We start from the raw sequence: 64886 nt of genomic DNA, 5'->3' as shown, positions 1-64886 counted from the left end.
AAAATGAGATTGCTGATTATGAAGCAACCACCTTTTCCATCTTCTACAACAACACCTTGTTCCTGGGCCTGGTCATCGTGTTCTCCTTTTTCATACTGAAGAACTTCAACCCCATGGTGAACTATATCTTGTCCATCAGCGCTTCATCAGGACTCATCGCCCCTCCTGTCAACTGGCTCCAAGTAGCCTCAGCCGCGCCCACCTCACCCCTGCCCGTGGCCATGGCCGGCCGTGGTGGGGGCAGCAGCCAGGGGGCCAGGTAGGAGGCACACAAGATGTCTTGGTTGTGGATTGTGAATCACTCCCCAAGGAATTTACAGTGGTTGAATTGTGTCAGCCGTTGCCTGTTAATAGCCTGGGAACCTGGCTTATGTTAGAGTGTTTGCCTTGCATGCATGGAGCCCTGGGGTCAATTCCTTATTACCACATACACAGGAAAAGCTAGAAGTGGCACTGTGGTTCAAATGGCTAGCTTTGAGCAAGAGAATTTCAGGGACAGTGCCCACGTCCTGAGTTCAAGCACCAGGACTGCCCCCCCCCTTAAAAAAAAAAGTAGAGTGCCCAATGAAGTACCACTGAAGATGAAAGGACAATTTTTTTTTTTAAATTGCCAGTCCTGGGCCTTGGACTTGGGGCCTGAGCACTGTCCTTGGCTTCCTTATGCTCAAGGCTAGCACTCTGCCACTTGAGCCACAGTGCCACTTCTGGCCATTTTCTGTATATGTGCTACTGGGGAATTGAACCCAGGTCTTCAAGTATGGGAGGCAAGCACTCTTGCCACTAGGACATATTCCCAGCCACGAAAGGGCAATTCTTTTTTTTTTTTGGCCAGTCCTGGGCCTTGGACTCAGGGCCTGAGCACTGTCCCTGGCTTCTTTTTGCTCAAGGCTAGCACTCTGCCACTTGAGTCACAGCGCCACTTCTGGCCGTTTTCTGTATATGTGGTGCTGGGGAATCGAACCCAGGGCCTCATGTATACGAGGCAAGCTCTCTTGCCACTAGGCCATATCCCCAGCCCCGAAAGGGCAATTCTTATCCTGTCTCCCCCTTTTATTTTCTCCAATTGTGACTTTCTCATACCATTGGCACATTCAACTATTGCTTGGTCCTGGAGATGATAAGGACTGCCTGTGGTGTGGGCAATGCAAAAAGTAGAGCAAAAACCAGCAAACTTTGTGGCAGTATCAACAGATCTGTTACCGGTTTTTGTATGATAGGGGAGGCCCATTACAGTCAAAGCAGCCAAAAGATGAGAAATAACATGATTGAAAGCCTCTCCCCTGGGGAGAGGCTAAAGGGTTAAATTAAAGTGACTCTGTTTTGAGGTGTTAGTCAGTTTGTTGTTTACATTAAAATATAAATGACCCTCAACATGCATAAAACCCAGGAACTGGCTTGTTTGTGCTAAAGCTGTTGAGCTGCAAATTCCTTAACAACCCTAAAGTCAGACTCCCCACCTCGCTTGTAGATTCCTAGAACAAAGCTATCTTAAAGTCAGGCTCCACTTGGTGCTGTGCCTGGCCTTGGAAAAGACTGTCAATCACCCCATTTGGCAGGACAGCTTGTAAAAACCCAGACAGCCTGGAAACTCCCTTGATAACCTTTGACTGTCCTAGAATGCCCCTAGCCTTGAGCCAGTCAGCCTTTGGTCCTTACCCTAATTCTGCCCAAACACCTGGTTGCTGTAAATTTCGTACTTTTTGCCTTTATAAGCCCTGTAAAAATCCAGCCCAGAGTTTCCTCCCTATCTCGGCAGGATGAGGCCCGAGTTGCAGCTTGCCTGAATAAAGCCTTGCTTTTGCATTTCGGAACGTCTGGCTCTCGGTGGTCTTCTTTTTATTTTTGTAATTTATTTATTAATTAAACACAAATTTTTTGACAAGGTGTTGTGCAAAAAGGGTGCAGTTACATAGTAGGGCAGTGTGTACATTTCTTGTGATATCTTACACCCTGTTTTTCTTTCCCTTCCCTGGGTCAGGTAGACATATATACAATACACAATGTACCAAGAACATAGACAGTAGCCACGTGGCCTATGCCCAAGAAAATTAGCCTAGGGCTTTAAATGTAATGTCGATATTAGACAATATGTTGACAGTAGTCTTCTATAAACGTACATACATAGCTTTTGAGCTATTGTATTCCACTGAGAGTTCGATTTTTGACCTTTATATGTTGAGTAGTTGTTTGGTTTTAGTTACATAATGTTGGGTCGCTGACCCAGTCCTGTGGGAAATACCATTTGACAATCAGTTTTTGGTTTCACAGACCCGGTCTCTACTGTCTTTCCGTCACCCCTTCTTAACAGTCATATATCAGGGAGATCATGCCCCTTTGTTTTCTGTGTTCTAGGCTTGTCTCGCTCAACATATTTGTTCAAGTTCTGACCATTTCCATGCAAATAACAATATTTCATCATTCCTAATCGCTATGTAGTATTCCATTGTGTATAGGTACCATATTTTTTGGATCCATTCATCTATGGAGGGGCATCTGGGTTGTTTCCATATTTTGGCTATTGTGAATTGTGCAGCGATAAACATGGAAGTACAAATGTCTTTTTGATATCTTGGGACGTGCTGTTCAGGATAGATGCCTAGGAGTGGTATGGCTGGGTCATAGGGTAGGTCTATGTTGAGCTTTTTGAGAAACCTGCATACTGTTCTCCAAAGTGGTTGTACTAATTTGCACTCCCACCAACAATGGAGAAGGGTTCCTCTTTCCCCGCACTCCCTCCAGCATTTGTTGTTGCCTGAGTTCAGAGTATAGGCCATTCTAATTGGAGTGATGTGGTATCTCAGGGTTGTTTTTATTTGCCTTTCCTTTACTAACAGGGATGTTGAACATTACCTCATATGCTTCTTTGCAATTTTTATCTCTTCTCTTGTGAAGTCTCTCTTTAGCTCCTTTGCCCATTTCCTAATTGGTTTACTGGGCTTGGAGGGGCTTAGTTTTTTTGAGTTCTCTGTAGATGACAGATATTAGGCCTTTGTCTTTTGCTGTGCTGGTAAAGATCCTTTCCCATATGGTTGGCTGTCTTTCTATTTTGGTGGCTATGTCCTTAGCTGTGCAGAAACTTTTTATTTTGTAGTAGTCCCATTTATCAAGTCTCTCCCCTATTTGTTGTGCCCCTGGGACTGTATTCAGGAAGTTCCTTCCTGTGCTTATAAGTTCTAGCATCTTTCCTACTCTGTCCTTCAGTAGTTTCAAGGATTCAGGTCTGATGTTGAGGTCCTTGATCCATTTTGAGTTGATCTTGGTGCATAGTGATAGGCTAGGATCCACCTTGAGTTTTCTGCATATGGCTGCCCAGTTCTCCCAGCACCAGTAGTTGAAGGGGCTCTGTTTATTCCATTGTAGGTCTTTAGCTCCTTTGTCGAATATCAGCTGACTGTAAGAGTGCGGTTTTATTTCTGGATCTTCAATTCTAATCCATTGGTCTTCCGGTCTGTTTTTATACCAATACCAGGCTGTTTTTGTTGATGGTTCTATAGTAGAGCTTGAAGTCTGGTATTGTGATACCTCCTGCGCTGCTTTTTTTGCCTAGAATTGCTTTGGCTATTCTAAGTCTTTTGCTGTTCCATATGAATTTATGGATTGCTTTCTCTATTTCACTGAAGAATGTAACTGGGGTTTTGATAGGGATTGCATTGAATTTGTATAACAATTTAGGCAATATGGCCATTTTCACTATATTGATTCTGCCTACCCATGAGCATGGCAGGTCTTTCCATCTCCTTGTGTCTTCTTTGATTTCCCTTATTAGATTTTTATAGTTCTCATTAAATAGGTCCATCACGTCCTTGGTTAGGTTGATCCTTAGGTACTTTATTCTTTTTTTGGCTACTGTAAATGGAATTGTTTCCATAATTTCCTTTTCTGCTTGTACATTGCTGGTGTACAGAAAAGCTGCTGACTTTTGTGGATTGATTTTGTAGCCTGCTACTTTTACCAAAATGGTTTATTAGGTGTAGGAGTTTGGGGACTGAGTTTTTTGGGTCCTTCAGATATAAGATCATGTCATCTGCAAATAGGGATAGCTTGATTTCTTCCTTGCTGATGCGGATCCCTTTGATGTCCTCCTCCTGCCTTATTACTATGGCTAGGGATTCCAGCACTATGTTGAAAAGGAGGGGGGAGAGTGGGCATCCTTGTCTTGTTCCTGAGTTTAGGGGGAATGATTTAAGTTTCTCTCCATTTAATACGATGTTAGCAGTTGGTCTGTTGTATATGGCTTTTATTGTTTTGAGGAATGTTCCATCTATTCCTGTTCTCTCTAGAGCTTTTAATAAGTATGGATGTTGTATTTTGTCAAAGGCTTTTTGGGCATCGACTGAAATAACAAAGTGATTCTTGATTTTAGTTCTGTTTATGTGGTGAATTACATTGATTGATTTACGGATGTTGAACCATCCTTGTGACTGTGGGATGAAGCCTACTTGGTCATGATATATAATTTTCTTGATCAGTTTCTGGATTCTGTTAGCTAATATTTTATTGAGGAGCTTTGCGTCTGTGTTCATTAGTGATATTGGTCTGTACTTCTCTTTTTTTGTTGGGTCTCTGCCTGGTTTGGGAATGAGTATAATATTAGCTTCATAGAATGAGTTTGGGATTTTTCCCTCTGTTTCTATTTCGCGGAAGAGTTTGAGGAGTATTGGTATTAGCTTCTCACTAAAGGTTTTATAGAATTCGTTGGTGAATCCATCTCGGTGGTCTTCTTGGTGGGTTTCTCTCAACTTGGGCATTACAAGGCAAAGATGAAAACTGAACAAGTATCTATGTTAACATGTTCCATTTTTGTTTTCCAAAGCAAAGGAAGTGAGTTACATCCATTTGTATTAAGTCTGAGCCCTCAGGGGGATTGACACCTTTTTGGGGACTAACAATGTATGGAGGGCAATTTTTAAACTCTATTAGGCTGTTCTTGTTCTTGAGGATCCCAAACTGTTTACATAGAGAGGCGGCATCTTGATGAAAAAATGGAGTAATTTTGTTGAGCTGTTTTTAACTTACTAGAATTGATAACCTGCCAATTGGGGCACCTACCTCTTAATTTCTATGAAACAGAGGCTCTGGAAGTCCAGAATGGGCTATGATGTGCTGAATGAAACAAGGTGCAGGGTTTTACGAATGGGGTTGGGTAAGGTTAGAGCTTAGGGTTAAGGTTAGATTTCATTTTTTTGCCATTTCCGGTGCTTGAACTCAAGGCCTGAGCAAGCACTGTCCCTGGCTTCTTTTTGCTCTAGGCTAGCACTAAACCACTTGAGCCACAGCACCACTTCCAGCTTTTTTCTATATATGTGGTGCTTGATGAATCGCACCCAGGGCTTCAAGTATACGCGGCGAGCACTTTACCACTAGGCCATATGCCCAGCCCCTAGGGTTAGATTTTGTTTTGCCAGTCTTGCGGCTTGAACTCAAGGCCTGAGTGCTGTTCTTGGATTCTTTTTGTTCAGGGCTAGCACTCTACCTCTTGAGCCACAGAGTCACTTCTGGATTTTTCTAGATGTGTGGTGCTGAGGAATCAAACCCCGGGCTTCATGTATATGAGAGAAACACTCTACCACCAGGCATTATCCTTAGCTCTGCGGTTAGGGTTTTGAATAAACCATTTTTTCTGCTTTTTATGATTTCTGATTAAGCTCTATTGATGGTAGTCTTTCTGTATATTTTAGCTACCTACACCTACATGTTTCTTCGAGAGTTTGATAATTTAGAGGCAGTAGAAATGCATATTTGAAGTGAATAAGTCTTTTTCACATTTAAGTAGATGCGGCTATTTCATACTAATTTTGATATTATTTCATTCTTTACACTGTAGTAATAAACAAATGCAGTTTTAGAACCTGTGTTTTAATAGCAATTTTGAGTGTTAAAGTTTGGCAGTTGTGGACACTGAACACTAGGGGGAGCCAGTTGTATTCACATTGGGAATGTTCCTGTAATTGCTATGATTTTTTTTTTTTTTTTTCTGTCCTGGGGCTTGAATTCAGGGCCTGGCCTCTGTCCCTGAGCTCTTTTGCTCAAGGCCAGTGCTCCACCACTTTGAGCCAGGGCTCCACCTCCGGGTTTTTTTGGACTGGTTAATTGGAGATAAGAGTCTGGAGGCCTTTCCTGCCCTGGATAGCTTCAAAGCAATCCTCAGTCTCAGCCTTCTGAGTAGTTAGGATTACAGGCGTGAGCCACCAGCGTCTGACTTAAGACTTTTTTTTTTTTTTTTTACAATTTTGCATAGAAAATCTCCCAAATAAGAACAGATTTTTTTTTTTGTTTTTAGATTATGTGTGTGTGTTTAGGATTTTTTTCACAGAAAAAAAGTTTGTCATCAGAAGTTATATTCGTCCAAGTTATAATTTTGAGTGCGTTATACCTAAGTAAAATGTATATAACCTGTATTTAAATTGATAACAACTTGTACTAATGAAGCTCTTTTTTTTTTTTTTTTTTTGGCCAGTCCTGGGCCTTGGACTCAGGGCCTGAGCACCGTCCCTGGCTTCTTCCCGCTCAAGGATAGCACTCCGCCACTTGAGCCACAGCGCCGCTTCTGGCCGTTTTCCGTATATGTGGTGCTGGGGAATCGAACCTAGGGCCTCGTGTATCCGAGGCAGGCACTCTTGCCACTAGGCTATATCCCTAGCCCCAATGAAGCTCTTTTTAATCTATGCCTAAGTAGGTAAATAGGAGAGAATTATAAAGTTAATAAAAATATGGTGTCCAATTTCTGTAGCTGAGCAATATAAGTAAATGCAATGCAGTAGAGTATATTATACCCTCAAAAAGAAACAAAACAAAAATAGCAAACTAATTAAGTAAAAACTAGGCAAATGAGCCGTGCACTGGTGGCTCACACCTGTAATCCTAGCACTTAGGATGCTGAGATTTGAGGATCTTTGTTCCAAGCCAGCCTGGGCAGGAAAGTCCATGAGACTCTCATCTCCAATAACCACCTGAAAACTGGAACGGGAGCTGTGGTTCAAAGTAGTAGAGTGCTAGTCTTGAGAAAAAAGAAAAAGAAAAAACTCAGTGAAAGTACCCAGGCCCTGAGTTCAAGCCCCATGAATGACCAAAAAAAAAGAAAACAAAAAAAAAGAGACAGGAAGATCATGAGAGTCCAGCCTGTGTTACATATCTAAGAAAAACCACACAACCAAATGTAGAACTGTTATATGATTCAGGTTCCTCATTCCTGAATGTGTACATATATATATGTATATATATGTGTGTGTATATATATATATATATATATATATATATATATATATCCAGTGGAGACGAAGTCGTCGTACAAAGAGCTGTGCATACACTCTTGTTATTGTGGAATTATTCACAATAGCTAAGATATAGAATCAGCTTTGGTATCCATCTATGTAAGTTTGGACACATTACCTGTATATAATACAAGATATTATTCACCCACAAAGGAAATAACATTCTCTCTCTGTCTCTCTCTCTCTCTCTCTCTCTCTCTCTCTCTCTCTCTCTCCCTCTCTCTGTCTTCAGTCCTGGGGCTTGAACGTAGGGCCTGGGCACTGTCCCTGAGCGTTTTTGTTGAAAGCTAGTGCTCTGCCCTTTGAGCCACAGCTCCACTTGTGGCTTTTTCATGGTTAAGTGGAGAAAAGAGTCTCACGAACTTTCTTGCCTAGTGTGGCTTTGAACCTCGACCCTCAGATCTCAGCCTCACGAGTAGCTAGGATTACAGGAGTGAGTTACTGGTTTCTTTTTATTATTATGTGTTTTATTATTAATTGGGTGCCAAATATAAACCAGTGAGGGGGGGCATCCATGTCCTCAGCCACAGGACCATATTCCCAGCCTGAACTATCTTTGTATGCGTATGTAATACATAGTTTTTTGTGTTTAAAACCAATGGAGTGAACTATTTAGTATACATATATTCTTTATTAAATGTTGAAAAACAGGCTTGTAGTCGGTAAATCTGTTATGCTGTTTTCAAACATATTTTTAGTTACCTACACGTGGTTGAGTACATAGGTGCTCAAATCCACTTGTGCTTTTACTTCATTTCACCTACTGGACATTCTCTAAAGTCCCTCATCTGTTAACATGAAGAGCATTGACTGTACGGCATGTTTAGCTAATCTACCAGCCTTACTAGGCTTGATATTTGTTTTGAGATCATAATCTATTATAAAGAGCATCTGCTAATTTGCAATTTGTGTAGGCATTTTACTGTTTTTCTTTTCTTTTCTTTTCTTTTGGCAATTCCTGAAGCTTGAACTCAGGGCCTGAGTACTGTCTCTAGCTTCTTTTTGCTCAAGGGTAGAAGTCTACCACTTCAGCCACAGCGCCACGTCTGACCTTTTCTATATATGTGGTGCTAAGGAATCGAACCCAGGGCTTCAGGTATGCCAGGCAAGCACTCTACCACTAGGCCATGTTCCTAGCTTTACTGTTTTTCTTTTAATCTTGATAGCATTTGTTTGAATTTTCTAGGGTTTTCATAACAAAAATTAAAAAAAATTATTTTCTGGCAATCCTAGAGGATAGAAGTCCAGAAGAATGCTCAGGATGCAACGATATTGCTTCTGTCTAGCAGATGGCTGCCTCCTTACCTTCTCATGCAGGACCTTCTCTGTGCCTCCTTGTCTGTCCACTTCTGCATATAAGGACACTCATCTGGTTTGATCATCAGGGTGATGGCTTCATTTTGACTTGACTACCTCCTTAAAGGCTCTCCCTACAATCCCAGATGGTGAGGATCAATGAGGGCTTCCACACTGGAGGGGAGACAGTGCAACATTGGATGGAATTCAGCTTCAGACCACCTTGTAGACACATTTCATAAAGAATTAAACCTGTCTGCAATGGGAGATGCAGTTAGGTAGAACTAAAATAAAGGTTAATTAATTTTTCTTTGATTAAATGTTAAATCAGGTCATGCTGCCTTGCACATATTATGGACATCAACTTTTTTTTTTTGACCTGTCTTGGGGCTTGGGACTCAAGACCTGAGCTGTGTCCCTTGCTTCTTCTTCTTATTTTTGTCCTCAAGGTTAGTTAGCACTCTACCTCTTGAGGTACAGCGCCACTTCTGGCTTTTACTGTTTATGTGGTTCTGAGGAATCAAACCCAGGGCTTCATGCATGCTAGGCAAGCACTCTACACCTAAGCCATATTTCCAGCCCTGGACATCAATTTTATGAGGTTGTAGGAAACCGTAATTCTGTGACTGTTGTGAAGCATACAGCTTTTCTGACTCTGGCGGCAAGTACTACCGGAGCTGACAACAGAGGCGGGAACACAAGGGAGCTACTACTATCTGCTATGTGAAAAGAGCAAACAAAGTGAAATTCCTCTAACAGTGCCTGGGCACTGTCTCTCTGCTTATGTGCCTAAAGCGAGTACTCTACCACTTTAAGCGATGTTCAGAATATGGCTTTTGGGTGCTTCATTGGAGCTTCAGAGTGTCAAGAACACCCTGCCTGGGCTGGCTTTGACGCCCAGCCTTTGGAGTAGCTACAGTGACAGACATGAGCCACCGGTGCCTGGCTTCAAGCTGCCTGTTCCTGGAGGTCGTTCCAAGTCATGGGCCTTGTAGTTGTGCTGTCAACAACGAGGCCAGAATGACCCATGAGGGTGTTCCATGTCCTGAACACACTGGGCATCATGCCTTTGCCTAGAAAAGTGATCCTCACCACAGAGGTGACCATCAGGCATGGAGCCATCTCCACGCCCTGAGAGGGCAGTACATGTGAAGTTGGCTCAGCCACACCCATCAGCCAGAACATTCACTGCCTTGTCATGGCCTCAGTGCCTGGTGGACTGGGGATGGACTGGGGTGGACTGGGGTGGACTGGGGGTGGAGCAGGGCATCCTCCTGGTTTCCCTGAGCCTCACCTGCCACTGGCCTGGGGCTAGACATGACAGTGCCTCTGTGGGCCACTGGTGAACAGAGATATGGGAATTGGACATCTCACTCAGGGGAATAAGACCTCTCTTAGGGTGGCAAGCTCATAGGAAAAGAAAGCATAGGGGAAGAAGAGAAATCCACAGCAGGAAGGGAGCAGAAGGAGTTGAGTATCGGGGAGGAGCCCTGGATGGCTGGAGACAGGTTGGAGGAGGGTGGACAAGACAGGACTCAGGGCCCAAGGAACAGCCTCTCCCAAAGCGGCATTGACAACCAGCCACACACGGAGTAAGGCCTGGGATCCCTGAACCCTGCAGGCTCCAGCCAGGCCTCGTCCTTCTGGTCTCCAAGAGGAGGTGGCTATGGGCTCCACTGAGGCAGAAGGTGGGCAGTGGCAGTGCCCTGTTGAACTGAGCCTCCATTTTGTGTTGTTTTTCTGTCTGGTGGATGGGCCCTTGGGGCTCTTGAACCCTGAGGCCTCCAAAACAGCAGCCCACACTATCTCAGATGAGTCCTTGGCATCAGGGAAGGGAGGTGGGACAGATAGGAAGGAGAGAGGAAGAAGAGAGACAGAGCCACCCCAAGTCCCAAGTTCTCTGGCCTGGAACTTGGCCGTCATTCCCCCTGTCCCATTCCTTAGCAGTCAGGTGTGGAGAGCAGACTATGTGGAGGGGAGGGCCCTAGGGGCTTGGGCACCAAGAAGCTCCTGTGAGTGTGTCCTCTAGCTCAGTGGCCACATGCAGAGCCGAGCCACAGGGCTCAATTCTGGGAGTCCTGGAAGGAAACGGGCAGGTCTGTGGCACAAGGGCCTGGTCTCTGAGTCTCAGCCATTCCCATCTGCCTAGGATCCCAAGAATGCCTACAAAGAATTTCAAGCAGCATTTTCTAGATGGCACAGCAGAAGCCTAGGGCTTGCTCAAGTTGCATTTAGGTTTTTTTGCTAGTCCTGGGGCTTGAACTCAGGCCTGAGCAGTCCCCGAGCTTCTTTGTGCTCAAGGTTAGCACTCTGCCACTTGATCCACCCGCTACTTCTCGCCTTTTCTATATATGTGGTGCTGAGAAATCAAACCCAGGGATTCATGTATACGAGGCAAGCACTCTTGCCACTAGGCTATATTCCCAGCCAACGCCTTTAGTTGTTCTGTTTTTTTAAACATAATTGTTAGATCAGCAAACTTATTTTCTTTTAAGCCATTCATGTGAAAGCAGCTTTTTTATGTTTTGTTTTTTGTTGCCAGTCGTGGCGCTTGAACTCAGGGCCTGAGCACTGTCCCTGGCTTCATTTTGCTCAAGGCTAGCACTCAACCTCTTGAGCCACAGTGCACTTTTGGCTTTTTTCTATATATGTGGTGCTGAGGAATCGAAACCAGGGCTTCATGTATATGGGGCAAACACTTTACCACTAGGCCATCTTCCCAGCACCACGCATTTAGTTTTGTGTGCTGGCTCACCATGAAATTGTTCCCTGCCTAGGGAGAGCCTGAGTGACGTGGGCCATTTTCTGTTCTTGGTGAGATGGGGACTTAGGAGCCCCAACATCTGATGTTCTGGCAAGAAGTAGCTGGAATGGGATCCCTAGGGATCAGGGCCGAGTGGCCTTGGAGCCTCTGAGAAATACAATGTCACGTGTAGTTTCCCATCTGGGTGGGGAGAGACAGTGTGTTGAGGACACCACAAGGATCGATCTCCCTGAAGGTGGACACCACTGCCACGGGCTAGGTTGGGACACTGAGCTGCAGGTGGGGTCATCCTGACCAGTGGGGGTCTGGGCTAGACCCATCCAAGGCATGAACAGGGAGGGCACTCTGCAGAGGTGAGGTCAGAAAGGCTCAACTGATGAGCTGTGGAGCGATGACCTCACAATGGCTCAGAGAATCTAGAGCCTTGGTGCTTCCGGGCAGCCACAGTCCATACAAGCCACAGACCGTGCACTTGTATGGATAGTGACTATCGCAAAATGTTTGGTTGTTGTTGGCAAATTCGTCGAGGCTCAGGCCTGAATGAAAGGAGGAGAGGCTGCTTGGCGCGCGTCTGTCCATGCTGGCTGCGCCCTGGCCTCTGCCGTCGCTTCCAGAGATTGTTCCGGAGAACAACACAGGTGACATGGGGCAGTGAAGGGCCGGAAACTGTTGGGCAGACTCATCAGGCTCCTTAATAGGCTCTCCTGCCGTGTGTGTGTGTGTGTGTGTGTGTGTGTGTGTGTGTGTGTTTCTTTTGTGTGGGGTCTTTTCTCTTCAGGTACCTGAGTCAAGTGAGTGGTGATGCGTCTTCTGGTCACACTTGACCTGTCCCTCCATGGTCGTCCTCTAGAATGAAGATGGCTTGGCCCCAGGCATGGAGGTGGCCTGCGGGTCCGAGTTCTTCAAGGCAGGCACACCGGAGGAGCATGTAGAGCGCTTGGTGCTTGCCCAGTTGATCCAGGACTCCATCTTTATCTACAATTTCTTAGACACCTACAGGATGTTTCAGGACACCCAGGAGGTCCTGGATCTACTTTTCCAAAGGTGAGTGCCAACTGGAATGGGATGGGGTTCCTCAGCTGCAATGGGAGCCTTGGGAATGAGTGTGCCTAGAAACTCACTCTCTGGCAGTTGTCTTTTCCTGGGGAATCGAGCAGGGAAGTCCTTGGAGAGGCCAGGCCTGGCTGGCAGCTTCCATTGTCCCTTGTGGGACTGTGGGCTCTTCCCTTTGACTCTGTTTGTTTGAGGCCTCCCTCCAAGCAGTGTCTCTCATTAGCAAGAAGGAAAGCGATGCTTGCTGGGTGAAGGGTGTCAACCCAGATGTAGACAGAGCAGGCAGGTCTAGGACAGAGGCAAGACACCTGGACTCGTCAGTTGATCAGGGCAGGAGCTGCTTGTCCTCATGCAGGGCAGAGATAGCAAGTAGCTCGAATAGTAGGGCCGTGATGCAGGCAATGAGCTAAGAGATGGGAAAAGAGCAGGATGTGCCAGCTGTCCTGGGCTGGCCAGTGATGCTTAAATTCCTCCACAGGTTCAGGACTTTTGATGCCCCCATGGGCTCCTCAGGACAGCCGGCTGCCCTTCCCCACTGCAGCCAGGAGGTCATTCCTCGGGACCAGCTCTGCTAGTGAGTGGAATTTGATTGCCAGGGAAGGCCCATGCCTCCACAGTGCTGACAAGTGTGTGTGTGTGTGTGTGTGTGTGTGTGTGTGTGTGTGTGTTTTGCAGGGTGAGGCTTGGCTAACCGAGGAGCCCTCTACTCTTGTACTTGTCACCAGAGACTTGGGTTGCGGGCTCCATCTGTGGGAGGAGGAAGACTCTAGGAGCTGGGTACTAGTATAGAATACCAGTGGAGTCTGAGGCTCAGCACAGAGCCCTGTGAGAATCCATCCTCAGCACAGCCCATGTCATCCAGGCTTGCCCAGCGCTCCTTAAGGTCCAGCTTAGGTCAAGGGACATATGTCCTTGGACAAGTCCCTGGACACGCTGTTTGGAGTCTGGATGACAGCTCAGCGCCACCCTGAGGCACATCAGCAAGTAGAAGGTGTGGAGTGTGTAGACAGCCAATGTGGATTGCTGGGGAAGGAGGCAGAGGAGTTTCCAAGGAGGTGTGCGAGAACCCTGTGCGTGCCAGGCAAGACAGCAAGACTTCTTGGAGTCTAGCGTGTAGAGGCCCAGGGGAGAGAGCAAGAAGGTGGTGCAACTTGCAGAAGAGGACAGAGCTGTTCCCAGCTATGGGTCTTGCAGCGCTCCTTGCAGCTTGTCTGCAGGCCTGGCCTGGGATGGCTTGGCACTGGTGGCACAGCTCAAAGGTGCTCGTGTTGGCAAATACTGGTCTCTGCCAGGAATTTGAACAACTTCTGGGGATAAAGAAGACCACGGGAGGTGCTGGCCTTTCTTGAGTCTCTCCTTGCCACCCATGTGCCTCCAGTGCCATCTCGGGCCTCATAAACACCTGGCTGGACCATCGCCCCCAAGATTTCTTAGAAGCTGCCCAGCATCCGTGCCTCCAGAGCCTCTTGGTTCACCTGCGGCTCCATATGTGTGGCTCCGAGCTGGAGCACGGTGTCTCCCATCTCCTGGCGCAGTTGGGGATCCAGGAATCCATCCAAGGCAAGGCCATGGGTGCGGAGCGTGCGTCAGAGCCGGGGGTTGGGCAGGGTGGATGGTTCAGGGCAACCTAGGGAGCAGGGTATTGTGGGACTCCTCAAAGACTGGGCCACAAAGCAGTCGTGGAGATGGTCTTGTGTCCTCCTGCAGCTCCGGCAGCAGCCCCACTGGTGGCTGTGACCCCGACTCCCCAGCTGGATTGCGCTCCATGTCTAAAGGTGGCCCCCAGCACACTGGGTGGAGCACCAACTGCTGCCCAAACGGAGGCCCCTTCAGCCTTGAATCCGGCTTGCAGGCCTCTGGGAGCCCAAAAAGCGTGTGTGGATGAAGAGCCACGGGCCACGCCGGCTCTGCTGCCACGGCCTGAAGGGGCAGGAGCAGCCCGCGGGGAAACGTCATCATCCCCCACTTGGGCTTCGGAGCTTAGTGGCCAGGGACCAGCGGCGGCCAGTGCTGAGCTGGAGCCCTCCTGCTCCGGGGCTCCTGGGTTGAGTGTAGGAGAAGCAACAGTGGGCGCTGGGGAGATGCAGCCCTGCTCCAGCTTGTCGCCTGTGCTTGGGGCCCAGCCTGCAGCAGAGGCCATCGCTGAGACAGAGCCAGCATCCACCTTGGCTCCCCTTCGAGGCGATAGTTCTTCAACCTTCAGTCCTGAGTTGGAGCTGCTTCTGTCCTTCTCTCTGTTGTTCTTTGTCCTGGGAGCTACAGTTGGGCTACTCTCTGGATTAGTAGTACTAACTCTGCTGCTCTGTGCCATGAGAGCTGTAGGCTCTTGTGTCCCATCGGAGCCAGCTTCCCCCATGGCTCGGGGCCCCGGTGCTGATGGAGCTCCAGCATGGAGTGCTGCCAACAGGGAGCCGTGTGCCAGCTGGGCTCGCATGCTCCCTTGCAGCCAGCCGGCCTTTAGTGCTGAGCTGCCAGTGTTCCTGATCCTGGCCCTGGTGCTGCTTCTCTCCAGAGGACCCGATCAGGTGCTCTCAGCTGTGGGAGTACTCATGCTGCTACTCCATGCTTTCAGAGCACTCAATTCTTGTGCCAAATCAGAGTCACCTACCAGCTTGGCTCTGGTGCACAGTGCTCAGGGAGCTATGGAAAGTAGCACTGACAAGGAGCCCAGTTTTCCCTTGTCTCCTCGTCTCAATCTCAAAGAACCAGTCTCCAGTGCAGAACTGGAGGTGCTTCTCACCTTAGGTCTGTTGTTCTACCTTCTTGGAGCACCAGCTGTGGTGCTCTTTCTGGTTGGAGTACCGGCCATGGTTCTTGCCTTGGTCAGAGGTATAGCATGTCATGCAGACTTGGAGCCATCGGCCACCGTGGCTCAGGTGAACAGTGTAGATGGAGCTCCAGCCTCCAGGCCTGCCCCGAAGCCACGATCTAGCTCAGCTCCAGGATTCAGTGTCAGAGACGCAGCCCCCAGTGCAGAGCTGGACGTGTCTCTGCCCCTGGCTGCGATGGTGTCTCTGGTGCAAACACCAGTTCTGGCATTGTGTGTTGGAGCAGCACTATATGTTGTGCTCCTCCTCGTAGGAGCCCCAATTTCCCACACACCATCATGGAGTGTTCGGATGGGGCCAGATTCCACCATGGTTTCAGATCTCAGGCGTGAGGACACAGCAGCCTCCGGGGATGAGAGGGAATGCCTGAGAAGCTCGACTCCGGTGTTGGGCCTGCTTTCAACAGCAGCAGGCGATGCCTGTGCTCCAGTGCTGGCTCAGGACAGTACAGCTGCCTGGAGACCTCAGCAGGAGTCCCATAACTGCCTGGCCATGGTGAAGGAGCAGGCTCCCTCCGCTTCTGGCCATTCGGATCTGGATTGGGCAGCAGTTCCTGCCCAAGAATCTTGCCATCGTCCTGTGGTGGGCAGAGAGACTGGGCGCGGCCAGGAGGTGCCTCCTGCCCTGATTACAGTTCCCCACCTGATGTCAGAGCAGCTCACCAGGATGGATGTGGTGAGTGGCTGGGCAGAGCTTCATGTGGGGGGTTGGGTTTCCTGTGCCCTCTGCTGCCCAGGCCTGAGCTTCCTTTCCCTGGAGTCCAAGGATTCTTGCCCCAGCCCCAGCACACCTGGCACCTGTCTGTCTAGGACCATTTGTTTAAGTGCAATCCCTAAAGAGGTGAGCCCTGCTCCCCTGCCAGGAAATGTGTGGAATCAACTGGTGGAATAGAAAGACAGGCAGACAGGATAGAGCTCAGCCTAAAGTACCAGGAGCTGGGGGTCTCCTTACTCCCTCGGCAGGCACCTGATATGGACCTGATGGGAGCCAAGGCCAGGGACAGGAAAGGGTGCTAGTTCTTTGGTAGGACCTATGCCAGTGTTCCTGGACACAGACATGTGCTGGCCAGGCTTGGGTGAAAGAAGTTTTTGCTGGGGACAGGAAGGCATTTGGGAGGACTAAGCGCACTTGGGCAAAAACAACTCTCTCCTTCCCACCTTAGTTCCCTTGGAGTCCCTGTGGGGCTTGGTGTGCTGGGAGTTCAGCACAGCAGATCCAGAGACTCCCAGAGGCTGGAGTGTCCTCCTTCCTCCTCTGTGTTCCATAGCCGTGTGTGTGTGTGTGTGTGTGTGTGTGTGTGTGTGTGTGTGTGTGTGTGTGTATGTATGGGGACAGGGATCCCAGGCCTTGGCCTGGGCACTGTGCTGTGTGACAGAGCCTGGTGACCCTGGCCTTCCTCTACAGGAGCTTTTTGAGAAGGCGGAGCCCATCCAGTGCCTGCTCTACAACTGGTCTCGAAGGTACAACACGGGCAAGCCGCACCTGGCCCCCAGCATCCGGGCCATCTTGATACACTTTAACAACGTCGTGTCCTTGGTTACAACCCTCTGTCTTGGGGACCTCAGCATGAGCGCCTCAGTCAGGGCCGGTCTGCTGGAATTTTGGATCCAGGTGGCTGAGGTAGGGGATGGACTGTGTGGCCTCTGGCCTCTCGCTGTCCTTTCCCATCTCTCTTTCCTATGCTTCTTGGAATTGTGCTCAGGTGCTGTGTGGAGCACAGTCCCACCTTGCTAGGCCCATGCTTGGCAGAGCCAGCCAGTCCCAGGTCACCCCTGGCTGGCTCTTCCCCCTGTCCTGCTCCTCAGCCTGTACTGTGGGACCCCAAAAGCTGCCTGGGTGGCCCTAGCTCCCTCCAAGCCCTGCCACTCCAAGCATCCCTCTCTTGTCCAGGGTAAGCGGTGGCGGCAGTGCCAGGGAAAGCTCACACAATCTTCCTCCCCAGGGTTGCTATGTCCTGAGGAACTTCTCCTCACTGCACGCCATCATGTCTGCCTTGCAGAGCAGAGCCATCTGGCGTCTGCACAGGTCGTGGCAACTGGTCTCCAGGTAGGTTGCTATTCAACCAGGAAATGCCCTGAGGGTAAGCATGGTAGAGAGCAACTTCCCTGAGCTGGGGTCCCAAAGTCCAGGCCATGAAATGTGAATGGCACACTTGCTGCCTTGGCACAGCTTAGGCAGTCCTTGGCAGGCTCGGCCACTGAATACAGGCACACACACACACACACACACACACAGACTCGTGTAAATCCAGTGACACACAGACACATGGTTATCAGGTTTTCTGTGGCGGCCACACATCTGTGTCTTGTTGAAATGAAAGCAGCACTGACTAGTGGAAGTGGGATAGCACAGCTTTCTGCCAGGAACAAGAAACTGCTCATGGCACACGGGTCCGGGCACTCAGGAAAAGGTTTTGGACACTCTTGTGCTGCCCTGTGGGATTCCTGCTGCCCATACAAAATGGAGTCCAACTCCCCCCTCCCACACCTTCCCAACTGTCACCTTCACTCTGTCCCTCCTGCAGGAAGGACTTGCTCACATTCCAAAAGCTGGCCGAGATCACCTCTCCTGAAAACAACTACTTTAAGAGTAGAGAGCTGCTACTGAAGGTATGCTATGAGGAGGGGAAGGCAGAGGGCAGAGGTGGAGAGGGCACTCATGCTGAATGGGTGTGGCCACATGATTGCGCTTCTCTTGGGGGGAAAGGCAAGGGAGGAGATGACTGATAGGCACTCATGCAGGTCAAGAGCCCTGGAGTCCTAGGAGGCCTTTCTGGTTGGGAGATAGAAGGGTAACACACGGTGGTCCAGGGAAGCAGAGAATCTCCTGGACTGGGGACTGCTTCTACCCACCCACATGTTGCCGCATGTGCTATAGGCCCCAGAAACATGGCTGCCTTTCCCCATATTAGGCTGGCTTGCATGCAGGATGCCTCCAATGACTCCTGCCCCTTATTGTTTTGACACATTGTTCAGAAGAGGCCTGCTCTGCTAGGGGCATTTCAGGGGTGCCTCTTGGTCAAATGCATAAGGGACCCCTCGGTTGGAGTGCAAACACCCAGAGCAGCCTTGTGCCAGCAGAGGCGCTGTGGGGCTCTCAATGTATCCACAGAGCTGATGCTGCTCATGCTCAGATCCCAGCTGAGAAATTCCCAGCCCACAGCAGAGGCTGTGCACAGCCCAAGGCCTCGACAAACAGGGCTGGCCAAGCACTGCTAACTCTTGCCTCTCAACCTAACTCCAACTCTGACAAGAGGATATGGGAGGATTGCTGTTCCAAGCTAGCGTGGCAAGGAAAACTGGAAGGTGACCCCCCCAAAACGGGAAATGGAGCTGTGGCTCAGGTGGTAGCCCAGCCACTAGGAGCTTCAACCTTCAAAGAACACCCACACCCTGAAGTCTCACAGTGGCAATGAAAACACATTAGGAAAACAAGCCCCCAAAGATAAAGGTGAGAAAGGAACCAAGTCCTGGTCCTTCTTTCCTGACTTTCCGGAGCTCTTCCCATTCAAGAGCAGCAGAAGGCACATCTCCTCCCATGCTGGACATGCTCAGGTGCACAAGTAGGCCCCGGGATGCTCCTGTCCCAGCTGCACACAGGTAGAGAGAGCTTCTTGCCATAGCACATGGGCCTGGGCTGTGGAGCCAGGGGAAGATATTTCAGGATTCAGGAACCCCATCCTACTCAGCCGAGGAGAGCCAGGACCTTGGGGTCAGGAAGGATTCTGGAACACCATGGCATTCTCCCTTTGTGCCCACCTCCTGGGAGGACCCTGACCCGCAGAGAAATGCTAGCTGAGTGGACTCTACTCAGAAGCTCATGGACCCCTTCCCTACAGGCCTTGAGGCCACAGGACAGCCCAACAGCCTTCTGTATCCTTCAGTTTTCTACTGGAAAATAGGAAGGGCTACACAGCTCCCAAGGCTAACCACCCAGGTTGGCTTGTGTGCTGCCCCCCAAAGGAGAAAGCAGTGAACCCTGTAGAGTTCTGAGGAGGCACTGACCCCCCCCCCATGCCAGGCAGGTCAGCACCCATTGGAGGCTGGCAGCAGAGGACCCTGTCTAGTCTTCAGTGCCAGGAGGCGCACTGTGCAGTTGAGGAAGCAAGTAGAGGAGGCCCGGTGTCCAGGAGAGATGCCCAGCATTGAATGCTGGGGCCAAGCCTGAGCTAGAATTGGTCAGCTTGGCCATTAAAGGTTTGGCCCTGCACAGCAGCCAAATGCATAGCACGAGTAACACACTGGCACTAGGAGGGTGCACAAGACAGAGCCCTCACTCACAACATGCTTGATCCTGGCAGGAGGCCTTCATGTTGGCTGCCAAGAAGAAGCTGCTCAAACGATGTTCGAGGGAGTCTCAAAAGATGGTGAGTGACTGAGACCTTGGCCAGGATGCCTCACTGAGAAAATGCTAGCCTTAACTAGCTCTGTTAGCCTTGGAGCTCACGCCCGAGGGCGGCAAGCAGAAGGGAGGATCACACTGTGGGAGATTGGAGCCCTGATCAGTGAGCTGTCAGATGGGAAGGAGGAAGCAGAGCCAGCAAAGCCAGGGCTTGGCAGAGTTTAGAGGGAGGCTGGTTGGCAAAGGTGGGCTACTACCCTTTGGGCTCTGCCCAAAACAGCCTAGAGCTGGACCTGTACTGTTTGGAGTTGCAAGCAGCAGGGAGGGGATGTGGACAGAGGGCTCACAGGTTCTCCAGGACCCTGTGCTGTGGGAGGCCCTGTGCAGATGCAGGCTGTCTGAGAAGTCTGCTGGGATTGGGGAGGGGTGGGCCCTGGGCGCTGACCATCACTCTGCCAATCCTACAGGCGATGAGCAACGGCATCATTCCCTATCTGAGAATCATTCTGAAAGACTTTATCCTGATTCAGGTGGACTACGAGAACATCAAGGATGTGAGTAGCCAGGACCTAGCTGGCCGCTTGGAGCTGGCGTCCTGAGCTCTGGCACTGCTGGTGGCCTCAAGGCCATCCACTGAGCTGAGTGCAATGCCTCTGGGAGCAGGTGCCGCCCACAGCCGCCTGACCCCTGTGCTGTGGACACAGAGCCCAGCTGGGACTTCAAGTCCCATAAGGGAGGATCTGGGGCCCCACCTGGAAGCAGATTTCCTAAGACAAACAACCTGTGGCCCAAGCCAGGCCTTTTCCCCTGAAGCCACAATGTTCCTCCTAGCTCAGAAGGGTCAGTCCTCACACTGTCTGCACCTGACTGCATGCTGGGTCCCCAGCCCTGCCCTCTGTGAGTTGGTCCTCTTTCTGTGCATGCACATGGGATCCCGTGGCTAGAGGAGGCCCTGCTCAGAGGCCCTAAGTGCAGAAGGGCCCCATTCTAACTGCAATGCCCTCTGCCTTGTAGGTGGCGAGAAGGAAAGTGAAGAAATTGATCAAGGTGATCAAGGTATCTGCCCAGAGAGAACAGGGCTGGTGGGGGCCAGCAGGGTGGTGGAGTCAGGCCTGCCCCTCTGCTTTTTCTTCCTTCAGACAATGGCAGGATAGAGAAGTCCTACCCCAGGGAGGGTGGGTTGTGAGGTGGCACCCAGGAGATTCCCCGCTGGCAGGATGGAGTGTGAGGACATGGCTGTGAGGTCCCCAGCAGCCTTTGGAGGCTCAGTGGAAGTTGGGTTTCCAGAGCAGTCAGAAAAACTGGGTCCCTCCCAAGACAGCCTAGCCCAGCCCTGGCCAGTCCAGCCCTGTCACTGCCCTTGTGCTGTCCATGGCCAGGAAAACGAGATCCTCGAGCAGATGAAAGAGCTGCAACACAGTTGTCGCTTTTATAATATTCAAGTCGACCACCATTTTACTGAGTGGTTCAGGGGCCTGGAGCGGCTCAGCAAGGATGCCAGGTAGGTTGCCACTCTCTGAGGCAGGGAGAGGGGCCGTGCCTAGGACAGAGTCCAGAGGGACAGAGTTGTGTTACCTGGGTGAGGGGGATGGGACTGACACTCTGGTGGGCCTAATGGCAGGTGGGCCACCAAGCTCCAAGCCCAGGCCAATTCTGGCAGGGAGCTGTACACAGCACTTGGTCTCCTCACCGGCTCATTTGTCTTAGCTATGAGCTGTCCTGTGCCCTGGAGCCCTGCAGGCCGACTGGCTGTCCAAGCAAGAAGCACTCAAGTGTTGACAAGTCTGGGAAGAAGTAAGTGGATGGGCCCTGGCAGTCAGGGACCAGGGTAGATGGGGGGGGGGGGGGGGGCTGGGCAACCCTCTGGCCCCAAAGCCTGGGGCTGAGTTCGCCCAGCTAACAGCAGCCCTGTTGCTGGGCTTAGAGGTTCAGCTCTCTGGGCCTCACTTTCTTCCCCTACAAAGTCTTTGGGATCCATCCCTGAGAAGGGGTCAGATTAAGGAAAGCAGTGATTGCCAAGAGACTGGACTGGAGCCGCGTGCTAGCAGGGTACTGGGGAGTGGGAGCTTGGACTGTGCTTGGGGCTTGCACTCCAAGAACCTCTCTAGTGCCACCATTCCACACAACACTGCCTTCCCTTGCAGTGGCGGCTCCCAGCCAATCCAAAAGACCTTTTCCCAGAGGACAAAGAAGGAGCATAGAGTGCGCTTCCATCTGCCTCCCACGTAGAGAAAGGGCCAAAACCTGTACTATCATCTTGGTCTGGCTGGACCAGGGCTAATCACCACAAACCTACAGTGGCCCAGGCCACATCCCCCCTACATTCACCTCCAATTCTGAAACCCTCTCAATCCTTCATCCACAATCCTATTTTAAGTGAAGTATGGCAGCCTTGCCTATTAGAATGTTACAAAAACAAAAAACACAAAAACAAAAACAAAAAAAAAAAAACCCACAAAAAAACCACAAAAAACCCCAAAAACCAAAAAAGAAAAAAAAAAGAACACAAAAGAAACAAAACAAAACCCCAACTCTGCATCGCCCCCTGTGGGGCCGGCAGGAGGCAACTCTTTGCAGGAAGGTCACTGAAGCACTTCCTGGAGGGAAATAGGATCAGCTTCTTGGAAGAGTCATGGAGTCACAGTGTGTTGGGCTTCCTCTAACCCTGCTGACATATCTGATGTGGTTCCCTGTATCACAGAGCTGTTACAAAGCACTCTGTGCTAGTGATGTGAGCAAATGTCTCATTCAGGAGCTATGCCAGGGTGGGCCTGGACAAGGAAATTGTTCCTGCTCTAAGGAGTGTACACTGTGTCTTGGGGCACTTTGGGACAAGTGCTGGGGTTGTGTTGGTATGTGTCATCCTCAGAAGTAAAGTGACACTCCTCCCACTTCAAGAGCACAGTAGAAGAACTGTATGAGCCTATCCCCTCTCTCTTCTGGGCTCTCACAGAAGGACACACCCAGTTGAATTGGAACATTGTTTCCTTCCCTAGTGCAGAAGAACTTTCAGAACATGAGAACCTGGTTTCTATTTTAGAAACTGTGAACCAGCCTCATCACCCAAATGTGTCTGTTCCAAAAAATAATGTTCAAGGCCCCTTATCCCGGTGACAAAGAGCACCTGTTTACCGTGGTCTAGTTTGATGACCGCATGTCCATACCTCAGTGTAAAATATCCTGTGAGTACATGGGAGCATCCAAGTACCGCTGGTTTCATAAAGCCTGCTGTTAGTGCATCTATCCCGAATGCTTGGACTACAGAAGTGAGACCGTCAAGTGTATGAACTTTATTTTTCAAAGAAGAAAAATGTAAATAGAAAGCATCTTAGTCAGAAAGACTATTGTACGCATGAGAGTTCCTCAGAGAATCGACCTGTGGCATCAGAGTGCCAACAGGTTATGAAGATGTCAAGAATCTGGATTGCATTACCTTTAAGGTATGGTATATCCAGGGATGTCTTCAGTTACAAGGTTATAACTGCTCTTGTTCTTTATTCCCCACCGGTAACATAGCTTTACCTTTGGATACTTGTATAACTTTGGTCATAAGGACAACAGGTACACAGAGAATTCCTAAAAGATCTGAGTTTGTAACGTAAAGCCTGATAATCTTTTCTTTGGTATTGAAAAGCTTTCTGTCTTCAAAATTATAGCATTAAACTGTTAACATGAACAATGATTTCCTGACCTGCTACTGAATATGTCATTCTTTATTGTTCCCTGGTACTCTGTAAGTATAGTAGATATTCAAATATATCTACTATATGAAAAATTACCATAGGAAATTTAAGTTAAACATCTTTACTTTGGTTTTAGAAAGCAAAAGCTTATTGTATTTATAATTTAAAAATATGTAGTAGAATCTATCCCGTAATACATATGCTGACAGTGCTTTAGTGAAAATTTGTCATTCTCTTCCATTCCCTTCCTGAAGTGCTGATATAGATCATAGTCATCCCTATGAATTTCAAGGCACCATGCCTTTTTTTAATACTTCATTAATTTAGCAAAAAGTTTTGACAAGGTGTTGTGCACAGGGGTACAGTTACAAAGTAGGGCAGTGTGTACATTTCTTGTGATATCTTACACCCTGTTTTACTTTCCCTTCCCTAGGTCAGGTAGACATATATATATATATAATATATATATATGTATATATATAATACACAGTGTACCAAGAACATATACAGTAGCCACGTGGCCTACACCAAAGAAAATTCGCCTAGGGCTTTAAATGTAATATTGACAGTAGACAATATATCAACAATAGTCTTATATGATTGTACATACATAGCTTTTGAGCTATGTGATCCACTGAGAGGTCTATTTTTGACCTTTATATTTTGAGTAGTTGTTGGTTTTGGATACATAGTGTAGGGTCGCTGACCTACACCTGTGGGAAATACCATTTGACAAGAAGTTTTTGGTTTCACAGACCTGGTCTCTACTATCTCACCCTTCCCCCACCTTAACAGTCATCTATCAAGGAGATCATGCCCCTTTGTTGTCTCGCTCAACATTATTTGTTCAAGTTCTGACCATTTCCCTGCGAATATCAATATTTCATCATTTCTGATCGCTATGTAATATTCCATTGTGTATAGGTACCATATTTTTTGGATCCATTCATCTGTGGAGGGGCATCTGGATTGTTTCCATATTTTGGCTATTGTGAGTTGTGCAGCGATAAACATGGAAGTGCAGATGTCTTTTTGATATCTTGGGACCTGTTGTTCAGGATAGATGCCTAGGAGTGGTATGGCTGGGTCATAGAGTAGGTCTATGTTGAGCTTTTTGAAAAACCTGCATACTGTTCTCCAAAGTGGTTGTACTAATTTGCACTCCCACCAACAATGGAGAAGGGTTCCTCTTTCCCCGCACCCCCTCCAGCATTTGTTGTTGCCTGAGTTCAGAGTATAGGCCATTCTAACTAGAGTCAGGTGGTATCTCAGGGTTGTTTTTATTTGCATTTCCTTTACTGCCAGGGATGTTGAACATTTCCTCATATGTTTCTTTGCCATTTTTATCTCTTCTCTTGTGAAGTCTCTCTTTAGCACCTTTGCCCATTTCCTAATTGGTTTACTGGGCTTGGAGGGGCTTAGTTTTTTGAGTTCTCTGTAGATGACAGATATTAGGCCTTTGTCTTTTGCTGTGCTGGTAAAGATCCTTTCCCATATGGTTGGCTGTCTTTCTATTTTTGGTGGCTATGTCTTTAGCTGTGCAGAAACTTTTTATTTTGCAGTAATCCATTTGTTGAGTCTCTCCCCTATTTGTTGTGCCCCTGGGACTCTATTCAGGAAGTTCCTTCCTGTGCCTATAAGTTCTAGCGTCTTTCCTACTCTGTCCTTCAGTAGTTTCAAGGATTCAGGTCTGATGTTGAGGTCCTTGATCCATTTTGAGTTGATCTTGGTGCATGGTGATAGGCTAGGATCCACCTTGAGTTTTCTGCATATGGCTGCCCAGCACCAGTAGTTGAAGAAGCTCTGTTTATTCCATTGTAGGTCTTTAGCTCCTTTGTTGAATATCAGCAGACTTTAAGAGTGTGGTTTTATTTCTGGATCTTCACTTCTAATCCATTGGTCTTCAGGTCTGTTTTTATACCAATACCAGGCTGTTTTTGTCATGATGGCTCTATAGTAGAGCTTGAAGTCTGGTATTGTGATACCTCCTGCATTGCTTTTTTTTGCCTTGAATTGCTTTGTCTATTCTAGGTCTTTTGCTGTTCCATATGAATTTATGGATTGCTTTCTCTATTTCAGTGAAGAATGTAGCTGGGATTTTTTTTTTTTTTTTTTTTTTTTTTTGCCATTCCTGGGGCTTGGACTCAGGACCTGAGCACTGTCCCTGGCTTCTTTTTGCTCAAGGCTAGCACTCTGCCACTTGAGCCACAGTGCCCCTTCTGGCCATTTTCTGTATATGTGGTGCTGGGGAATTGAACCCAGGGCCTCATGTATACGAGGCAAGCACTCTTGCTACTAGGCCATATCCCCAGCCCCATGTAGCTGGGATTTTGATAGGGATTTCATTGAATTTGTATAACAATTTGGGCAATATGGCAGGGGTAAACGCAGAGAATATCTTGCTTATGTAATTTACCAGTCTACCTTGAGCTTACACATACATATTGTTTATTTGTTTTCTTGATTAATGTATGCAGACATTTCTTTTGTATGTTGACTTTTATTATTATTATTATTTCCATTTTGAGTCTCTGGAAAAAGGCCTGAGGCCCAGACCTTGTCTGAGATAATACATATTTCTAAAAAGACAAAGTCAACAGTTTGATTTGCAAATTAACTCTCACAAGATACTTCCTTAATACTTAACATTTAAATTCATATTATTGGGAGAGCTCTTTTAGATTTACTTACGTGTAGATTATTATCATCTTCATTCCAATGTATAGGTTAGTTACTTTTCTAAAACTTGATTGCATTCACAGTTGCTTAGAATCCTTTTTAAACTCAGAATTTGTGACCATAGCCTCTAGACGATCAGGTATGGAAGACTGGCCTACAGAAATATCTCAGTGGTACCATGCTTGCTTAGCTTGCCCTAGGCCCTACGTTAAATCCACAATTCACAAGAAGACAGACATAGAAACAAAATATAATATATGTATATAATATATATGTCTATATATATGTATTGGAGTTTGAACTTTGGGCCTTGGGCACTGCCCCTGAGCAATTCAGCTCAAAGCTCTACCACTTGAGCCACAGTTCCACTTCTGGTTTTCTGGTAGTTAACTGGAGATGAGAGTGTCATAGACTTTCTTGCCTAGGCTGGCTTTGAACCGTGATCCTCACATCTCAGCCTCCTAAGTAGCTAGGATTATAGGCATGATCCATCAGCACCCAGCTTGATGTGGCATTTCTCACAAGAATGTCTTGCAGTCCTGCAGGTCTTCATGCTAAACTCTCCTGATCTTACTAGAAAGATTATCAAAACACTTTTTGTCTCAGTTATGCATGCAAAGAAGATAACAATTCTGCCAATGTGATATGAATGACTCTAAACCTACTCCCGACTCCAAGCTTCACAACCAAAAAGCCATAGAATACTGTAATAGCACTTTACTTCTAGATTGTTGTAAGAAGTGTCTTTAAGTAGTCACAGTTAAAGATAATCATTGACACCAGTAATGAGTTTGACATACTACCTCCTAGTGGCAAAACCATGGTCACAGCCAGTGTGGCTGTAGGCCAAGAGAGATGACCCAATGGGCTGGGCCTTTTATATTGTCAAATTCAGAAACAAGTCACTACTGTACAACTCTTAGAATGCCCAAAATCTAAAATGCTAAAGAGTGATATGGAGAAACCAGGTGTTCTACACTGATTGGTTCTGAGAACTGAAGTAGTATGAGAAGCAGTGTGGCCCCTTGTAAGGCAATGGGCAGCTTGGAACAAACTAAACATATCTCTAGCATATGATGTTCAATATGGCACTGGTCCAAAGGAGTGTGAGATCTCCTCTGCACAGAAACTACACACAAATGTTTATAGCAGTTTTATTCATAACTGCTCAAAGCTGGAAGCAACGGAAAACTATTGTCATTAAAAGACATGTAAGAAAATTAAATGAATATTACTAAGTTTTAACAAGGTGGGGGAGGTGGGAAATCAGTGGGTTTTTAAATTATTTTTTGGAATGGTTTTTTTTTTCAAATTTTTGTATTTTAAACAGTTGAAACATTTTTAGTCTTATAATAGAGTCATAAAAATAGTAGAAATAACAATTCCTTTAACTCCAAATATTAACATTTTGCTGCATTTTCTTATCTCTCCTCTCTGTATGTATCTGCACTGCATTTTTTTCTGATTCAGAATAATTGAAGGCACTATACTCTTTTCTGCTAAACACGTCAGAGTTCCATCTTATATAGTAACCACATTATGATTAAGTCAAGACATTGTCATTGGTATAATGACCTAACTACAAACATATTCATTTGTTTCCAATTATCTCATAAATGAGTTTTATTTGAAAAGAGAATAAAGTATTCTGGTTCAGGGCACAATCAAGGATTACACTTGCATTAACTGCCATGACTCTTTGCCTTTGTAGTCCTTTCTCAAATAGGGACTGTCTCTACTTAAAAAAAATATGGATCTTAGTTTTAGGGCAATTTTAGGTTCAGAGGATAGCTGAGTGAGAAGTACAGAGAGCTTTCATACATCCCTGGACAGCTTCTCCCAGTACCAACTACATCAGAAACATACGCTGAGTACAACTGATGACCCAACATTGATACATCATCATGCTGAGACCACAGTTTACATTAGAGTCCACTCTTGTCCATTTGATAGGTTGTTAACTGTATGACACTGATCTATCATTATATGCCAGACAGAATATTTTCACTATCCTAAAATCATCTATTCTCAACTTATTCCTCACTGGGTCCCCACATTTTCTTGACCATATCTGATCATTTTACTCTCTCCATAGCTTTGCCTTTTTAAAAATGCCTATTTGGGGGACCACACAGTGGGTAGATTTTTTAGATTAACTTTTAAAATATTAGTAATATGCATTTATTTTTTTCTCTTGTCTTTTCATGACTTAACAGTTCTGCACAATAACAGCAATAGTTATATTAGACCATTAGCTTAGAGGATTAAGGGTGTCATACCAGGTGTGGTACCACAAGCCTATAATCTCAGCACTTGAGAGGCAGAGGCAATGTGGATCAAAGATTCAAGGGCAGCCTAGGCTACATAGGGAGACTGTTTCAAAAACATAACAGAGCACCAACCCTGGGTCATTTCTAGGGGCTTTGCACTCACACTGTGCTAGGTCTCACCTTGAAAATTAACAGCTTCCTTTGGCATTTAAGAGTTCTAGGTTGTTTAGAGTTTGAGTGAAATTCCACAGTCTACCAACTCTCATAATTAGCACAAGACCACTGTATTGTGTAAGTGGCATTCTGTATTCAACAATGACTAACTGATCCATTTCAGACTGTTCACTTAAGAAGAGGGGGCATTCATCCACAATCAATGCTTCTGGGCATTTAGCATATTGGGTACCAAGAAAGTGAGATGCAACACGAATGGATGTGAATGAAGGCACAACCCATTCCTCTGCTCCTTCTCACTGCTCCCCACCCCATCCCTGACACCAATCCTGGCACTGTGGTGACTCCTAACTAAGTCTTATCTGGTCATTGAGCTTCATGACCTTGAAAGGTCATTTCTTTACCCTGAGCTTGGGAACTCTGAATTGGATGATAACAAAGGTCCTTTGTAACTCAGAGGTTCAGTGATTGGGGTAAGACAAAATGTCGCCTTCCTTGTGAATTTCAAACATAATTATTCTTTACCCCAAATCTCAGCAAGGGACAGATGCCAGACTATGAGAAGTGTCCCAATTTCTAGAAGTTACCTGCATGCTAGATCAAAGATATGTGTAGAGTACCAGTCAGAAAAATGGACAGGCAATACAACTCATCAGCAGATATGCAGGGCTAAATATTTGTGTCCAATGAAAGTCGTGTTCAATTTTTTTTTTTTAGTTAGAACATTAAAAGTGTATTTGGAGACAGCATGAGTACAGGTAGTGGCTGAAATAGTTGGTAAACTGATAGGTAAATAACAAGACAGGAAACTTGCTTGCTTCTTAGAGATGTAGAAACCTGTAGAATGAAAAAGGAGGAAAAGTAATGGTGGGTGCGGTGGGTATGAATAGGTCCCCAAGAAGGGACTCTGAGGGCTGGGGAGATAGCCTAGTGGCAAGAGTGCCTGCCTCGGATACACGAGGCCCTAGGTTTGATTCCCCAGCACCACATATACAGAAAAACGGCCCGAAGCGGCGCTGTGGCTCAAGTGGCGGAGTGCTAGCCTTGAGCGGGAAGAAGCCAGGGACAGTGCTCAGGCCCTGAGTCCAAGGCCCAGGACTGGCCAAAAAAAAAAAAAAAAAAGAAGGGACTCTGGGCAGTAGAAACACTTGAGATGAAGTTCTATCATCTTGAACCAGGATAGACTAGGAAACATGAGGTATGGTAAACGGCAGCCAAGAATGTAAATACTCAGTTTAAAGTAAATAAAGGAGAATGATTTTCACCCACGAACTTTTTAAGATTAAGGGATCAAAGTTGTTTTAGGGGAGAATTAGGCAAGATAGACCAGGGAAAATAAGGTGAGTGGCAGCTAGGGATTTAGAAAGTGTATTTAGAAGCATAGCACTTGCACTCCTTTGTAAGCTGCAGTACTAACACAAGAAGAGGGAAAAAATCAAGAGTAGCTTTCTCAATCTGACCTTGCCTGCTAGCCCCAGACATTTAGTGTGCTCTAAAAATTAAGAAAGGATATATTAAAAAAGAAAGAAAGAAAAGACATGTATCCTAGAGAAGCAAATACTTGGGGAAATGGCTTCTCCTGCCACAAAGTGCTTACCTCAAAAGATAAACATGTATGGCAGGACACATTCTATCTCAAGGATAAACAACCAGTTTAAAAATATATGGCAGAAGGCATTCTTTCCTAAAATGGATATCCAAACGTAATGGCCAATTTAAATTATAGTCAGTCTTGGAGCCCCTGAGCCCAAGTGGTAGCAGTGCAACACCAAGAATGATTAGAACAAAGAATAAACGCCAGTCTGCACAACTTTAAGTTAGACCCACCTTTATCACATGATATATATCCTGATGTCAAAGAGCCCAGTGTGTGTCCTCCCCTCTGAAAGCACCCACACTCCGTTAAGAGAGTGCCCTTGCCTTTCTGCTTATCTGGTTTTTGGGGATTATTTTGTCTGCTCATGGTCTGCTTGCCTGCTTACTTACTCAATAAGGCTCTGTCAAGTTTTCTTCCCATTGTGACTTTTGCAGAAATTCTTATTCTGCGATCAAAGTCAAGGAGCCCAATGAAGAGTCCCTACTTTCAGAGGGAAAGTTTACAAACCCTCACCTGCATCCAGTGACAGTCCCTTGCACTTTCCTCAAGAAACCTTCAATCGAGTTGCACTAAGTACAAGTGGGCACTTTGAGCATGTTGCCCTTGCAAATATTTAGGAGAGAGACTGAGCTCTCATTTTGGCTTGATACTGCAGAAAGCATGGACCATGTACTTTGTTATGGGTTAAGAGTTTGGACCCCACCTGATATCTCAGTCAGTTGATATCTCCTTGTCTCCATCTGAGCCTAGCCTATCTTGTGGCTGGATGCACAATGCTTTATTTTTTCCTTGCAGTATCTTCCCTTCCTACACTTCCACACCTCATTCATGTATCCAAAGTCGAGTTTTCACTTTTGAACAATGTTGGTCTCCTAGATCCCTTTGTTAAGCAGTGACCACCGGCTGGAGACACCATTTCAGAGTCAGTCTCAGCCTCCAAACATGTGCTGCTTCGTGAGATCAGGGTTCATAGGGGCTTTCTCTTCACTGTAAGCCCACCTCCTAGCTTCAGGCTCAGCACAGAGCCACATACTCAATGTCTATGACGTTGGTAAGCTGTGACATCAATAGTGACAATTATTATACGACGACAGTACTTTTGACAAAGATCTCTCTCTCTCTCTCTCTCTCTCTCTCTCTCTCTCTCCCTCCCTCCCTCCCTCCCTCCCTCCCTCCCTCCCCCCTACCCTTACCACTTCATTCTGTGGAAAGACTTAAGACAGTGTGATACTTTTGCAAAAAACGTCCACATTGTGGAGCCACCTTGCCCAATCTCTCAGCGCACCTCTGGTGGGGTCAGCTTCCTCGAAGCCTTGATCTCTCACAGGGATTCTGGTGGGTGGTGGAAGGGAAAAGAAATGCCTCCAAGTCCTCAGCACCCTAGCTTCACAAAGATACGCAGCTAAACACACTTCCAAATCCTCAGATTGGCCGTGCACACAAGGCTCTTTGCGCTATGACCTCGGGGGGCCTACGGACATTCGCCCTGGCAAGCAGGAAAGCTCGCCGCCTCTCCCGCAGCCCGGCCGCAAGGAGTCCCCGGCTCGGACGCGGGAGTGCCCGGGGAGCTGGGTGTGCCCGCGGGCGGGGCGGCCCAGGTCTTTGGCCCCGCAGCCCGGCGGCGGCGCGGTCGCCGGGTGCTAAGCGGGCAGCATTGGGGCGCTTTGGTCCTCCCGCCGTCCCGAGTGCCGGCCTGGCGCTGGACCTAAGCGGGGTTCTCCGCCGCTCGCTCCACCCGGACCCCCTCCTCCTCGCCACCCCACCCCCCCGCACAGGTGACCGCACCCCTTCACGGCGTGTCCCCCGGGACCTGGGTGTGAGGCGGCGCTGCCGGCGAGGAAAGGGGCGTGTCCGAGGTCCGCGGCCCCGGCGGCCAGAGCACCTGCGCGGGCTCCGGGGGTCCGGCCGCCCGCGAGCTTCCCCGCCCACCCGCCGGGAGCCCCTGCCGGCCCCGCCCCGTCCCGTCTGGGGCCTTCCAGCGGGTCGTGGGCTCCCAGTCGGAGCGGGTTGGGGGGAGGGTCCCGCCGCCTGCAGCGCCAAGTCTCGCGGTGCTGCTAAGACCCCGGAGCCGCAGGCCCGGCGCCTCCCCCGCGCGACAAAGGCTGCGCGCGGGAAGGAAGCCGAGGCCGCGGCCGGGGAGCGTCGAGAGCGCGAAGCCGCGGCCGTCTGCGGCGAGGACCGCGGGGAAGCCGCCCGCTAGCGCCCTCTTCTGTGTGCGCGGACGCGGCGCTGGGTCTCCGCCGGTCTCCTCGACGCCCCGCGCCGCCTTCGCCCCCGGGGCGCCGGGCCTCCGCAGCAAGATGGCAACCCCGGCGGCCGTTAACCCTCCGGGTGAGTAGCGGCTGCGGGCCAGGCCCGGCCTGGAGCCGGCGGCGCAGGTCCGAGCGCAGCGCTCACTGCGCGCGCTGGGCGTCCCGGGTTGACCGGCGCCGGCTGTCCGTGGGCGCCGCAGCCCGCGTCTCCACCCCGTCTCGGCCGACGCCGGCCCGGTTCCTGCCGGCTCGGGCCGGGTCCCGCGGGCGGGCGGGCGGCAGAGCCCGGGGTTGGTGGCGCGGGGAACCGCAGGGCCCGCCCGGAGCCCCTGCAGCAATTCCGACAGTCGCCTTTGCCCCGCGCTTCCCCGTCCGATCCCCGCGTCCCCGGAAAAGCGCGGGGTCGTGGCCGAAGTGAGTGTAGATGATGGAGGGAAAACTTTGGCGCCGAGAGTCAACAGGATGGAGCTCCCGGGGTTCCTCCTTCTCGATCTTTACAACTGGCCACCGTGTGTCCAAATTCTTCCCGGGCTGGACAAACTTAATGTAACCAACGGTGCGGCCCGGTCCTGTCCAAGCGCCGGTGCTGCGCACCTGTCAGCCTCGCCGAGCAGCTTGAAACATCTGCTCAGCCATCGTCTAGTAGGAATAATTAACTTCTTTTGGAATGATAGCAAAGGAAACCCCATTTTAGTTGTGAAACTTCCATGTGGCGTGAGCACTGCTGGAGAGTTTTGGGTGTTGTGCCTGTAGTGCTGTGGGCATGACAGGCTGCTAAGTCAGGGACGGAGCTCAGCACTCAGGAAAGTTACACGAGAAGGAGGTACTGTGCCTTGGGAGACAGTGTTGAGTGAGAAATCACAATGTCTGGCAGAGAAAACTTCGGGCATCCTGTCCTTCTGCACTAGTCAGGGAAGGCGTGTGTGATTTGCCTAGACCTTACAGGACTGGAAGGCTGAGGACCTTTGCAGGTGCAAGTCATGAGGGCTTGCTTCCCAGTATCAGTCGGGAGGTCACTAAGGGGGTCGGTGCACCACTGGGATGTTACAGAGATTTCCCATCCAGGTTCATGGACGTGGCTTTAGGACCTCTAAGCGCTACTAGGTATGATGGACTTTGTCTCCTTGCATTAAGAGAGAGACTATAATGATGAAGAGCAGAGAAGTTCCACTATCACTTTCTTTCTAAAGGAATAACTTGCCAGCCATTCTCAAATAACTTAGACAAAAGGTAGCAAAACTAGAGGTGTTGAGGCAAGGTTTAAAATGAGACAGGTGCTACTGAGGTTAGACTTAACAAGGGTGGCCTGAACACAAGACAAGGAAAGCACCGTTGGCTATGTGGAGTCCAGATTTGGAACTGGTTATATGTGATATAAGGACAAAGGAAGAGGCCAAGAAGACAAAGAGGCAGGTGCCTATGGTGTGGACAAGGAAGGAGGTCCATTAACAGAAACAGTTGGCTCTCAGTTGGGTGGTTAAGCGACTTCCACCTGTTTGCCTTTTTAGAAATTAACAGAAAATTGATCGATTTGAATGTAGTGAAAGTTGGAAAGACAAGGTTAATGAAGATATTTTGGTGCAATATAGGCTCACACTGGAAAGAGGAATACAATTGAAGTGATGGCATGATTTGTGTACTCTTACATCACTGTTGCAAACTGTTCTGTCCATCCAATTGGCCCCGTGCTGCATGGAATGAAGATGGAGCAGCTGGGGGTGCTGAGCACATCAGTGTCTGGTCTTGGGGGCTTGATGTTTCACAGGACTTGGCCATCGAAGCCCTCATTCTCCCACTCAATACCTGTTCAGCTTGACATACTGGAGATCTTGGCAGGGTGAGTGTTTATCAGCTGAAAACCCTTTGAGGCGATCACCTTTTCTCTTAGCCATCTTCCTTTTTTTAAAAAACTGGTTCCTGTGGTAGCAGGATGCATAGGGGTGTGTTGTGTTGTTCTGGCCACACGTGAGTGTGCAACTTAGAATTTAGTTTCAAGGAACATCTCCAAAGAAGGAGATTTCATATTTCATGAGTAATGTACAACAAAGGAAAGCTTGACTCCTGAGCTAGCCACTCACTCTCATCAGCAGAAATCACATGACATTTCTCTAAATTCTTCCTCATCCTCTTACTCCCACCCCCTCTCTAGATGGGTTGTTGCTTTGCACAGAATAAGAGCTTAGTAAATACTGCTAAATGAACTGAGAGGACCCAGGACTTATTTCTGCTACTACTTTGAGCTCAGGAACAAAGGCTGCTTCCCAACCACCCATTTGTTGTTTTCCCTAGCTGATCACTGCACATCAACCAACACATTCATTTTCGGGGACACTACTCTGCAATACAATGGTGGTACTCAGAGAGTTTGGTGATAGAGTTGAATATGGGTCTTCACATCCTCACGTTGCTCAGTTGGTGTGAGCCAGGTTTCATAACTCCCTACACTGCTCCATCTAGTTCTCCGGTGTTGGATTTAGATTAGAATTCTACCAGCTACTCATGGTAGAAGTCCCTAGAGGAAGAAGAGATTGATTCCCAAGTGTTCCCCTGGGTCTTGCTTCTGTGCCTCCTGTGGTTGAAAATACTTCCTGACTTGCGGGGTCATTTCTAGTACTTACAAGGGTCTATCTCCAGTACTATGGTATTGGTAGATTTTCTCTGTTCTGTTTGTCCAGGGATGACTCTAGACTAGAGAATTCTTTCTTCCTGTCTTATGTGTTAGCTCTTTCTTGCCCATTCTGTGTGCTCCCATCACTGTGATGTATTTAACCATGAGCCATTCTCTACAACCAAGCACATGGCAGCAAGCACACTCTTAAATCCTCCTGAACCATTAGCTAATTAAATTTATTTTTGAAACAAGTGAAAGACTAGGACAACTCCATCTTGTTTGTGTTAAGCTAAGAATAAACCAACCGGCCATAAAAGCCCATTTACCGAAACCAACTGGCTATAAAAACCCCTTTTCCGGATGGCCCAACCAGGTTGGGAACGTTCCAGATACTTTGACCACTCTGGAATGTTGTCAGACCAATTTTTAGAGAACCCCTAGCCCCGAGTCAATCAGATTTGTCCTCACAACCTAATCCTGACTGCACCTGGTTTATGTAACTTTGTGATTTTTTCCTTTAAATACCCATGTAAAACTCTGCTCGTGGCCTTCCTCCTAACTTCCGCTGTGTCGGTGGGTAGGACGAGGCCCGAGTTGCAGCTCTCTTGAATGAAGCCTTGCTTTTGCAGTTTTGAACGTTTGGTTTTCGGTGGTCTTCTTGGTGGTTTCCTCGCGACATGGGCATAACACAAGCATCCCAGTTTCAGATATTTTGTAACAACAAAAAAGGGACAAATACAGAACTTTATAGCATGTCATCATTTTAGCTTTTCTTTTTTCTCTTAATAATCTACATGTAAGTTTTCTCTTTTTTTTTTTTTCTTTTTTGCCAGTCCTGGGCCTTGAATTCAGGGCCTGAGCACTGTCCCTGGCTTCTTTTTGCTCAAGGCTAGCACTCTGCCACTTGAGCCACAGTGCCACTTCTGGCCGTTTTCTGTATATGTGGTGCTGGGGAATTGAACCCAGGGTCTCATGTATACGAGGGAAGATCCCTTGCCACTAGGCCATATCCCCAGCCCCAAGTTTTCTCTTTTTAATGAACTGATGGTTCACTCTTTTTAGTGCTTAACAAATTTTTACCATTAACTTGTGCCAGTGGCTCACACCTGTAATTTTAGCTACTCAGGAGGCTGAGTTCTGAGGATTGTGGTTTGAAGACGCCAGCCTGGGCAGGAAAGGCCATGAGATGCTCACTTGTCTCCAACAAAATACTCAGAAAACCCCATAAGTGGCGTTTTGGTTTAAGTGGTAGAGTGCCCGGCTAGCTCTATACCTCCTTCCGTGTAGAGATCCTAGGCCTATTTGCCCCCTCCGTGTGGTCCCCTTTCGCTCTCATACATATTTTCTGGCCAGTAGGAAGTAATGCAGGAGCTAGGGCCATGGAAATGCTCCAGACCTGGTGTGGCCGCGAGAATGCCCTCCTCCCCCCCCCCCCCATACTCGCCAAGGAGGCCGGGTATGCATGGACACCTCAGAGTCAGCTTCAGGAGCTTCCCACAGAGGCGGAGACTGCAGTCCCCCAAGGACCAGGTCTCCAGGGTCTCCAGTGCCATTAGGAGACATGTGCTCTCAGAGGAGAGGCAGGGCTGGTTTGGCTGCCTCTTCAGCTTTTGGACCCTGAAAGAGGTTGGGATGACTAGCAGCCAAGCAATCCCAGGTCTTAAAGGTATAGCCATAGCTTACAGTAGAGCACTTTCCTTAAGCGCAAAGAGGCTCAGGGACAGCACCCAGACCCCCGGTTCAAGCCACGGGACTGGCAAAAAAGAACAACAAAAATATTATTAGATGTATCTACCAAAGGGCACACTGGTTGTTTCTAAGTTGTGGTGATTATAGCTGCTATTTTTTGACCAATATTTACTGAGCAACAGCCATGTGCTGGATTCTGATATCGTTTCTGGGGTTGTAATGATAGAAAAATTGGTACAGCCACTGCTATCAGTGTTAAATAGTCACAATGGAACCATGTTATAAATAATGTCAAGGCTGTGAAGAAATGATTCCTGGGATTGAATAACCAAAGGTCCTAGTTTACATTAGGATTTGGTAAAGGCCATTTGAAGTCAGCAAAGGCCTCTGCAAGGAGTTGATATTTAAGTCAAGCTCTCAGGAATGAAGAGAAACATTGTAAGTACAGGGAGGAGATCCCGCAAAGGCCTGCAGATGGGCAGAGGTAGACAAGGGGAGGGGATGTCTGGCCTCAGGGAAATGGATTTAAACAAGGGATAGAGTGCAAATAAGTTTTTCTTAAAAGATGCACGATCTAAGCAGAGACAAATAATAATAAATCCTAAAGGTTGTTTATTGTTGTGAAAACCAGTCTAAGAAACAACTGCAGCTGGGTGCTTTTAGCTCAGGTCTGTAGTCCTGGCAACTGAGGAGGCTAAGATGTGAGTTCTGTAGTTTGAAGCCAGCCCAGGCAGGCAAGTCTGAAGCTCTTATCTCCAATTAGCCAGCCAAAAGGCGGAAATGGAGCTGTGGCTCCATGGGTAGGTAGAATGCCAGCCTTGAGCACAAAAGCTCAAGGACAGCACCCACACCCTGAGTTCAAGCTCCAGGACTGGCAAAAAGGAAAGAAAGAATTCCACAAGATGTGAATTAGAATGTACTACAACCATCTTTTATTCTGCTTTTTGTTATTATTGTCCTACATCCTTTTTTTTTAAGCAAAAGAGATGTGCCTTTAGTGTTGATTTTATATTGCAAATATAGATTTGATGGTGACTTGTATAATATGATCATTGATCGTACACCACAAGTTCAGAAATGATTTCAGAAGAGGGATTGTCTCTTATCTTTTGAAAGCCTAGTCATTCATTCAGAATATATTAGCTTCCCCATACTATGACAAAATACCTAAGAAAACAACTTAAAGAAAGAAAGGTTTTATTTTGGCTCACAGTTTCAGAGGTGTCATTGGTTCATGGTCCCTTGGGCACGTGACTTTGGTCCTATGGAACAGTAGCAATCTCTGCGGAGGTCAGAGCTAGCCTATCTGTGGAATAGGGATGTTTGCAGAGGCTGACATAGCTGTTAAACCCTAGAAAGGTCTTAGATTCAAACTCCTACTCTAAGTTTTTTTTTTTTTTGCTTGCCTTTCCTGTATATAGTGCTACAAAATCCCATCCCAAAGGGGCTTTTGGAGAATTGTGTGCCTGTCCCTCCATCTAGAGAATAGGACTCTTCCTTGCTTTCACATCAAGAAAAATACTTCATGTTCTTTCATAGAAACATATGAATAACAATCTAGACATTTAAAAAGTGTATTTATTGCAGTTGTACAAAAATCTGAGTATCTGATTTTTCAGAACCTAAGCAGTTAATGCTTGAAATTTTACTGCAAATAAATTGATCACTATGCAAGACAGTTTTCATGGCTGAATCATAGTCCACAGTTAAGGTAAACAGATCTATGATGACATTTTCTGAGCAGAATACAAATGCAGCAACATCCTCCCAGAGGTTCCTGCCGTTTCTTCTACAAGGATAGCATATTGTTCTAGGAAGGTGCTGGCCACAAGAAAGAAAGATCTTTATTTAATCCTTCTGAAAAGGTAGGGCTGTGATATTTGATGTGTTTTCTGTGACAAGATTGTTCTAAGAGATAGCAATTGAGGAGATCATTTTTCTTCCATTAGCTGCCTCTCTGTCCTTCCTCCTCTCCTATCCATAGAGAAAGCCTTTTGGGTTTTGATGTGTTTGAATGATCATTGAAATATACTGTGTGGTGATATTGTGAAAGTTGGCATGTAATTAATTTTTTCCAATGTAAATATAGAAGAGTACCTTTCTTATTTGGATTCACAGGAAGTAGTGGGGAAAACAAAGTGTCTGTTTTCATTTTCTCTCTCTCTTTGTAATGCTCTCAAGCTTCACATTTTTCCCCCAGGTTTTTCCTGCCTGTGCTATATTATAGGAATTCAACAAAATACATCTGAATTTGAAATGTGAAACAATCTGTAGCTAGATGCTGTCATGAGCCAGTTCTGTTTTCTGTATTATAGTGAAGCTTGCAAAATCCTTAGCTTACACGGATTGTAAAATGACCTCAAAACCTCACCGCAACTTTGCCCAAGCACAAGCAATCATTGTCCCTTGTTTGAGGAAGGAAGTACAGCTTCCCAGGTGGGGGGACATTCGTGTGAATACAGGTTGGAAGTACAGCTTTCCAGGTTGGGGCCGACCGGGACCGGAGGCGGGGGGGGGGGGGGGTGTTTGTGTTTTACGTCTGACTGCTATGAACACAGATATTTCTGATTTTGTGTTTGACACTGGTTGTCCTGAGGGTCCTGAGCAGAGATCATTTCAAGATGGTTGTATTTGTGATTGGGGGAATGATTAAATCTTTGGAGAGTTGTGATTGTATACAAGGCCAGAAAGCTCCTTGATGGGAAATGGAAAGAAAGCTTACCCCTCAAAGGGGCGTAGGGAGCAATCAAAGTAAAGCATGTAGGAGAAAGCATCTTTTTTTATGTTGTGATCTAGTCCTCCAGAGTGTGGCCCCCTCCCGGAAGCCTCTGGGTGTTCCCATTGATCCCCATCACTGTGTCTGGCCTCTTTCACCTTAGGTAGTGCTCAATGTAAAATTAACTAGCCACACATCTGTAGGAAACTCAGCTCCCATTGAGGTTTTCCTTCTTGGGCTATTGTTCAGCTTCTGGTTGAAAATAAGCGCTTGGCAAATGCTACTTACAAAGCAAATGGAGCCCATTTTCTTCTAGCAACCTCAGCAACAGGGAAAAGCATCCCGATGAACCCATTTCTCAGTTGGAGTGGAGACACAGAAACAGCCAAGTCAGAGCCAGCACCAGGCCGCCTGAATACTTAGTGGCCTGCTGAGGATGTGGCTACCTAGGGTCTGATACTGAGCATGCTGGTTCCGCAGATGTAAATGTACAATTGGCCCAGCCGTATTTTAGTTCTTTCTCTAGAATTTTTTTGCCCTGTATAGTGTAGGAGGATCAGGTGACCACTGTTTTAGTTTTTTTTGTTTTTTTTTTGTATTGTTTTGTTTTTTAGAATTTTCCCTTTTAGGGCCCTGAGGCTAACACATTCTTTTTTTTTTTTTTTTTTTTGAGGTGGTGACATCATCTCCTTTTTCTTTGTGGCACCACTGCTTTGGCCCTGCCATCTTTTACCTGGTGCTGTGAGCTTCATTGATTCCCAGAAGTACAGGTACCATGAGAGTGAATCTTAAGGAACCAGATCCTGAACTGTGGTGGGGATGGAGTGCAGGGGAGCTGGTTGGAAACATTGTTCTTTAAGAGATGACATTTGAATTGTATCTAGGTGACTGTGAGGAGATGAGGGTAGAGGAGAGAGGTTTCTTGATGGAGAACATAGAATGTTCAAAAGCCTTGAGGTGGAAAAGAACATTGTGTGGTCAAGAAATGGACAGGGTGGTGTGCTTGAGAGGTGGGCAGGAGAGGTGGGAAGCAGCTGCCCACTCAGGAGCTCCTTGATCACATGAGAGATGTGTGTATTAAGTTCAAAGAGAATTAATGCACTGGAAGAGGATGGAAAGGCTTGCCTTGTCCAGTCTAGGTTCCAAATGGAATGAATGAAAGGGGCAAAGGTAGAGTAGGAAGACTAGTTCAGCAGCCAGACAGTCCAAAGGGTGAGGAGACTGAGAGGTGACAGCAGCACTTGATGGCTGGATCTGGGATTCATTTGCAAAGAGCCAATATGGCTATCACAGATTTGGGTAAGGTCACAGGGAATAACTCCAGAAATTACTCTGCACAGGATCCTCTGGAGTCTGGAAGAGGTGCATCAGCTGGCAAAAGAATCCTAGAAGGATGGCCAGAAGATAGAAGGCAAGGATATGGCACCTAGAAAACCAGTACACATAATTGAGATACAGGCGTAGGAAAGCCACATCCCTAGAGAAGATTGGATAGGAGACCCGTGTCTGGCAGAGAAGGGAGAGTAGGAGAATGACATCTCACAGACAGATAAGGAGGCAGGGAGAACCACATCTTAGAATAGGTGGGGCAGAGATAGCTACATCCAGAGAAAAGGTGGCAGGAGAGCCTTGTCCCCACAAGTTGGGTAGGAGTGTTATTAGTTACTCTTACCAAATACAGCCCCAGCAATGGTGGCAGCTGTACTGGCTAGTACTGGTGTGAGTGAAGACCAAGTCTGACTATTGAAGGCAAAGGGGAGAGGTGCAGAGGGAGGCCTGAAACACAGAGGCAGCTCCATGATGCGGTTTTGGTGCCACAGTTTCAATGCTTGTGCAATGGTAAAGTCTAAGTCTATTTTGAAGGTGGACTTGCATTTGATGTGTGGTGTTGTCATTCTAATGTACTCCTATTTCTGTGTATCAGTAGACATCCCTCCTCACTAAAAGTGGCAAATACTCATGGCACAGGAAATCCTTGGCAAAGCTCCTGTCCCTTGCCCATCCCAACCAAGCCCTTGCCAGGCTCATTGTAACTTGGTCTTTTGGAGCTGGATTAGAGAGGGGATGGAGACCTTGTTGAGAAATTGGGGTCCTGGCCCACTTGCACCTCCTGATGTATGTTTGGATAGCAAGGTCCCAGGACTGTGACAGGCAAGTGTGCTCTTCCCTGCCCAATAGCACTCGGGAATGGAATCAGTTTCAGGGTGGAGTGTATGAGTGTGTGTGTGTGTGTGTGTGTGTGTGTGTGTGTGTGTTGTGAATACAATGTGTTGCTATTGTGTATTTGTTGTATGCTGCTGTATGGTATGCGTTGTTTGTGATCTCTGTGATGTTTATTTGTGGTATTCGTGTGTGTTGCTGTGTGGTGTGAATACATATTGTGAAGGCTTGAGGGGTGGTCAGTGGAGATAGAGGCTGATGGCTCAGCACTTCTCTGGGTGACTCAGGGCCTGGTACACTGAGCCCTCCCTAAGGTGTGGGTGGCCTGCCCAACCTTTATGTCAGGGTTTTTTGGGGGGTAGACTTGGCTGAGGCCCTCATTTCTGGTTGACAGGCTAGTGCAGGTACTGTTTTTATGTCTTGGTCACAGTATCCCCCTGTGAACACTGCAGGAGGAACCAGGAAGGTATTCATCCTTTCATCTTTCCTGCGTGCTGTGAGCTAAGACCAGAAAGACAAAACCCACAAGATTGACGTAATTATTTGCCCTGAACCCCAGGCATCACTATAAAGATGTACTGGTACTAGTTGCTTTGATCCTTATAGCTTCAGGAAGTATAAAGTATCCCCATTTTACAAATAAAATATAAACAACACACACACACACACACACCATACACACATACATATACATCCACCCCTTGGTTGTTTTCTCTCTCTCTCTCTTTTTTTTTTTTTGGCCAGACCTGGGCATTGGACTCAGAGCCTGAGCACCATCCCTGGCTTCTTCCCGCTCAAGGCTAGCACTCTGCCACCTGAGCCACAGTGCCCCTTCTGGCCATTTTCCATATATGTGGTGCTGGGGAATCGAACTGAGAGCTTCATGTGTAGGAGGCAAGCACTCTTGCCACTAGGCCATATTCCCAGCCCCCCTTGGCTGTTTTGAAAGACATTTTTCCGCTGGGGAGAAGTTGTAGGGAGAAAGTAAACTACTATTGCCCAGTATTCTAAATGAATGACCTTCCATCCAATAGAAGCTGTATGATACATGTTTTGTTCTACTTTGTGGATGAGGCCTCTGAAGCTACGTGAAATTAAGCCCTTGTTGACCACAAGTACTTAAGACTCCACAGCCAAATTGGATGACCCAAAGAGTGAACACTTCCCATGTTCCCCACAGCTTCTTCCTCTAGGCTGTGGTCTAGAATCTTACTGTGAAGACATTTCTTGTTGCAGCTGAGGTGGAGTCCACCAAGGTACCCAAGATCTGCCTGAGAGGTGAGGACCTCTTAATGGATGACTAGACATATGAGAGCTTGCTTGTTATTCACTAGCTATATGGCCTGGTACTGAGTTCATTGTCCATAACAAGGGCTGACTTCATATCTACTTACTTCATGGATGGCAAGATATAAAGTACACTAGGAAAGGGAGGCGGCAGGGTGTCAGAAACATAGTTACCATCCAATGCAAATCCTACTTTAGACAAATTTCATCATCATTATTAAGCCATTCCATTCTATTCTTTGACACTGACATTGAAAATGATTTCCCTCTGCCTCCATCGCATTCATTCATTCCTTCTACTTCTTCAGCTGCACGTGGCTTCCTATACTATGTCTTTTATATGAAGCAGCTTAAAAATATTTGTTTTTTATTTGTAATCATTCAATCAACACATTAAAATAACCCTTGGTCATTGAGGAAAAACAGATAGGATGCTCAAAAAAATAAAGAAGAGGCTGGGGATATGGCCTAGTGGCAAGAGTGCTTGCCTCGTATCCATGGAGCCCTGGGTTCGATTCCCCAGCACCACATATATAGGAAATGGCCAGAAGTGGCACTGTGGCCCAAGTGGCAGAGTGCTGCCTTGAGTAAAAAGAAGCCAGGGACAGTGCTCAGGCCCTGAGTCCAAGGCCCAGGAGTGGCAAAAAAATAATAAAATAAAATAAAATAAAGAAGAGCTTTTGGGGAAAAAATTAAACATTTCTGGCATTCCTCTCATAGAATGGCCACATTAATGTAGTTCTGCCTGCCTGTATTTTTTCCTGTGTGTATGGCAAGCGCACACACACACACACACACACACACACACACACACACACACACACACCTCTCTCATTGTCTTGCGAGGCCTAAGTTATCCTCCATGAAGGCCATACTTGTCGACTGTGGCTGTGGGGTATGATGGTGAGCTTTTGGTCAGCCTGTAGGACTCTAAGGTTAATGGTCAGGCTTTCCTGTACTTTGTTTCAAAGTAAAATTTAGAAAAACCCTAGAGCATATTAGCAATGTGCCACAGAATGAGCTCTAAGAAATGCATTGCCTTTCCCTACTTGCCTGACCATGGAACCCTTTTGCCTGGAGAATCTTAAAGGTTGCTGTTCTGTGGAAATTGTTTCAGGAAGTGATGACTCTTTTCCCCCTTCTTTTTTGTTCTAGCAACACTTCTGTCCTTCAGTTGTGGGGCATGAGAAACATCATATGCTTTAGCTTCTATTTCAAAATATGAATTCATATTTCTTATTAGAAATAGATGATAAGGTTGTGGATTCATTGCTGTTTATACTAACTAGCTGTCACAAATTCAGAACAATGACTGCCTAAAGAGGACAGAAATAGTCTCAGAAAGGGATTATTTTTCCCTTGAGAACTTTTCAGTGTGTACTGGTTAAAAAACAAAGTGTAGCTCTTCGAGTCCTCAAAATCTTGTGCCCATAGAAGAGTGGCTGAATGAAGCTTTTGCTTATTAGTATTGTAAAATTCCTCTTCAACAGCACTTTTGAGTAGAATAATTCCAGTTGAACATTGCTTGTGGTTATTAAACATGGGGTCCCTGTATGTAACTGTGGAACAGATCTCATGTTTCCCTAGTTTCTGCCAGCCATCACCCATCCCAGCATGCACCCTCAGTGTTACTCAGCAGTGTTTCTCCACTGGAAAGGGCCCTATTCCCATTATGAATTATCTTATTCCCATCTTGAATCATCCTACTGAGAGTAATTTTTATAGATTGTGGCTTCCCTTCAACTCCCAATCAGACTTGAGCTAAGGAAAACAAACATTGTGGAAGCTATTCCCCAGAACTACTAACAAAACCAGAGAAGCTGCTTGAGGTGGTCATCTTGCCATGAATGGTTTGAGAGTTCAGGAACTCTCCAGAAACTGGCTTTGAGATGAGAGGTGCTTAACGTGCTCTTAAAGAACTTCCAAGTGTCTGGCTTGTAAGCAATAATAATAAACAATATAGGAGTCAGTGGCTCATGCTTCTGATACTAGCTGCTTAGGAGACTGGTATCTGAAGCAGATAAATCCTAGACTCTTCTCTCCCATTAACCAGCAAAGAGCAGGAACTACATGTGTGGCTCAAGTGGTAGAATGCCATCTGTAAGCACAAAACCCAAGTGTGAAGCCCTGAGATAAAGCCCAAATACTGGTGTGTGTGTGTGTGTGTGTGTTTGTGTGTGTGTAAGAGAGAGAGACAGAGACAGACAGACAAACAGGACCCCCCCCACACACACACCATGGTATATGTTACCCTCATCTAGTATTTGACATCCTTGTTTAATACCCATTCTGGAGAGGCCTTGGCTAGGGAGCACTGGGGTATTCAGCCTGATGTAGTCACAGGTTTCCATACACCCTGACAACACAGGTGCTTTCAAAGCCCCAGACTTCACTATCCTCATTGTGTGTGAAGGAGCGACACAGAGCTCTGACTTTCAGAGCTCTACACTAAGGTAGGAGGCAGCCTTTCCACTTCATGTAATAATCGCCAAGGCACAATGGCAGGGCATTCATGGACACCACCACAAGGCACTGGCTCATGGCAGGTACCAGTGTTTGGTACCTGTGCAGCTGTACCTCTCAGGCTGTCCACACTGCCAGATTCTTAGACATCTTACCTGCCTTCAGGTGATCAGGAGGCAGTTGTGGAAGCTGCTAAGCTATAGTGATTCTTTTCAATGATGGTTTAGAGCACTGAGTTTGGGAGTACTGCCCAAAGGCCTCATTTCCAGAGAAGAAGTCCAGGGTAGGAGAATAAACTCACCAGACCGTGTGTGTAGTGACAGGCCTGGCAGCAGCACACCTGAGCCTTGGACGTCCCACCTTGTCGAGGATACTGGGTCCCCACAGCAGCTATCGTTGTTACTGTATTTTTCTGGCATTGACAAAAACCGTTTGTCTTTGCTCAATTCCAGAAATGGCCTCAGACATCCCTGGATCGATGACCTTGCCCGTTGCCTCCATGGCGGCCACTGGACAGGTGAGGATGGCAGGGGCCATGCCTGCTCATGGAGGAAGGCGGCGTTCCAGGTAAGCAGCCTCAGAGTTTCCACGAACCGGTTCCAGTAAAATGTTGAGCAATGCCCTTGACCTATTAAGAAAGTATTGTGTTCCCTGCCCTCCCTCCCAGAGTAGAAGCTCAGAAGTTTGCATCCTGTTTAGATTTTGCAAGATTCCTAAGTATGAACATGTTTTGCTTAGCCTTGCCACCTAGCTGGGGACTTGTGTTTGCTTATCCTTGTGGTGACAATGTGCTGGTGATCCTGCTGGGCCTCGTTCAGACCATCTCTCTGAAGGAAGGAGGTCACCGGTAACCTGCCTGAGCCCTAGAGTCAGGTTTGGCAGCTGAGCTCCAGCCATGTGGCTGCCAAGGATCTACCCTCTGGCCCTTCATCCTTTCCTCTTTTCTGGATATGTGCAAGAATATCTTTGAAAAAAAATTCAAGATGCATTGTATGTATAAATGAGCTTGTTGAGGCTGGATGTTGGTGGCTCATGCCTGTAATCCTAGCTACTCAAGAAGCTGAGATCTGAGAATCATGATTCAAAGCCAGCCTGGACAGGAAAGTCTGTGAGACTTATATCCAGTAAACCACCAGGAAGCCAGAAGTGGAACTGTGGCTCAAGTCGTAGAATATCAGCTTTAAATGAAAGAGCTAAGAGACAGCACATAGGCCCTGTGTTCAAGCTGTAAGATAGACACACACACACACATACACACACACACACACACACACACAGACACACACAAAACCCCTCAAAACAGGAGGAAAAACAACCCTGCATATATTCATGGTTAATTTTTGCATCTATATACAGAATGTAAACCCAAACCAATCAACAGAAGTCCTGTGGGGGAAAAAAAATGACAGACATTTTCAGATTGATTATATCATTCAACCCCTTTCCCGCACTGAATCCATTTTATTGTCAATTAAATATTTGATAAGTAGAACCCCTCCTGAAGTCAAATCAATTTGTTTTTTCAGTGCAATTTTTGATCATTCATAGCTCTTAGGGCTGCTACTGTCCAGTTACATAGGATTCTTCACAGTTTAATACTTAGGCCTATTTTTAAGTGGTCAGCCATTTTTTGACAGAAAATATCTCCACACCAATGTGACCCTCCCTCCCTTCCTCCCTTCCTTCCTTTCCTCCCTTTCCCTCTTCCTCTCTATCCCTATCCCTTCTCTCCTCTCCCTCTCCTTCTCCCTTTCCCTCTCCTTCTCCCTCTTCCTCTTCCCTCTTCCCTCTCCCTCTCCCTCCTCCCTCTTCCCTCTCCCTCTCCCTCTTCCCTTTTCCCTCTCCCTCTCCCTTTCCCTCTTCCTCCGCATAATAGTGCAAGAGGTAAAAGAGATAGGCCTCTGCCATCCTACCAAATATAAGGATGAGGTATGGCCTTTGAAGGCAGAACAATAGTTTATTTTTCCTGAGGAAGCCTATCTTCATTCTCGGGGTCTATGTGCCTGCTCACATCTCCGTGTCAGACAAAGTAAGCCATCCAAGATTCTACTTGCTAAGCCTCTGTGACCTAGGGATATAGCCATGTCTAAGCTAAAGAAACCCCAAACTCTTTTTACAGAGCTGTTGCCATAGTAACACCTGACATTTTTACAGTGTTGAAATTGTAATTGAAGCCACTCCACCACTGCTTTAGAACCTCTTGATAACAGCTCTCATTCACTGCCTAAACACTTAGCTCAGTGTCAAGGAGCTCCTCATGGAGGTCACAGTGGACAAAAAGCAGATAATCTTAACTGTGGCCCTATGCAGTGGCTTACACTGACCACTGCTTCCCTGTCATTGACAAGATGTACTCCAGCTCTTAGTGTCTGGGATTGTAGGACACACTTGGAGAGATAGACAGAGAAAGAAAGAGGGAAAATAGGGAGAGGGAAGTGGTGCGAGGCATGAATTTCCCCATGTTTGTCCCCAAGTTTATTGCTACACCTCTGACCTGACCATTCTCATGGAAGAAGTGTCTCAAAATTTTAGGATAGTCACCCATCTTATTCGAGGGTTTCAAAACCAAGTAGAACTTGTCCCTCAAATTTTGGGGTCCTGCTGGCCACAGGCAATGGGCCTGGCCCAGACCTGCACATCCCTCTTGGCTGGACTTCCTTTCTGCACTGCTAACAACCTTCTATAACTGTGCCAACCTGCACTGGCTCTCCTGGCAATTGGAATCAAGAGTTGCATCACATACGTGAGGAAAATGGCTGAAGGAAGTCACCTGAACTGCATTGGTGTGATGAGCTCTCTGGTCTCAGGAATGGGAGGGGAAAGGTGGGGTCTCCAATATGGGCCAACTCACTGCTTCTGATCTTAGGAGGAAAGCAGTAGCGATAGGTCAGGAGCTGTGGCCTCCCCCAAATCCAACCCCTATTGGAGATAAAGAGACCTTGGACCTAGTGCTGAGCTTCTAAAATGTCATCACTGAGTGGGAAAATATATTCCCACTGCACATAACCAATAGACTAGGGTCTCCCTGTGACAGAATTGGATGTAGGATGCTTGGACCTGGCCATGTGAAGTGCATATTTATGTAAACAGGCGTGTCTCTTGCTAACATAGCTGCACCAGCACTGCTGGAATCCTGGCTGGCAGGTCTCGGCTCTGGAGGGAGAGCGTTTTCATACACACTTGTCACTTCACCAGGGAGCTGTACACTGGAGGATTGCTCCTCTCCTGTTGCTGTTGCCAGGCCTATTCCTCTTTTTTTTTTTTTTTTGCCTCTTTGCTTTGCTTAACTTTAGTGCTAGCATCAGAGAGTTCTGCATGATGACTATGATCTGACAATATGTCATTATCACCATCATCATATGCGAGAGCGATGCGGCTCACTCTTCACTAGTGGCAGAAATCCCTGGCCTGGCTTTTATGAAGATCAGAATTCAGGCTCCTTGACAGGAAGTAAAATCAGGTCAATTGTAGCCCAATTTCTGAAGACTTGTATTATTTACTTTATTGCACTGGGTTCTTTAAAATGAAAACGTAGGAGTTAAAGTCATATTTTGGTTTCTCTTTTATCATCCGGCTGCTTCAGGATAATAGAGAGACATAAAGCACAGGATAATTTGCTTAGGCTTTTTATAGCAGGAGAAATAAGCACCGTTTATTGTAGGCATATTTAAAGCTGAGAGTTGGGGTTGGGAATGTGGCTTAGTGGCAGACTGCTTGCCCTAGCATGTATGAAGCCCTGGGTTCGATTCTCAGCACCACATAAATAGAAAAGGCTGGAAGTGGTGCTGTGGCTCAAGTGGTAGAATGCTAGCCTTGAGCAAAAAAAAAGAAAAGAAGCCAGGGACGGTACTCAGGCTCTGAGTTCAAGTTCCAGGACTGTCCAAAAAAAAAAAATAAAAGCTGAGAGTTGGATGTGGTGATGCAAGACCGAGTTCAGTGGACATCTTGGTAAGTGACACTCTGCAAAATCTCTTTTGTCCTCAGGAGCTTCGTTTGTGTGTGTGTTTGAGTGTGGCTGACGAGGCAGCGTCACTGCTTTGGAGTGGGTTGAGTTACCCTGAGGATCTTAACAGTTATGTAAGGCTCCTGATTTATCTTCTGGGTTGTCCCCCACTTTGTGCTTTTCCAAATTACTGAGTCTGATTGCTGCACATGTATTGTTGTAAGCGTGCATGGGTGAGAGGCACAGCCCCTCGTTCCTAATTTTTCTAGCAAATCATGGTTCCCAAATTCCCACTGGATTTCCAAAAACCCTTGAGTTCAGAGCAGGGCCATCCCTCTCTTATACCTTCACCTGGCCAGATGAGGCATACTTTACCACCCAGCTCGTTTCTTGTATCTTCAGTGGAAGGACCAGTTGAAGAATACAACTGTCTTTGTTAAAATGACAGTGTGGCAACCCATCTTGATCCTCTTGGAATTCTCTTAAAGCACTAGAGTCCTTGATCCTAGCAGTCTCATTGGTCCTGTGAAAATCAAGACCATTTGGCACCCTATACATTCCAAAGGCCTGCTGGTTAAGGAAGGATGAACTGAATAATGAGTGCCTAGACTCAGATTCTGGCTGTATAATATATAAAACTAGACAAATGCCTACTAAAAGATAGTATTTAAAGAGGGAAGAAGGGAGGGAGGGGAAGAAGGAAGGAAGGAAGGAAGGAAGGAAGGAAGGAAGGAAGGAAGGAAGGAAGGAAGGAAGGAAGGAAGGGAAAGGTAAGGAAAACACTCCTTTGCTTTATCTGATCCCAATCCTTAAGTCTCCCAAGGTACTGTAATGCCTGGAAAATATGACTTGCCTCCTTAGGTCACCACTTGGGCATGCTTGTGTAAAGAGGCCTCTTCCTCTGCAACCTGGCTATTTCCTGGTTGCCTGAGTGTCCTGTGCCTTCATCAAGTCACCTCTTAACCACTAAAACCCAGCCCCGAGAGTCTAGGGGCTGGAGTCTCCTCCCTGTGAAGCCAGTAGCTCCATACTTCCAGGTATGGTCTTTAACAGACACTCCACTCTTCGTTGTTGTTGATGTTTGAAGCAGGGTCTTGCCGTGAAGCCCAGAGTTCTAGGTTCTTACAATCAGCTGCTCAGACAAGGAATTTCTCAATACTAGCTACCAGACGGGTCTTGCCTCCCTCATGTTTGGATCAAAGGAATGGTGCTTCCTCCTGTTCATCAGAACCTCAGGACACCACTCCACTCAGGGACCCTGGCTTACCCTGGATGCCCAGCAGAGTCAGGACATCTCTTTCATTTGTTGTTTTCTTCAACAAAGATCGTGGGTGATGCCAATTAAGTCCCTACTTTGCCCTAACATCTTTAGAGTGATATTAACTGAGAGTAGAGAGGCTTGGTTTTTGTTTGTTTTATTTTTTAGGAGTATGTGGGATGTTATTTAAACAAGTTGCCCATCGATATTTCATTTTATGTTTCTATTGAGAGACCAGTAAAGAAGGAATGTAAGTAATTATTTGGTGAGTTTCAGTAAGCACACAGCTAGCCTCACTGGTTTCAGCACCAAATGGTTTAAGCCCTTAATGGCTATTTGTTTGGTGTTGGAGTTAACAGGACAATGGCCTTAAATGTCCTTTTTACTGAGATTCATCCAAACCTCATGCCAAATCGCAAGCAGTTACATTTTCTTTTCCTTATAATTTCTTCATTACCTTTAATTTTTTTCATTTTAAAAATCCTGGAACTTTAAAAATTTGTTTATATGCCACAAAGTAAAGTAAAATCAATCAATCAAAGGAACTGCCAGTGTGAATAAATGAAGTGGAGGGAAGCAAGTAACCCCAAGGATGCTGATATTTCCAGCCCAGCTCTAGTAAGCCATTGGCCGCCTGGGTAGAGTTCTAGGGGAGAAGTTGGTACTTGAGCATTGCCAACAGTGGGAATGATGGTATCCACAGTGAAGACCTTTCATTATGCAGCTTTCTGTCTTGAGACTACTTGATGACTCTGTAGAGATAATTGATTTTTAGCACTTCAAAAGGTTGGGCGCATTCGATCTCAGTCTGATGGGATAAATCTGGCTTTGTTCTTACAGCTCACGTCACCAAGTGTTCTTTAAACCTATGACCAGTGCTCAATTGTGACACTGAGTTTTCAGAATGGACTTTGATGATGAAGACGGTGAAGGTCCCAGTAAATTTTCAAGGTGAGTTTACTTTAGGGTTCTTAATGAATCCAATTGCCAGCAGTGTTACCTGATTGGAACATAGAGGGTTTTACCATGTTTCGATACTGGGAAAGCCATTGCTTGTACTTGGACACCTTGGCTAGTGTCTCGTTTTGTGCCAGTATTTGGCCTAGTGGCAGGTAAACTGTTAGCAACCCTGCCAAATCCTAGTCTAGATGATAAAAGTTTAGTAACAAGCAAGGTATGGTGACACATGCCTGTCATCCCAGCACTTGGGAGGCAGAGACAAGAAGTTTGCCATGTTTGAGGCCAGTTTGTTCTATGTAGGGAGACTTTGCCCCCCAAACCCAAACCCCAAAGTATTTTTTAAAAAGGAACATGTTCCTAATACTGTTTGCTTTGTGGGTTAAACAACAACTTTAATGGATTCCCTTTTAAATGATCAAATTTAGAAAAAGGCTATCAAACTGAGTACTTTTTTTTCTCCCCATATAATGGAAACTATGAGACACAGAGGTGCACCTGTTTAGTTTTGATGTCCTCACTGACCACAGGACAGTGGACGTATGGGCTGTTCTGCATGTAGTCAACTTCACAGAAGAGTCCCTGGACATAGAGACCGGTGGCATTACAAATGCCGGATCCACAACGGACAATGTGGGCCCAGTCCCATGGTTCCTGCTTGTTTTGGTTTTGTTTTAAGGTATGTTAGGAAGATTGGCAGCAATGAGAGAAAGATGAATTCAATTCCATCTTTCTTTGTACAGGTCCTATCTGCATCCAGCATACTTATGGAAGGATCTGCCTTGGTGTTCTACATTGCCCAAGCATCCCAGGCTTCCTATTCCTTAGTTGCTAATGAAGAGTTACCTCAGTGAAGTGGTCTTCCCCCTGCATTCTTGACCCCACAGCTTACATTGAAAAAAGTAGGGTTTTGTTGTTGTTTAATGGTACCAGGGTTTGAACTCAGAGTTCTTGCTTGCTTGCTGGCACTCTACTACTTGAGCCAAGCTTCTACATTCACTTTTTTTTTCTTTTTTAACTAATTTTTTAAAAGACAGAGTCTCTCAGACTTTACCCATACTGGCTTCAAACCACAGTCCTCCAGTTCTTAGCCTCCTGAATAGCTAGATTTCTCTTTTGTCTCCCTCTCTTCTTCCTCTCTCCTCCTTCACTTTCTTTCTTTTTTCCTAGTGCTAAGATTCAATCCAAGGCCTTGTTCTAAGCAAGCATTTATCACTTGAGCTATGCCTTCAGCCTATCCCACAATAGTTATTTTTGGCTATGGTTCTTTCTATCCATGATCATAGAGGCTGTGTCATTTCTGTTAGGTTTTTAAAGTAGGTAGCCGGTAAAAGAGAACGCCACGCGGTATTCAGGCAGGAAAGAAAGTTTATTACCGAACTGCTGGCCTGTGGCCAAGATGATCCATGGCCTGAGAGAGGGGAGAGAGAGAGAGCGACCCCCACCCAGCCCTGCTTTATTTAGGGCAGGGGCAAGGGGTGTGGCCAGGTGGATTAGGAGGTGACCTCAGGGAAAGGGGAGGTAACTGCCTCCAGGTCTGCAGGTTACCCAGGTAACTGGGTGGAGACTTAATGAGGTGGGGGCATCTGTATGTAGCCCTCAGGGAGAGGACCTAACATTCCAGCCTTTTAATAGTAATGAAAAAGGACAAAGACTCTGTCTGGCTGCTTCCTGCTGGCAAGGGGTGTCGGCATTAGGGGTAAAAGGCAGAAATGTGGCCTCTACTGGAGAAGGCGAGCAGCAGGGTCCCTTGGTAGATGCCAGTCCTTGAATGAAGCCTGGAGAAGTCTCATGAGGCAGGGGCTGGACAAAAAAAAAATTAAGGCAAAAGGAAGGGTTTAGGGCACAAAATTAAAAATTGGGTGACTTGGACAGTTCTTATACTCAGGCATGGACATTAGATGGACAAGCTACTATCTCTTGATCCCCCGGCTCTGATTAATTTTGAAAGGGCGAGACAAAGTGACTCCATTTAGGATCTGACATAATTCTCCTCTTACTCCTCTCCATGATCCTTGTTCCCTGAACTGACTGAGTCCCAGCGATCTAGGTGCTTGTTGCTGGGATGGCTTGTCCCCGATGGCATTCACAGGATTTGAACTCAGGGCCTGGGCACTGTCCCTGAGCACTTCTGCTCGAGGCTAGTACTCTACCACTTGAGCTCCACTTCCAGCATTTGGCTGGTAAGAGATAAGTCTCTTCAGCCATGCTTCCAGCCTGGCTCTTTGCTGGTTAGTTGGGAGATAGAGTTTGAGAGAGATTTTCTGCCCTGGCTGGGTTCAAACTGCAATCCAAGGGAGTCTTTGCCACAAAAGCCCTTTTTGATTTCCAACTAAAACAACAAGGAGACCAAGGGGACTAGAGCTTACCTGTACCTTGTCAAGAACTGACCAAATACTTGCCAAAATTCTGCAATGACAAAACTCAGTAGATGTGATGAGTTTTAGCACAGATATATGGCTAGATGGACATACTAACAAATGACCTTTACACATATATACACACATGGAACACACATACACACTGTGCACATAGGTTTTACAGCATGCAAAAATGAATTTCAGCAGTAGAGTCTTTTGGAATTCCAATAGTAAATGACATTTTTTTTTGCCCAATATTTTAAAACCATGTGGTCAATGCTAGAGAGGAGAACTTTTAGATATCTTTGCTGACAAAGCACATTGGTGGTCAAGCCTCAGTTTCGGAGGTCTGTGAAAAGAAGCAGCTTTGTGAGCAAGGCACACAATGATGGTACGACTTGGGAATTTTATAAAGTAAGCAAGTAAGCAGGAAGATGAGAGAGAGAGGGAGAAAAAGGAAGAGAAAGAGAGGAAAAGAGAAAGAGAGCCTGAATATAAGTGACTTCTAACCATTTACCATTGCAGTGGCAAAAACTGTATCTGAGCGAGTATTTGGAGCAGGCCTCATTGCACTGTCAAGAGGCGTGCTAGCAGAGTCTTCATTGCAGTGGCAAAAACTGTATCTGAGTGAGTATTTCGAGCAGGCCTCATTGTCAAGAGGCGTGCTAGCAGTGTCCCGGCTCGGGTGTGACTGTGATGCACAACCCAAAAAGCACGGGAGGGAGGCGCCTGGTGAGTGAATGAGCTTACTGGGCAGAAGCGGCTGGCAGAAGCGGCAGAAGCAGCGGACTGAGCGGCAGAAGGGGCGGACGGAGCGGAGCGGCAGAGAACCCGAGCAGCAGCAGTTTCACTCACCAGGGTAGACAGGTGATGTGGAGGTGGATGTGGATGTGGATGTGGAGGCCAGCAATGATATTAGTGAAAAGTGCCACGTGGCGACTCACAGCAGTTCGGTTCGCGGAAAAAGGGCCGTCAGGACTGGGGATACTCCCAGAAAAAGAAGAAAACTCGATGGGAATTCTGCCTGTCCTGACTCTTAAGCCCTTCCCGAGTCACGGCACCATATATGTTAGGTTTTTTAAAGTAGGTAGCCGGTAAAGGAGAACGCCACGCGGTATTCAGGCAGGAAAGAAAGTTTATTACCGAACTGCTGGCCTGTGGCCAAGATGATCCCTGGCTGGAGAGAAGGGAGAGAGAGAGAGAGACCCCCCACCCAGCCCTGTTTTATTTAGGGCAGGGGCAAGGGGTGTGGCCAGGTGGATTAGGAGGTGACCTCAGGGAAAGGGGAGGTAACTGCCTCCAGGTCTGCAGGTTACCCAGGTAACTGGGTGGAGACTTAATGAGGTGGGGGCATCTGCATGTAGCCCTCAGGGAGAGGACCTAACAATTTCCTCCCACAATTCCACATGGGCTATGCACTTCATTGCTTTCTGGGAATTCCAAGAGTCCCAGCTCTGTAGTAAATGTCTCGTCATCCCATAAACTTTCACCTCTGAGAACATGTCTTTCCATTCTCTGATTCAGCTTTGGGTGAAACAGTAGAGAAGATATGGAGAACATTTCTAATGAGCTTGAGTTTCTAGAGGAAACTGCACAACACAGTGTATATTGTTTTTCCCCATGCAGACAGGATCCCAGCTTAGGTGTCCCCCTTTTCTTAAGATGCATCTTCACAGCACAGAGGGATTTGTTCCTGAAAAGGAGCTAGCCTTGAAAATGAGGCCACCTATTTTCCTTCTCTGGCTTGGTCTTGCCATACAGCCTCCCTTTATAAGAAAACAATGGCATTGATTCCTCTGTGTCAAAATTGCCCTTGAGATAACATTATATTGCATGCTAACCTCCGGAAATGATGACCCAGAGGTCTCAGGAGATAAAGAGGAAGAGAGATAAGGAGTGACATTTGCTTGACATTGAAGATCAGTGTCAATGATGAAATAACAGAGCAGGGTTACAAAGAGTTCATTGTCTTGAAGCCTGAGTGGTTAGAATCAGAAACCCTACACTGTCACTGTCCATGAACCTGCCAGTGAGTCAGACTTCATATAGTCAGGGTTCAAACCTCAGCCTCTATGCACCATATCCTTTCCTCTGCACTCTAAAAATAATAGGGAAAGGTAGTTTGTGTGCAACATATGCTGTTACTGATAGTATAGGACTGAGTTCACAGGACCCCATGGACTTTTCTGGAGGGCTGTCCCAAAGTCAGTGCCCTGTCTATCATCAGACCTTGTGTTTCAATGTTTGATTTGAGAACCTGGTCCTTATCACATAGGAGCCCAAACATGATTCCTGTCTTAGCACTGTTGGGCCTATCAGTGAGCCTCAGATGGAGCAGAGTAATAGCAGAGAAGCTCAGCTACCTTATCTCACACATGCACATGCACTTGCATGTGTACTTCAGAATCCTACGATCCCACATACACATCTACATTCACACATGTACTCCAGAATCCTACTGTACCACCATGCACACACACTCATACATGTACTCCAGAATCCTACCATCCCACATATAGACCTGCATTCACTTGCACACACACTCACACACATACTCCAGAATCCTACCATACCACACATGCACACACACACATGTGTACTCCAGAATCCTACCATCCCACACATGCACACACATTCACATGCGTACTCCAGAATCATCACCCAGGACCACAAAGGCCTTCAGCCTGCTTCCTCACAGACCAAGGCCTGACCTCTGTCTCTGACACATCATTACTGCTGCCCTGGGGCTGTGACCTGAAAGACATGTCTCTGCTGTGTTAGCTGGAATTCGCAGGGACCTACCAGATTGCAGGGGGCTGAGGATTGTCTGGAATGAGAAAATGAGTGGGGACAAGTCTGGGCCATTTGCAAGTGGGTAAAAAATGAAAAGAGCATGTGGAGTCTGGGAAGGGAGGAGGACCATGAGGGTATCCAGAGGTTTGAAAGATTAAGAAATGAGCGTAGGGGACAAAGGCCAGAAGATTAAGGAAAGCTCCAAGCCCACCAAGAAGACTTGTTAACGTCTTAGCTTGAGCATGGGACAAGTGTATTGGGTAGATGAGGTCATAGTGGTTAGAATATCACCAAGAGGATATTGAACGGATCAAGTTAGAAATGTAACTGTGGAGGGAATCAGGGAAGCTAGGAGTAGCCTGGAGCCAGAAAGCCACAAGAGCTGATAATTGTGAGAGAAAGGACAAGAAAGCCCAAGACTCTGTGTGTGTGTGTGTGTGTGTGTGTGTGTGTGTGTGTGTGTGTGTGTGGTCAGGAAATAGTTGTTAGTGGCAATCCAACTTGTGGAGCAGGAAGTTGTGGTCAAGTTGTGGAAGTGGCAAAACTGGAAGAGGGTGCCTGAGGCCTGGGAGAGAAGGACCAGGCCCCAGGGAGAGAGAAAGGTTGGGTCTAGGCTGCCTCAAGCTGGGGCTATCTGAGTGCTTAGTTTCAGCTTGAGTAGCCAGTGGTGACAATGCAAAGGAACCTTGAGGAAAGGATAGACAGATGGCCTGAGCTCCAGAGGAGGAGGCCTTCTTGACCAAGGGGCTGAAAGGAGTGGAGAGACCGAGTGGCCTTCCTTTTCTGCCTGGCCTCTACTGGCAAGCACCTGGTTCCACTTCCTCTGACGTTACCAAGACACAGGGTCCTAACCGTGGGTGGAGATGAACTCTCTCTCCAGCAGGACTGACTACACACCACCTGTCCCTGGCAAGTGGCATAGCCACACACTCTCCTTCCAAGGTCAGTGCAGCACTGTCCTCCTGGGTGGATGCTCATCCTGCCAGCACATGCCACGGGCCCAAACTCAAGCAGAGGCCAAAGCCTTCCACTGCACTGAGTGGTCCAGTGCCTTCATTCTTTTAGGGCTCATTGAGTCACTGGGTTGTCTAGGGAGTCCCAAGATCCGGTGCCTATAGTGGGTAGTGACATGCTGAGTATTGCTTCAAAATGGGGCCAGCCGACATCCCAGAACCACCCTCGGTTGTCAGAGTTACACACCAAAGTCTTCCTAGACTCCTGTTTCTTTGTAATAATTCATTGAAATTAAAGAGCAGAAACCTAAGATTGCAAATACAAGGAATCTTCTTTCTGATCTCAGCCTCTGTTTCCCCTTCCTTTTGAATATTTCCCATAAGTCACCTGCAAGGGAGCATGCCATTAAGGCCCCTCTCAGCCAGGCCTCATTACAGCTTTCTCTTTATGGTCTGGCCCTGTGCGATTTTCACTTAATCTGTGCCTTTAGGAGCATTTGGTCATGTTCTGCTGTGGGTTTCCACTGAGCAGGGCTAACCAAAGCCTGTGTGATGGAGGACAAGGATTGGGTGTTCCTTGTTTTCCCCAATCTCTGATGCTCCTGGGCCTATCTTTTCTGGTCCCCAGGCCTGCCCTTCCCTTCCATCAGGGCCTAGCTCTTTACGACCCTAGGTGCTTCTTCTTTGATCTTCGTGATCCCAGAGTATTGCTCCTCTTTCCCACTGCCTTCCCCCCATTCCTCCTACCTCTGCCAGCCCCTCTGCAGTTCTCTCCCTTCCTCTTAGTGGTTTAATCTGTGCCATTTTGGGCACTTGATCACATGCTTTTGGTTTTCGTTGTGTGAAGTATAAGTTTTACCTTTCCAACTAAAGCCCCTGTGCTTAGGGACCCAGCCTGGTTTTTGTTGTTGTTTGTCATTGTTGTTTTCTCTGCCACCTCTGGCCTCTCATGGATCCTACAGGGCTCAGGACTCTTTGCTTGGAAGGCATGCCATAGAGACTCGGGTCATTTCACTTCAGGGCCTCTTATGAGTTCACAGAAGACCTCACCACACGTGAGTGGCATGCCATCAGGTGTGATTGGCACAGGGAGGAGGATGGATGTGAAATTGGTTAATGCATGCAGTGTGTGGAGGAAGTTTTGCCTGAGGTTGTTCCTTTTTTGCTGTACTGTCATTGTCATTCTCTGAGCACTCTTGACACCCTAAATCCTGTGGCAAACATGCAACATGTTTTTAGACCAATCTTTTCTCTCAAGTAAACAGCCTTACCTGCTGAACAGGGTTGGCTGTTACTGTTTTCTAAGACTAAAGGCAATAATCTCAGATGGAAACATTCTACCAGCCCTTCTGTTAGTTTTTAATCTTAACACATTACAGAGATTGGGTCCAGTAGTTCCCAGGGGTGCTTTTACAAAATTGGTTATTCATCGTTTAAGGACACACCTGTTCTATTACTATGTGTCAGAAAATTTGCTGGGAATAGAATAAAAGCTTTCTTATAGCCTTATGTAAAGTGAATTTCTGCCATTACTAGTGTGATTAAATACCTAAAAGGAAATGGTAAGGCAATACGAATGCTCCTGTTTTATGATGTGGTATTTCTTGCAAAACCTATTTTAAGTTGAAAATACATTTAATACATCTGACTTACCAGATATCATAAGTAACCTAGCCTGATTTACACAGACTCAGAACACTTACATTAGCTTATAGTATGAAAAAAATCATTTAGCATAACACTTATTTATTAAAGCTCAAGTATTTCATGTGACTCATCGAATAATGTTCTGAAAATTTTAAATAAAACATTTGTATGGGTTCTTACCCATTAATGTATTATTAATGTATATTAAAACACAATTTTTATTGTGTTTATCACTTTTACAGCATTAAAAAATCTTAAGCCCAGGACTATTCTAGCGTTTCTTACCTTGAGGTATGTAAAACACACAAGGAGTCAGTCAGTAATTGCATTCATCTCTATGTTTGTGTATGAACTTGTACACAAGCATGTATAGATTCATATGTACCCACTGAAAATATCTTATTAGCTTGGCAAAGTATGGTGTATAAATTTTTCATGCCTACTAAAAAGACCATAGGTCCAGGGGGATACTTGGACGATTTTAATATATAAAGTCTAGAACTGAAGACAGTGGATATCCATTTCCACACACAGAGACAAGAGCCTGCAAAGGACTCAAGTGCTACTTGCCCAGCATGAATCCACTTAGCTGCGCAGAGTTAACCTCTGATTCACTTGGCATTAGTGGAGTGTCATTTACTCCCATTAGATGGTAACCTTGGTCTGATGCTATTCTTTTCTTCCCTCCTGATTTTGTGCTTTATAGGAAGAGAGAATCACAGTGAGATTGAGTGGTGCAGATGGAACAAGATGATTCAATCTATCACGGAGCTCTCGGACATGGTCCCCACCTGCAGTGCCCTGGCCCGGAAACTGGACAAGCTCACCATTCTCCGCATGGCCGTCTTGCACATGAAGTCCATGTGAGGCATAGGAAACAAGTCTACAGACGGTGCATACAAGCCTTCCTTCCTCACGGAGCAGGTACCCAGCCACCCACCTCTGTCATTGCTGGAAGACTATAGGGTTACTACACTGCAATAAAATAGGTGGGAGATGAGGTTCAAGGAAGGGATGAAGCTAAGAAATTTTACACTCACTCTTCAGCAAGAAGCTGTCTTGAAGAGTGTCATATCTTTTCATCTTTTGATTTTTATAATTCCCGTATACCTTGATGAGGTACCCCTAAAAGCTCTACTGTGCACTCAGCTGTGTGTTTAGTTAGTGCCGACCCAGGAAGAAGTTGCAGAAGCCACTTGTGTGCTGGGATGGCGGTGAGGGTTACCATCCTGTGAGTCATGGTAGTAGCCGTGGTGATGAGCAGCACTGCTAGCACTGGCAGGCATCTGCAGTGCCCACTGGGAGTTGTGCCTTATTCTTCTTTCTCTGCCTTGTTTCATTTGCTCCTTACTCTAGTCCAAAGAAGTCCTTACAGGCAAGGAATTTGAGAATTACAAAGAGTCAGTAAATTAGCCAAATTCAACTGACTGTCTGGTGAAGTGACTAGGTCTATTGCAGACTGGCTGGTGGGATACCAAAACTATTTTTTATACCTGTACTGGCTTTGGAATAGTTGGGAAACACAGGTACTGGCTTTGGAATAGTTGGGATACACACACACACAGACACACAGACACACACACACACACACACACAAGCACGCAGGCACACACAGAATAGTGAGACAATGTTTTGGGAATGGGTTTACATTAGTCCGGAGCCTGTGTTCAGAGTCTTTGACCTTCCATGTGGTGGTCAAAGGGGCATATCAGCAAATAGTCCAGGCCCCTGTTTGCACTTGTGCATAATGAACGTGAACCTTCTTGATTTTCTGATTTCTAGGGTGAGTGATGTGATAGATTTGAAACACTTTATGTGGTGGAAAGGGAAAAAGTGAAGTTATATGCTTGTCAGACATGTAGTTTGGAAGTGCTGAGTGTGTATAGTATAGAATTTTTGGTGGTGAGTGTTTGAGAAGACAGAATGTGAGGCCAAAGATGTGGAGCAGAAATGGCCCAGTTTTATTAGGGGGAACTGCTCAAGATGGATGTGCAGGCGCCACACGGTGCTCATGACAGGGAGGAGCAGAGGGAGTTTACAAAGTGCAGAGCCTCCGGGTGGCTAGTGACTCGCCTAGTGCCGAATCATCTATTCTCCTGGAGCTGAGAATCTACACAGGGTCATGGGAGCAGGTTGGAAGAGCCAACATTTATTGCTGTCTGTTCAGCGGCAGACATTTTTAACAAGTGCTTTATCTACTTGGTCCCTTTTAAGTCCTTCCTGGTGGTCATGTGATCCTTAGAAGTCAAGAAGGTATGGCAGTGGTTCCATAAGCCCTGAAAGGACATGGCAGTTCAGAGCGTGGGCTTTCAAGCCTGTCTCTACCTCTAAAAACAATGTCATGACAGACTCTAGATCCAGCAGATTTGCTGAGGAAGGCCACCCTGTAGACTGAAAGATTAACAGCTAATAGGCAACCAGACAGAAATGTATTAAGCATTGCTGATGCAAGGGTCAGTAAAAATCTCCCCCCCCCCCACTCTATATTTCTTTAATCCTTAGAAAAATCTTACTTGAGGGCTGGAGATATGGCCTAGTGGCAAGAGTGTTTGCCTCGTATACATGAAGCCCTGGGTTCAATTCCCTAGCACCACATATAATGAAAATGGCCAGAAGTGGCACTGTGGTTCAAGTGGCAGTGTGCTAACCTTGAGCAAAAAGAAGCCAGGGACAGTGGTCAGGCCCTGAGTCCAAGCCCCAGGACTGCCAAAAAAAAATTAGAGGGACAAAATTAGAGCTTGACAGAGAAAGAAGCAGGCTAGCTGAGTTTTACTGCCTGGGTGTTCCTGCCTTGCTTTCACTGGTGATGATTCTGATGTGTGTTATGGAACACGTACTGTGTGTCAGGCTCTTCATAGTCTTCACATACATGCATTTATTTAAGCTCACAAAACCTCCCAAAAACCAGAAGCTGAGGACATTAACTTCCACCTCCAAATTTGCACTGCAAGAAGATCCTTCAGTCCCCTGCTCTTAGCCCCTTAACCTGTATCTGGAGAAAGAAGACAAAAATCCTCCCAGAAGATGAACCTTAGTGGGGAGGAGGGGATAGAAAGAAGGGCCTGGGAAGGGGGTGGGGCTCTGCCCCCTGGGACCTTCCTGCAGTCTTTGCAAACAAGTAAAAACGTGGATGCATAAATGAAGCCATTTGACCTCCTTCAGTGACAGAGATCTCTCCACTTTCCCAGACATCCTGTTGCATTATTTTAAAAACAGATTTATTGGGAAGATTTTCCTGACCCTGAAAATAAAACTGTGACCCAGTCCTTTGATCTGAGTAAGCATCTCGAGACACAGAACAGCAAAAATGCAAAATAGGGGAAAATGAGCAAAATAAACTTTTCTTCTAAAAAGTATTTTTAGTCTGCCCTTACCCTGGTTCCCCAGGCTGAAGATATTTGAACTCATCCCCAGTAAAGTGCTTGGAAACACTGACAAGGCCCCTCAGGTCCTGCTTCCTGTTCTTCTAGGCTTTGGGTCCTTGCTTGGACCCTTGGGGAACTGAGATGCAGACAAGGTCAGACAGAATGGTGAACAGATGACAGGAGCCTTTTCCTCTGTTCGGTGATCCCTTACTGTGTTTTATATTTTATAGTAAGACTCCCAGTGCTAACCATTGTGCTAACCACAGTCTTCCCTGCCCCCCTCCCCCTGCCCCCCGGAACTGAAGCACCTCATCCTTGAAGCAGCTGATGGATTTTTGTTTGTAGTGGCTGCTGAGACAGGGCGAGTGATTTATGTGTCTGATTCTGTCACCCCTGTTCTGAACCAGCCCCAGTCAGAGTGGTTTGGGAGCACCCTCTATGAACAAGTGCATTCTGATGACGTGGAGAAGCTGAGAGAGCAGCTGTGCACCTCAGAGAACTCAGTGACAGGTTTGGTTGAGCTTCTTCTGTAAGGCTTTGACTTTAGGAGGGAAAACCCTCTCAGTACACATGCCATGAAACTATAGGCCGTTAAAACTTCTGAAAGGTGAGGGGATACATAAGTAATATTAAACATGATGAACATGATTGAACTCTGTGGAATGGACCTCAGAACATGCCGTTGTATGATACCGTAGATGATGGAGGACAGTCCTGTGGAATCAGAGACTAGTACAACAAACATAGATAAGTATGGTGTATACTAAGCCATGAGCTGGGACTGCTAGTGGATTTCCAGAGTCCCAAGAAGAGATGTGTTCTGTGTGGTTTATTTCAGCTAGATAGAGTTTTCTGTGTTCATTTAGTACTTCTCATAGATAAGCAGACACAGAGTTCACAGGTTGCTCCCTAATATTCTTGTCAAATTGAAACACACTTACACTTTCATAACAGGAGTTTGAGATGAGTTCTATAAAGTATTTGTGTTCTGCTATGTGGATTGTGTCATTCTCCCCGACTAGAATCTCACTTCCAAGGAAGAGGAAGAAGGGATACTGGGCTGGCGATCAGCAGGTGTGTGGTGGCAAGCAGCACATGTTCACTGGCGATCAGCAGGTATACTGTAGCTGAGCTCAGAGAGTGGTTGAGGTGTTCCTGATGGAGAGATGGAGTGTTATGGAAAGTGGCAATTGCCTTCTTTCGCTGAAATGCTAGAGAGATATTTGGATTATGGATTCAGAGTAAAGATAGAGAGGATATTGTGTCTGGAAGCAGAGATCATGTGAAAGCATGTGGAGGAAGGGATGGCAGATCGCTGAGTGACCTGAACACCTGCTCTCAGTGGGGATAGAGGGAAACTAAGAAGAGGCCCAGCTCACTGCTGGTGACAGCAAGGCCTCTGACTGAAACTGGATATGCCCAGAGTTTGGAGAGTGAGCTGGGAGCAACAGAGAAATTCTTGGCAGGGGCTGCCTGGGGGATAATGGAGGGAGACTGGTTGTCTCAGTGTCTCCTGGTGGCTGAACTTTGGAAAACCTTCATCGTGGTGAGCAGAAATGGGAGGTGTCTTGATAGTAACCCAGGTAAATGCATTGGCAGGAGTTGACTAGATTTCCCATGTGATGTCTTCCAGTCAACATTCATTTAGCCCTGAATTGCATTTCTCCAGAATTGTACTGATTTGGTTCAGGTAAGTTCTCCCTGCATTCAGGGAAGTGGATCAGCATTTTGGGTTACTACTATAAGTAATAACTTCAAAATAGAATTGTCCAGCAGCAGAAGAGAGTGCCAACAAAGGCCGATTTCTTTCTGTTCCTCCCTCTCTCCCTCCTTCGTTCTTCCTCCCTTTCCTACTCCCCCTCCCTCCTTCCTTCTCTCTCTATTCTTCCCTCCACATTTCCTCCCTTCACCCCTCCTTTCTTCCCTCTTTCTCTCTGTGTCCATGCTTCCCTCCCTCCCTCCCTGGAACTACTTCTTTTAACCACTTATTCTTCCATTCACAAATGCCTGAGGAAAGGTCATGGTGGGATGCAGTGTGCCTTAACCATCAGCCTCTTCACCTCATCACTGATAAATGCTCCAAGTTACTGTGAATGAATGAAACCCCATTCCACCTCAGGTTCTTTGTGATAATTTTGAGAGTGCCTGAGCCAGGATGGTCCTCAAGGGCTTCAGCTGGAAACCCCCCATGCATGATTCACACGTTCCAATGAGCTGTGATTAAGCTTGGTATCTGCTTAGGAGCTTTGTCAAAGTCCAGAGATACTTTCAGCCTTGGATTACAGGATTTGGCAAGGCTGTAGTCTGAGCACAGACAGGAGCTTGTGAGAGCTGGCCACTAGGGGAGCCATTTTCAGCAAGCTCTGCCGTTTGCTCACACATCTTCCATTAGGCTATTTGCATGAGAGCTTACAGACATTCACTTCAGAGTACCCCAGCCTATCTGGGAGATGGGATATCTCTAGGACAATGAATG

At 46.7% G+C, this 64886-nt stretch overlaps 1 pseudogene; it reads left to right on the top strand.

The window, feature by feature from the left end:
- Positions 1–22063: 22063 nt before the first annotated feature.
- Positions 22064–22869, top strand: LOC125368187 (annotated as a pseudogene).
- The last annotated feature ends 42017 nt before the right edge of the window (positions 22870–64886 follow it).

The sequence above is a fragment of the Perognathus longimembris genome, chromosome 20 (genome assembly GCF_023159225.1).
Source record: "Perognathus longimembris pacificus isolate PPM17 chromosome 20, ASM2315922v1, whole genome shotgun sequence".
In the NCBI taxonomy this organism is placed as follows: Eukaryota; Metazoa; Chordata; class Mammalia; order Rodentia; family Heteromyidae; genus Perognathus; species Perognathus longimembris.
This window is presented reverse-complemented; position numbering and strand designations above follow the sequence as displayed.